This window comes from Homalodisca vitripennis, chromosome 3 (assembly GCF_021130785.1).
Source record: "Homalodisca vitripennis isolate AUS2020 chromosome 3, UT_GWSS_2.1, whole genome shotgun sequence".
Lineage (NCBI taxonomy): Eukaryota > Metazoa > Arthropoda > Insecta > Hemiptera > Cicadellidae > Homalodisca > Homalodisca vitripennis.
The window spans coordinates 24,871,871-24,938,005 of record NC_060209.1 but is presented as its reverse complement, the minus strand read 5'-3'; the positions used below and the strand labels follow the sequence as shown (position 1 = coordinate 24,938,005).

Below are 66,135 nucleotides of genomic sequence, written 5' to 3'. Positions count from 1 at the left end.
GCATTATAATTATATAATTTATTAATATAATATATTAATTATTTGATTTTGCATGCCTGATATATTTAATTATATTGTGAATCAACCTATATAACTGGTCGCGTTTTGCAAAATCTTCCTCTCTTATTTTCACCACCATGGTAGCTCATTGCCTTTGTGTTGTTTTGGCCATCTACTTGTTCTCGTATTTTTGAGGAATTTGTGCACAAGATAGTGTAAGTAGTGATTATATGTAGATAAAGAAACTAGACATAGAGAATTTATAAATTTCAGTAATGGGAGGATTTTATTAATATCCGGATCATTTTTTAATACAGTTTAAGTTAGTTATAAAGTATTAAAACCATTATAGCAATATAATAGTACAAAGTTAATTTATACAATATTTGTCATTAATAGCAGGCCCGTAGCTAGGCCCTTGGAGGCCCCGGGGCAGAAAGTCCATTCGGGGCCCCCCTTTGTTATATATTTCGCACTTTTTTTAATTAATAGATATAAGCATACAGTAATTGGATCTTTAGGCTTAGAATTTATGTGCATTTTTTTATTATTATCCTATTATTATTATTATTATTACCTTTTTTTTCTTATTAAATCTATAATACTTAATTGTTTGCTTAAACTATGTTTACAAATTTCTACGGTAAGTCATAAACTGGTAATGATTTTATATGCAAATTTGTATGACTCCTGGCCCTGGTGCCATTAGTTTGGTTTTTAGAGCCATTATTTTTTCAGCTTACCATTGTGATTGGTATTCTATTTATAGTGCTGAAAGGAAAATGAAAAAAACATAATTATTTTTTCAAATTTTATTCACAATAGATAATAAATAAATAAAGACATAAGTGCTGATGTCTTAAAACTTTTTAGTCTCTTCTTAGGCCTACATCCAAGCAATGTAGTTTAGTAGATAAAACATACAAGTAATATCATTAATTATGTAATACCTTTGAATACACAATAAATTGTATATTTATTTATGGTGTTTATGGTAATACTGGTAATACCATTAATTATATATGATCAATGGTTGGTAATACCCACTCATTCTCAAGTTTAAAATTGCCCAACTAGTTTGATAGTGAGAATGCAACTGAACTTACTAAAAAGACTTTCTTCTTGACTTGACACTAGCAAAAACATCAATAATTCGGTCAAAACTATTTTTCGGGCTCTGTCATTTTTAATAGACAAAAGAGCCAAATCAGTGAGGACGTTGTTGGGACAATGGAGCTTCGCAGGTAGTTTTTTGATGAGTTTTTAATTTTGAGAATGATCTCTCTGCTTTTGGCTACTGTCACAGGGACTGTGAGGTACATAAAGCATGCTGTTAGTACATCCGGGTAGGTTGATGCTAGGGAACTGTTTTCAATGAGTAGGAGATTTGCAACTTCTTTTACTTCTTTGAAATCCTTTAATTTGGATTGAAAAGCATTCCTTACTGATAAAATCTGAGCTTTGAACAATGGCGTTACATCATCTGAAAATCTGCTTACAAAATTATCAGCTTCACAACGCAGTTCTTCATCTGAACATGAGGCCAGGAAAAGAAGGGTGAACAATTTTATAGGCATCAATCACTTGCTTCATGCCTTTAAAACGGTTGTCAATTTGTGACACTATAGTATCAACCATTGGGAAGAATATTGTCACTCTGAAATTTGCTTTTAGGATCTGTCAGTCTTTGGTCTTCACAAAGTTCATCAAAGTGCTTGTTTACCTTTCTTGCACGTTGGCCAATAAATTCATGGGTAATCGTAATCCCCCCATTTTGAACATACTTCTTCTGCTTCACTACAGACTTCTTCAAAGGACCAACGAAGTTCGGTTACTTTCAATAAAGCATTGCCTAGGAGATCGTACGCTGTCATTAAATTCAATAGATTCCGTTTGCAAGGATTTTGAGGCAATGTTTATTTCCCCTAATATTTTGCACTGGACAGTCAAGAGCAAAACAAAACTAAAAGATTCTAACCTTTTTTTGAGCCCCTCAGCTTCATTCCTTTCCTTTGGCTTTTTGCTTGTCAAAATTATTTTATTTAAGGCTTTCATTACATCACCGAACCTTTCCTTTAAAGCGTACACAGCTTTCATATCTCCCTGCCCAACGTGTAGGGTTTAAAGTCTTTAATGTTACCTTGTCTTTAGGAACAGGAGCCTTCGGATTCTCTGTACAACCAGAAACGACTTTTAGTTCTTGCCACCGAACAATGCTGTGGCCAAAAAAACTGTAAATATTTTGCACCGTCTCAAAAATTTGTGCTATTTCTCGATTGCATTCAACGGCATCTTTAAGAACCAGATTCAAATTATGGCTGGCTCAGTGAATGAAATAGGCATGGGGTGCAAGTTCTTTGATTCTCTTTTGTACTCCATTATACACACCACTCATGACCGATGCACCATCGTATCCTTGTCCTCTGCATTTTGTTATGTCAAGGCCTTTTTCTGAAATTGATTTTATGATGACGTCTTCTAGCCCCGAAGCGGTTTGGTCAGTAACTGCTGTGAAAGATGTAAACGTTTCACAAATTCTCAACTCACAAGGTTTTCCGAGTTGGTCATGGTCAATCTTTACATAGCGAAAAACTTCGCTTAGCTGATTCTACTTTACTTACATCTTGTGTTGTGTCGTAAATTATGGAGAAAAAAGGCGCACTCAAAAGCTCTTCTTTAATTCCACTAAGCACTTCACTAGCCATCAGAGAAATAATTTCATTCTGAATTGTTGGACTGAGATAATTAACAGTACCACTTGGCCTTGTAATTAGATCTTCTAGGATAGTGTCATATTTTGACAGCAATTCAATCAATGATAGAAAATTACCTTTATTTCTATCAGTGATATGCCAACTGTCTCCACGAAAAGGAAGGTTGCATGTTGCCAACATAAGGGAGACATCTAAGACCCTCTTCAAAACTTTCCTCCAAAAATTCCGCTCCTCCTTCAAACCTTTTTCTAGTGCATCGTCTATTGAGCCATGACGTCGCCATTGCTCATAAACCAAGCAGGAATCAGCATGGTGCTGTGAATTCTCATGTGTCTTTATGCGATCAGACAAATGTTTCCAGTCCCTTAATCCTGAATCCCATCCTCCTACAGGTCCTTTCTGGGGAAACAACCAGCAAGGTTGGCAATAAACACAATCCAATTTGGACGAATAGCACAACCAAGTTCTTTTCAGTTTGAGCCCAGACTTTGACTTCAGGGTAAAATAATTGTCTGAAAAGGACCTACCTTGTTTTCCATCATATGGAAATGGGCCAACTGGTTGATAGGGTCCTAGTCCTAATTCAATAATTCGTTTTTTACCTCTGGATCGATGATCTGGTCTGGAAAATGGGGTTCTTCCGGTGTTTAAACAAGTTTCATTAATTTTATTCGTCCGGCTACATTCCACCTGTAAGTAGATTGCAATGCATTAGTATTTTTTTCTTTACAAACATGATCATAACAATAGGGACTTACTGTAATTCCATGTTTACATGGAAGTAATACTGTTTACTTCCATGTAACCATGGCATATTTTATCGTAGGGATTCCATGTTTAGGGCGATAAAACAGCATATGTTGTTATGTTGAAAAATATAATATAAGTATTCTGTACTTGGCATGTCTACTTACTTGATCATTTACGCCGATCAGTTCACTGCTTGACGTAGGACTTGTTGGAGGTTTGGCACAATTTTCTTGTTGATGCCCTAGCCCTAGGCATGTTACTTCTTCATCAAATACTTTCTTCAGCGTTATCTTGAGCTGTAACTTTCCTCTTCAATCTCATTTCCTGGGACTGAGGCTGCAATAAAAAATAGCAAGTCAAAATAACATTAAGTTACATATAACATATAATTTAAAGCCAATTTTAATACCATTGTAAAAGATATAATAAAATATATAAAAATATATAAAAAAATATAAAAAGAGTAGATACATGGCCTCATAAATAATGAATGTGCAAGCGAGTGTGGTGCATTTTTTACATCATATTATCACAAAAAGATATAAAATTACTATGATAGATATTCATGCTGTGCTGCTGTGCATGTATAAACAAATAAAATACCTACACAGAAAGAAGTAGAAACCAAAGGAATCATAAAAATCACATAAAAAATTAAATGACCACTACACAATAGTAGGTAATATGTAGCCTATATATGACTAGTGATAAATTCACAAACAAACATTGCTTATTAGATTAGAATAGATTGCAGTCTGAGTCAGACACAGTGGTCTAAACTCAATCAAACATCCAAACTCTAGTTAAATTTTAACACAGTTAATTTTAACATAGTTAAATTTTAAGATATTAATTATATAGTTATTGGCCAAGCTAATTAATTAGGCCTAAATACCGTATCTAAATTCAAACCACTCACCAATTATTGGTCTAGTTTCAGTACTAGATGTAGATGTGACATTAGTACTTTTAGTTGTAGTAGTACTAGTAGTAGTAGGACATAACCAAGCAGATAGGGTGGAAGAACACTTTGAAGCATCCTCTTCTCTTTTCTTCTTGTCTTGCCTTTTCTTTGCCCCACTTTGATAGCTTCTTTTCATTTTAACAAATACAAGAATAAGAATACAAATTGTATAACACTTTACACCGTAACAAACGAGTAACTGAGGACGAACGCCAAAACGTCAGTTTTTGGTGTTAGTTTACCATCAACATAACATAACCTTATCCGGGCTGTCTGTCACTAGCTCACTAGTCGTAGTCACTCTCACTGTCGTCTGTCAGCTGTGGCAGAGGCAGTCGGCAGACGGAGCCGTCTACGTCACGTCGACGTCAGGACGAGTTTATTACCTGTTGGGGGATGGGGGAGTAAGGTGAACTAAAAGTGCAAACTGCATTTCTTTAATTGCGTAACAAACTGACAGGCTGATTTGATAGTCTGTCTATTTTTGTTACGAAATCTCTGTGAGAACAATATCTGTCCATTATTTTATATTGAAAAGCTATTTAAATATTTTTTTATAAAGACATTTTGATGATTCGATGAAATATCCCTACGACCCCTACAGTAATCAATAAATTTCACATAAACTTTAATTTCATTTTCAATTTTTCCATCCTTCATTTGGGGGCCCCCCCTGGCCGGGGGCCCCGGGGCAATGCCCCGGTTGCCCCAGCCTAGCTACGGGCCTGATTAATAGCTATACAAATAACAAAATCTATTAAATTCTAAATGTTGATAATAAAATAATATTAGCAAATAAGATAATGTTAAAAATCATAATTTTGTAAAATCGCTTTAATCCCAATTGGACCGTCCTTTCATATGTCATGAAACCACGGTTAAGTTTATTCAATTTATTTGGTACACAATGGATTTGATTGTCAATAAACAGAGGTAAGTACTTTTACATGCATATTGGAGTCAATCATCTTTAAAAACAAATCTGACCTGTAGTACATCACAGTAGTGTAACTAGAACTTGTCTTTGCATGGACACTGATTGAACATTGGAGAGCACATCAGACGTGTAGTTTGGGAGTATGGAATAGCCTCTAAAATGCTGGAGTCAGAAGGTTCTCCTCTAAAGAAATCTGAGAGATTTTCACTCTTTGAAATTAGGTTTCCGTGTCTATAGAATACCATTTTTGTTAAACTATACTGGCAGGCACCATTAAAGGTGTTGGTAATAGGTAATAAATATGAGATGATGTAGTATGTAAAAATAAGAAAAAGTAAATTAAATTCAAGAAAAACTGCCAATAAATGGTCATTTTATTACTACACAGAGGGTAGTAATTGACTCCATTGATGGTAATCTATTAGCAATGGTTGATCTTCTGACAAAGGAGGATCAGGAATTGTAATTTTTAGTGTTAGATTTCTTTAACAGTACGCAACATTTAAATCTTAGTCTCGGATGTTAAAAAATGTATTATTCTTTATCAGTTCTTTAAGAATTTTAGATCATTACATGAGATACTGTCTCTTGTGTGGAATAACAAATAAGCTGCTGTCGTAGCCCAAAATAATGGCTGGAGACAGAAGTCACATCCATTTTGGAATGTACTCGTGATAATCTTCGTCTGCGTTATAGTAGTAAGACGATTAGCATTTTCACAGATAGCCAGGCAGCATTGAAAGCATTGGACTGTTGTTTGTTCAACTCCAAACTAGTCTGGGATAGCTATCAAGTCGTTTCTTCACTTGGAAAAATCAACAATGTGACTGTTTGTTGGGTTCCTGGTCATGAAGGGATCTCTGGAAACGAAAGAGCTGATGCCTATGCCAACTTGGGCTCCGCGTCCAGTCCATCATGACAGGACTTCAACCATCCTGTGGTATTTCAAGGTGTGAATCATTTAGGGCTGTCTCGAAGTGGGTTCACGCTGAACATGAGAGAAGGTGGAGGCTGCATCCAAGTATGAGAATGAGCAGAATGCTCCTACAGTCGCCTTCCCCCAAGGTTGACCTAACCTTCTCTTCTTGATCGGTGTCTTCTCAATTATGTGTCTGATTACGGGACATGGTCACCGGAGGAAGTATCTTCATAGATTCGACACTCTCCGGGAGGACCCATTCTGTAGAATGTGTTATGAACAGGAGGAAACTGTTGAATACTTGCTCTTTGACTGCCCTGCAATAGCAGGGAAGCACTACACCATCTTTGGTAGTCTGGACAAGTGGTGAATTTCCCCAAAATGATTTGATCAGTTGCTTTTGGCGGTTTATAGAACTGCTGAAACTGTAAACTGGTTGGCCTCATGGTATACAGGAGTGCGTAAAAGGCACTTGAGGATTAGGTGCATGGCAAAAAGCCGCTTCTTAGAACAAGAAGAAGAAGAAGAAAAAAAATGTTACTTCTTATTGTACATTCTTTACTGTTAATATTAATTCATATTAAGTAACGAAATCTGTACTTTGGTGTTGTACAGACCAAACCCAGACAGTAAACACATTGTGAGAGTTTGATTGATCTGATTTCTAGAGTAGTGTAGAGCAATCAAGAATGGTCTTATCGCAAAACCCTCCCTTTCCTTGGTTCTTTTTCACGCGATCAATTTATGTATAGTGCTGCAACGAAGTCTTGACAGTGTGTCCTTTTATAATAGTGTATTTCTGTGTCGCTGCGTGTGTTGTAAAGCTGTTAATGATGAGTGATCTGAGCTCGGGAATGTACTGATCAGAATTGCCCCTGATCATCAGTGTGGGATTCAGCAGAAAAAGAAAAATATCACTCGAAGTAGTATCTAAAGTCAAGCTCAGAAATTGAAGTTGATACAGAAGTTGTAGAGTATTACTGTTTGTTCATAATATTTACAGAGTGTCCCGTAACTCTCTGGACAAAGGTATACCACGTTATTACTTAGGTCAAGACCAACATATTTCACCATATGAACATGGGTCTCCAATGCTAAGTTTCCCATTTGTCTGTCTGCCATTTATTCAGATTTTGTATTGTTGGTTATTCCCTGGGTATCTCAATGTGGGCCATGTCTTTTCACAGTAAATTTGCTCTAAATCAGTTATTTATTATTTAATTTAAATAATGATGGTGTCATTAGATTTATGATAAGATCCTCTAAAAACTGTTATTCATGTAATTCTTGAGAAAAACTGCTGGTTTTTAAGATATTCAAAGTTTAAAAGATTAAATGGCCACCATTTTGAAAATACTAAGGATAATGTTATGATAGCTTTTGCAGTAACTTACCTTGTTATCATAAACATTTGAACAAAATTTAGTATAATTAAACTTATTAGTTTTTAAGATAATAATTATAAAAAAAACACACATACAGACAGACAGATAGGAGACTAAGCATCAGTGACCCATGTTCATATGGAGAAAATGTTTGTCTTGATCTGAGAAATAATGTAATATTGTCCAGAGAGTTATGGGACACCCTATATAACACTTTCCATTTCCCCAATATCACATCATGGTGAAAATAAAAAAAAACCACCACATTTATACCATTAGTAGTTTATTTGGATGGTGTTTCATCCAAATAAATTACTAATTTGAATAAATTAAATAAGCCTATTTAAAATTGAGAGATTTACTACTGTATTGCAAACAAGTTGGATTACTTTTCCAAAATTCTAATTTTGATATCTTTGAGAGGGGTTCAATCCCCCTCCCCTCCATTTACACATTGTTACGCCACTGGTGTACTACCAAAAGTATGTGGCCAAAAATGAATTTATTTTCCAAGTGGATATTAATTCAAACACTCTTCTTACACATACATAAGAATAAATACCCAAAAATTAATGACACAGTAAGTAAAATTTCAGCTTAAAACACTACTAAAACATAAAATTTAGTCCTATAACCCACATATAGCCACAATCTGCAGTACATGAGGATAGTTATATACTCTTGTACCAGTAGAGGGTCAATACTGACTCTGCGGACTTATTACAGATTAATCCAACTTTTCCATCTAAACTCTTCTAAGGAATGCACAGTTTTTTTAACAAAAGAGTTAATTTTTTCAAATTTCAATTGATTAAAAGCTGATTAGGTAACTTTGGATTTTGATGTACTTCTTTAAATAAATATATTTTGGTTCTTTTAAGTAGTAGCTAGCAAACAGTTGTGTTGTAATACAATGTCTCCCTTATTATTTCTATTACCTGTAATTATCGTTATCATCCACCAATCTTAAATGTTATATGTATCTCTTTCTGAATAGTCTGACCAACATAAAGAGCATTGACTACCATGATGTTTAATAGAACAAAAGGTTTCTTTCTTTTATCACAGTTTATGGATTAAGTTTACTAATTATTGTTTGTAGTTTTAGTAGGTAGTTTTAAAATAGTTAGAATCCAGACTGTAAATAGATATAGTCAAAAGAGATAGGCAATAAGGTACAATTGAATTAATGTAAGAAAAAAAAAACTGTTTAAAGATTGCATGTCTGAAAAGTTTTAATCTCAAATGCAAGTATTCCCGAGTATATATTATTCATAATTGTGTCAGCATTGAAATTCCATTAAAGACAATTAACTTTATGTTATTGTCTTCATTTAGGATTATTTTTATTGTAAGAATTTTGTTAGAAAAATACATTTGTTATTTTATTAATAATTAAAATTATTTGAACTTATGACAAAGACTGGTTTCAGTTGTTATTTAATAATAAAATAGACGATTTTATTGTTACGATTATTTTAATAATTATCTCTAATTGTACATCTTATCTGTAATTGTGTTATTTAAGCGAGCAAGTTGAAGTTTACACTTATAAAAATATATGTTCAAAATTATGCAATGGTATTAAATTCCACTGTGTACGAGAAAAAGTTCATAATAAAATAAAGAATTCTCTACAATAAAAAAGATAATAATTCACATTATTCGACTTTACATCAATATGTAAAACTTATTTACTGAGTTATTTTTTATAATTTGAACTCCAAATTGGTAAAAACTTCATTTTAACTTTACACAGTATAAAGAAAAAACTAATCATTGTAAATACTATACAATGCAATACACAGATTGATATTTCAGGGGCCTTACAGAGTCATCCTAGAGTCAGTCAGAGATTGCACAGACAAGGGGACAGGCGAGATGTCCATCACATCGTCCTCCAGGACTGACGAGAGCGGGAAGATATACCGCACAGGAGACCTCAACATGCCATACGGGCTCAAAGACAACAATTTTAAGGTGAATATAATTTTTAACACCTTCATGACGACAGCTTATTTCGGGTCAAATTTTCAATAATAATGTCATAAAACTGTAATTGTTTATTTTATTTTAAACGTATAAGAATAATGAGAAATTTGTGTAGGCTCCGCAATTTTACAGAAAACGTATTTCAAAATGTTTTTCCATGTACCCAAGTTTACATTAATTTTAATATTTTAATACAAGTTATAATCTGTATTTTCATGTCATCAAATTGGGACTTATCTTATTTATATATGATATTTAAATAGTGGAAGCAATGCAAGACCATTGTGAAAACAGAGACTTTATAGCCAGTATTAAATTAGGTCTACTTCAAATTCAGCTGTTTTTGTTTCTGAAGCCTAAATTAACATATAGTTAGTACTTCATGAAGCAAATCACTTAAAGTAGTGTATTAAATTTGAGATATTTTCTGTTCAAAATAAGCAAATTAATATAAATAACTATTGTACTAAAAAAGTACTTATGGGTTAGAAAATCATCAAATCAAAAAACTACAATGTTTTGAAATACCGGTTTATTACATCATAATATGATGTATAACAAAGATAACAATAGGTTCAGTCTGAAGCAAAATACTGTTACAATTAACTTTATAAATTAACAAACACAGTAATTAACTTTAAAATTAACAAACACAGTAAAACATTCACACAGATTTTTATACACAATGGTAAAAATGAACAGATGAAATAACTACAAGTCTACTATCAGTCTTAATTCTTAGTGTTTTCCTAGAAAGTTTGAAAATTGGTTCCCTCTTTGGAAAAATAATTTTGAGTTTGATTAGGCTGATTTAGTTTTCTCCTCTTGCTGTTTCGCCTCAGGAGCTGCCTTGACCGCAGGTGCGTTGGTCTGAGTGATGGGAATGGCTCGGGCACCTTTGTCTTCTATGGCTTTCTTGGGTGCTGTCAGCTGCAAGACTCCATCTGAGGACAGAGAGGACTGCAGAGCCTGCAAGTCACAGTCTTCTGGGAGGTGGTAGCGACGTGTGAACTGGCGAGAGATGAACCCGTGCTCATCACTACGCTCTTCATGCTTGCCTTCCACCACCACGTGGTTGTCCACCACCTTCACTGTCAGCTCTTCCGGCTTGAACTGCTGCACGTCTAGGCTCACCTGAAGGCAGATTTGGAGTAAGCTATGCTACTGACTACTGTCAAATATAATCTTAACAAACTAGCCAATTTGACTACTGCATCTCATAAACAACAAAGCTATTTAAATGTGATGTTACTGTTGAACTATACATTTTAAAAATTACAAGTTCTGTATTAATGTAAATAAACAATTTAAATTTTTTTTAACAACATTTTGAAAATTAATTTAATCAAAATTTTCCATATTGTTCTTGAAAATATTTACAATTTTTTAATATGCAATGCCCAATTTTACAAGGTAATGTAGATTTTACAACTTTACAGAACTATACAGTTTACTAAAAAAACTTTGAAATTTTGTAACATAAAAAGTCCAATTTTTAAAATATAAATACATTTAATGTAAAAAATTAACTTATTATAAGGGTTGTTATTCAGTACCTATGCACCTAAGTCAATGAACTAAAAATTAAGTATTAAGAGAAAAAAGTGCGCTCTGCTATTACTTTATAATAGAATGTAAAAAAATGTCAAGGCTTCAATTTTGGTACAGCGTTCACTAAAAAAAATCTCCACAAAGGAGCAACAGTTTAAGTTTTAATTGTACTAAAAATGTTTCACTAACTGCAATACTGAGATAATATCTCAAAATTTTTCATATTATTAATTTATGACTAATTTAGAAAAGCATTAGGTTACTTTAAGGTATCATTACTTAAAATAAGAAATACATTTGTCTCGAAAACACTCACTTTGTAAATGTTAAGCATATACAGTGTTTTTGAATTTTGTGTGTACGTCAATGTAAAAAAAGCAAACTTTTTTGAAGAAATGTAAATGCATCTGTTATTACATTAAAAAACAATAGAAGGTACTTTTTTACAAATTAACTAATAGTGAAAAGGAGTGTTACCTTGAAGTTATCCTTGTCATTGACAATGTTCGACATGCCACTGTCTGCCTGGTTGAGGATTCGCCAAGGTCGCAAGTATCCACAGTGCAGTGGGGTGGTCAGCAGACCGTGGTCCATCAGGCTGGCAGGACTGAGCCCTAGGCCAAAGTGTTGGTCATAGAGAGTGGGGCGGTCCATATCTCGCAGCATCTCCCGGACAATGTATGGTACCATCGACATCTGTAACAGACATAATAAACATCTTAAACTAATGAAGAGAGACTGTGAATAGCATTTTGTGGTTTGTATTCATATGAATAACAGATGATGAAATCGAAAGATGTTAAAAACCTGTAATGAATTCTAATTGAATGCATCAATGAGTTTCAGAGTGGTGGGCGAATAAGACTTTATAGAGAATAGCAATACCAAAATCTGAATTCTAATACTCTGGCTGATATTTGCAATGATTCCTCTGGGGTTTGAAGCCTTACATGATTGTTCTAGTATTGTTAAAACCATGACAGTAAATAAATTTTTTGAGATAATCAAGTTTCTTAACCCTTGATCTGGTAAATGGCTAAATGTTTTAAAATGGCATAACCAATCCCCAACGGCAAACTATTAGTTGTTTTTGAATTCCTCTTCTGAAACTTTTAATAATAGAAATGAAATTTAAATAGGTTATTTGTAATATGAAATTTACATTACATCAAGAATGTAGTCAGGAAAAATGGTTGGAGAGAGAGTCCAGACAACTGATATTTTCCCGTAGTGGACTGCTAATAAACATCATACAAAACTAACAAAAAAATCACAGTAAGGCTCCATTTTGTTCCTTAAAAAGTTCTTGACCGTTTCTTTGATCTTTCAGCATTACATGTCCTGATCTTTCAGCATTACATGTGCGTAATACTGAATTATTTAAATAATGGTAATTGTTTACTAAAAAGCCATCGAAGAAATTAAAATTTGGGGTGTCGGACCATTTGGATCCCCCATCCATCCTGGCTACATCCTTGCATTGCAACAGAGTTTGCCTATTTCACTAAACCAAAGGGTTAACATGGTAAATACAAATAATACACCGTTTCTCTAAATATGACCTCAAAATTTTAATGTAAACATTATAATATATAAAATTTATTTATTTAGGTGTGATATTTCAAAGATTCAATGAAAAGGACTTGCCATGCTTACATGGTATGATTTTGTGTTTTGACGGAACCTGGGCCCGAAGCGAGTGAGGGGTTTCATGTTGAGGAGAGCGGAACGCACAAATGGAGTAATAGACATGATATTCCAAGTTCAACGAACCTAAAAAATTGTGTTTAAATATTGTTGAGAAAATGTTAATCACAATTGTTTGAATGTGAATACGGCAAAGAATTCGTTATATTAGGTGCTAGATTTGGGTTTATTCCAATGAATTGTGACAAGTGGATCAGTATAAGTGCAAGACGTAAAGTTGAGGATAAAATATTAAATCCCAAAACTTACAACAAAACAATCAGACATCAAGTGTGATGAATTATAACAACAACTTATTCAATTCCCATTTTAATTCTAAAATAATGAAGAGAGTTCTAAAATTTGTATGGAATTAATTTATATCTCCCAATGTGAAATAAAATTGTCAATTTAAAATTTATCATATTTGAAAAACCATAGAGTTTTAAATAGAGGGTCATAATACAAAATCATATTCCACTAACTGTTAAGCACAAAAGTAATCATGTGAATTTTTTATTTTTATTTTTTTGGTATTATCATGTGTGTTGTTTAGTATTAAAAATATAATATTTGTATCTACATAGTATATAGATTGTTTTCGGAATAGAAATATTATAATTTTTATGTATAAGGATAAAAAATACGATTATTAATATACCCAATGTAATGGATTATAGCAACAATTTTTCAATTCCCATTTTAATTCTAAGATAATGAAGGGAGGTCTAAAATTTGTATAGAATTAATTGATATCCTTCAATGTGGGATAAAATTATCAATTTCAAACTTATCCTGTTTGAAAAAAATCATAGATTTGTAAATGAGGGACCATAACACAGTTAGTCATATTCCACTAACTGTTAGGCAAAAAAATCATGTGATGTTTTAGTTTTCTTTTTTCGATATTATCATGTGTGTCATTTAGTATTAAAAAATAGAATATATAGAATCTACATAATATATAGATTGTTTTTGGAATAAAAATATTAAATTTTTATACATAAGGATAAAAAATACGATTTTTTAATAATCTGTATGTTTAATTTATGTGTCACTTGTTGGGAAATATACTGAAAAATGTATAGTTTTAAGACTGAAAAACGTTGGGACAGAGCATTTTTTAGTAACATTAAAAAGCCCTGGTATCTCTGCATAATGTTATCCTTATATTTTACAAGAAAAGGTTTTATAATTTTATTTATTAAAAAGTTGGTAATTGTTAAAAAAAATTGTTAGCCTCACAAATTGTAGAATCTTGAGTTCATTGCTCTATTTTTCTCACAGTTCATAATAGAACCAAAATAAGGAAGCTAATCTTGGAAAGTTGGAAGACATTAAAATTCTTAGAAAGTTCATAAATTAATTATAATATCAGTGGTTTGAAAAGTTATGACCATGTTATTCAATTTCAACTATCTCGTTTTACCTCACAAGAACCATTTCATACATATTTGACCTTTTATTAATTCTAGAATGGTGGAGGATACTTCATTTTAATGACTAATACCTCACAAGAACTATTTTATACATATTTTATCCTTATTTTAAATCTAGAATGGAAGAAAAATATTTTCTAGAATATAAATTTTTGTGTTACAAGTTATAATAAAGTTATTGTAACTATGATAAAAGTCATAATAAAGTTATTTTAACTATGATACAAGTTATAATAAATTCAGTTTCAGTACCAAAACGTGCTGTATATACATAGTATAAAGTAGTCACCAATATGGATTTCCAAGTGAAATATGTACAATTTAGAATTTATATTTGAGTTAACATAGTTTTTAATGTTAAAGCAATATTGTATATTTTCAAATATACAAACACAGTTACATTTTGAAAATACTTATTACTAACATGTACAAGTAAATAAACTAAGTAAAAAACAAAGAAATAAAAATAAAAAATATTTACAAAAAAATATATAAATATTAATTAACACTATTAATATATTAAGTCAGCAATTGGTTATTGAAAGACCTGTATTTATGTATTTACAAACCAAACATGAAAAATATTGCTCATCTATGAAAATCTTCCAACATAATTAAAAATTAATTGATAAAAAATAAAACTGATTTGAAATAAAACATAACGTTCAAACACTGAAAATTAATTACAAGCAACAAACATTATTAGATTTTTTTAAAAGTTACAAGGAATACAGCAAACAAATTCTTGAGTAGATTTCTCAGTAGATAAAACAGTAAAAGAAATTATTTTGCACTGTTAAGTATATAAAATTAACAAATCTATTCAAAAATAAAAATTATATAATATAATAAAATTGTAATATATTTAATAATCTAAATATAACTCACCTTTAAATCAAATAGATCACACGGGAAACAAACGATCGAATCGCACAAACTCAATGTTAACAGCAAGCACTACAGAGATAACTGAGGGGAAGCAGCCGCGAGCGCTTTTATATGAAAGGCACTTTATACTTCTGGAAACTTATTCCCTCTCCCATACCACGGAACACCGCGCTCAGTGCCGGCAAGTTCGCGCGTCTTCCAGAAACTTCGAGACCTTGGCGCAGCACTGCGGCAGGTGACGCAACCATCTGTATTATTTCATCGCCCTCCGCTTCGATATCTTTTCCATTCGGTAGTTTAGTCGAGCGCTACCATCGAAAGGTCCATTTCGCGTACAATATTACTCAACAAGAAGGTTTTACAATGTTCTAATTAATGTTTCCCTTTTGTAAGTATTAACTTATGGAAACTATAAAATATTTCTGATGTAAGAAAATTGTTGTTTTGCACTATTCTTGTCAAAATATAGCTCCTCTTTATTTTGATCTAGTATTTTTCACTTATGACCACGAACTTTGAATTAAAAATTTAGTTACTCAAACATCTGTATATTAGTATTTTATATCTATTACTCTATTATGTTAGATATGTGTATATGTTATGTTTAATGCCTTTATCTGCGATTTTAACGACCAATCTTCCTTGATTGTATGGAGATACAAACTATTATTATATAGTAAGTCGTAATTATGGCCGTTAAAAATATTTATTAAACTATAGAAAGTTATTATAAAGTCAGTTTAAACTGAAATCAGTCAGAGTGAGACTAAATTCGGCATGCACATTCCTTATATACAAAATAAAATATTAACTTTTTATTTCGAAACACCATCCCTAAACTTCTGTGAAAATGGTTGGCATTGTTAAAGTTTAGAGAGCTAATTGAGTAAAAAGTCGTGTTATTGCAATTGTGTATTTGCAAGAACAAGAACAGTGTTACAGCCGTTCTAAAAACAACTAAAAACAACAATTATTAGCTGTAACAGATTTAAGGAGTATTAATATATTTAAGAAACGGAAATTCCCGAGCGTTTCGCGAAGTAGTAGCGTACCGGAAATAGCCTTGACAATAGTATCGTCTAATTTTTACTGCATATAGCGACAGTAATGAACTAAAACTATTGTAGTGTTATTATAAGTAACTATTCAAGTGTTACTTTAACTCTTGGCGCCAAATCAAAGCAATATAATCGAATGTTGCATAGGAATTGAGTTATTAAATTGGGGCGTATGAAAAATCTGGTTCACTTTCCGACTTCAGCCTTTTAAGCTTTAAACTTAAAGTCAAATATTATTCTAATATAAATCACAAGTTGGAATATCAGATAGAGACTACAATTTAACGTTATCAGGAGTGATTATACCCTATTTAATAGGGTTATATCTTTGACACGTCTCTTTTAATTAGAAAGAAATCGGATGACTACTAGTATAAATAAAAAAAGTAAATAATTACAAAATATTAATAAAGGAGAATGTTCCTTTACATAGTAAACATGATGTTTAACAGTTACAATCCGTTTTTACATACACGTTTTGGGATCCCGTAGTTTTATTGAAATTTTAAACAAAATCAGAATCAGTATTTTTAAATGAGAATATTTTTGAAGATTCGGTTTAAGTCAGTTAGTTGTTTGTAAATGTTGAAACGTGTACGTAAATAATTATTGTGAGTGCTTTTCACAGCCCGTGAGCGCTCTATATTTTTTTTAACAAACAGCTTATTTAAAGTGAAAAACAAGACTAGCAAAAACTAAATACCGTAACTGAAAAGTTTCTTTGCAAACGTGCATTAAGTTTTATCAAGATAAAGCTCTTAGTATAATAAGTGCAGTTTTTTCTAAAAATAAAACTTTACCCTTTTCAACTGCTAAACGAGTACTTTTAGAAATATATAGTTTTTACTAATTTGTTTAGCAGCTAAAGAATATAAATAAATAGGTTTAATTCAATATTAGCAATCCTCTTTGTTGTGGCAACATATTTTCAAACACGTTTTTAGTGAAACCTCTTTTAGTTATCGGGGTTAAACAGTTTATTAATTAATTAAAAGATGTATATATTTTTTAAATATTCATAAGGTATACCTGCAAACCGAATTTGATTAAAATAATACCACCCATGTTATGAATCTATAACGGGTTTAGTTACACTTTTGTGCATAAATTAAATTCAACCTGTTAATTTTTTAAAAGTAAAGTTTTGGAAAGACCGTTGTTTCTTTAGCTATTGTTGCTTTTTAATGAGCTACGAATCTTGGAAACTAATAAAAACCGTTGAAATTATTTTTAGAAAAATTTTATACTATATCATAAAACCACAGAATTGAGGTCAAAACTTAATAACTTAAACAATTCAGAAATAATTTGGAGGTGTTGAGGAACACACCTACACATTTTTGAAAATCACGTAAATATACGTACATACATATCAACACACCAAAATACTGAAATACGCCCACCATCCAGTCATTTATTATTATAAACACATTCTACAAAAGGAAAATAACTATTCAATGTCTACAATTAGATTGAAGAATACACTATATAAGAGTTTGGTATTAATAATGATACAGGGCACACACACACAAACACACACAAAAAAGAAACATTTTGCACAGAAAACACATTTCATCCTACATAATACTTTGTATAGGTAGAATAGTCTAAAACTTATGAACAACTTATGAAAACTGTCTAATGGACAATATAAAAGCTGAATATAAGCTATACATTACTTATATCGATATTAATTCGATGACAAATATCGACTTATCGATTATCACGGAACATCGAATGTTCTGTTCGGTAGAGATTGTTCCAGTCGATTCTACAAGTATAAACACAATTCTATTTCCACGACGGACCCAACTGTGGCCATAATATTAAAACTAACAGCCCCTCAATAATACAGTTTAAGATAATATATTATTATCTCGTAAATTCAGAATGCAATATTCTAAATCAAACATAAATATGATGAAATATCAACAATGGTGCTGATCATTATATTGATCTTTGTAATGGGTGTGTTTATTTATGAAAGTATTCTAGAAACAAATACGATAATTGATCTTCGTAGCAGGTTTGATTGGACTCAGATAAGAATTGTAAAACTTTTAACTGGAACTAATCATCGGCAAATATAAGATTTCATTCATTAACATCTATATTATTTAACCTCAGAACTAGAACTAAAATTTAGACCACCACTATCCTACTATTCTACTCGATTTGCTTGTACCAGTAAAATAATTAACTTCTCAATATTTCATACTAGAAATCGTCATATGACGTAAAGACAATTAATATAATTGTCTAATTTATGCATGTTCCTTGTTTATATTTATCGTAATGAATTTGGCCACGAAACAGTGATGAGCAACAATTTCTGCAACACAGACTAATATAACACAGGGTTACTTCAGGGTTATTACAGTGTTGGCTCATTACAACACAGTACACAACCAATGTGGAGCTTGGAGTAGCATACTGTACTTCTTTGTATCCCATTTTGAATGGAAGGACTAAGATTAATTTAGATCAGGTCCTGAGACATTTTCCAGAAAAGTGTACAGTTTTTGTCGTAATTATAGTCCTTCCCGAGACTGCAAGATTACACTTGTCGCAGATCAAAGGTAAAGGTCATGTAATGATCAAAGAGTGTTGCCAACTGTTGGAAACAATGTTGATGAGACTCAGGCGAAGAGCTACAATGTTGGCAACACTTCTTCCACCTCTCCGCTCACATGGTCGGAGCGTTCAGTCTGACGCTTACATCGTGTCATGATGTAAATTGACTGAATCGTGATGTATTTTAAAATTGCTGCTCCATGTTATGAAGCAATTAGCTCTTAATAGTGAACGATTCAGCCATTTTAGTGGTTATGAGAACAAGTACAAAAATTGTTTGAGCAGCAAGCCCATTGAAACCCAACAGACCGTGATTTTGAAAACAAAAGAAACATAAAGAACTATGAATATACTTCGTGAAATGAAGATCAGAAATGGCATAACCCAAAAGATAGTTAAAATGTTGTCAATAAAATCTATTCAACAAACACAAACTTTGCATGATGTTTGATGATACCACGAAACAATTCGTTAACGTCACATCAAAGTTTAATGGCCTCCAAACTAGGGTTCTCACTAGCAGTATGTGAGCAACTAGACAGAAGCGACAAAGCCACAGGTGTTGTACATGACCGGATATTCATCAATCCATATTACAAGCTGCAACTCCAAGCGCCTATTCACCAATTAAAACGTTTCTTGCAGATATTTCAATAATTTTCACCTACACCATTCATTTTTCACATATTTCAAATTATATTACAGGCAATTTCAAAAATATTTCGAATTCACTACTTTTTCAGAAACGGATCCAGTAATAGATGGGTCCCGCTCATCTTGAAAACCATATCGAATGGATTGATTCGTTCCACCACATTTCCTGAGAATAAGTAACCTCAAATTATGAACCCAATGATCCTTACATATTGCCAAAACCCATAGCCTACCTCTGTGTGCACGACCACGTATACTCAAAAATGAATACATTAAGTATGTATTTAGTATGCGTGGCCGTATGATTTATGATGCTATTCGTTAATTGTGAAGGCATTTGCTGTAAGTGTTAATTGTTAAAAAAATTTATCATCAAAATAAACAACGTATATTTAGAAGATAATAAGTATGAATTTAGTAAATCATATCTTTGGCTTTAATGATCGCATAATGTGTTGGTATGAAAATATGACAAAACATTTGTAAGAAAACTAATTTAATAGCATCTAGCTTATTTACCAGTACTATTTTGTCTAACATAGGCTACGCAAAAGACTTCTTTTAATACATTTAAAAAACACAACACACACAGACATGGACGTCTCCCGTCTTGCACTGATTGGTACAGTATTGCTGCTACATCGATTATCCGTGTAATTGAGCTGAGAAAGATCATCTTCAACTCGCTATGCAGCCTTCACTACAAATTCTATTATTGTAATGCATTATTTAGTTCCAATAACTTTATCACTATACATGTTATTTTACATTATAATGATTGCATTGATTCATAAAATGAACATGAAAAAAAGTATAAACCATTGCACCAATAGTTTTCGGCAAATTTTAAAAGGTCGTTAATCAATGAGCATTTTTATACTCTTTTAAAACTATATTATTGAAAATAAAACTTATTTTGAAACTGAGACTAATTTGAAATACTCTGCTTGTACATGTATGTACATTTGGAGGAATCACTACATTTTTTCTGCGAGGAATTTTTCTATTCGTCTGATTCGTATTTAATATAATCAAATTTAATTATTCAATATGTTTATTTCAAGTATTAACGCAGTTCAGGAATTTTTCTATTCGTCTGATTCGTATTTAATATAATCAAATTTAATTATTCAATATGTTTATTTCAAGTATTAACGCAGTTCTATTACTACATACTACGTAAAAATATTCGTTCTCCACAGTTTTACTAGCGATTTATCAATTTTTCAGTTTCACATTTATAACAATTATATTTCAAAATATGTTTCATGAAATATTAAAATGTTGCCGTTAATGTATTAACGGTTAATATTATTTTATTAACGTAAATGTAATACTAATGATACAATTACAAGAAATTAAACATTTATTCAATGTTAAACTTATTTTAATCCTTCCAGCTCAGTCGAAAATGTTTTAGACTTTATAACAACTGAAATGTTATAAATTTACACTCATGGGATTTATATGTATTCAATAAAAAAAAAAAAAATAAAAATGGTTTATATATATATTTATTTATTTGTGTGAAATTTTGTTGCTGTGTTATTTTTGTTTTATACTTTTTATTATACCTTTTTGAAAACGGCAAAGCCGAAATATTAAAGGAAATTTAAACTAAGAAGTCTAATTTGTTATAATAGAGCAATTCTGCATTATACAACCGAAGTGAATATATATATATACATTTTGAACGAAGGATGGTTTCGGGTTCCAAGTAGAGTGACCAGAAGTCCTGTTTTAGGAAGACATGTCCTCAATTTTAATGTTTATCCTCCGGGCTTTTGAAAAATGTAAAATGTCCGGCTTTTTAGCGAACGCTTAAATGTTCGCAAATACTAGCATCACATGGAATAATTTCTTCCGATTTTGAAGTCCCGAAGATAGGCCATGATAAGTTATTGCCATTGCATGTGAACTGCTGTTAGATTCAGTTGTATGTTGAGTGTTGTCTGTAGTGTCACTGACTCACTGTTGTCTCTATCTGCTCAGCTGCACTGGCACTATACTACCTCTTGATTTTCTGTTCATGTATTATGATTGATAGATTAATTTTGTTATAATATTTTCTATATTTTTCTATGTTATAGTGATAATTTCTTATATATCTCTGTTACTATAGCATACTAATAATGTACTAATCAATGCAATGAATTCATCCCAATTATTTAATAAAATTTACCTTTAATATAATTCTAAAAATTTCTGTTCAAATCAGTTATATTTAAAAATAAGGATAATTCTAACATTAGTTTATTCAATCTTATGTCACATACAAAATAATAGCCTTAAGTAATACTTTTATCCATCAATACATATCGCACTTTAATAATATGAATTAATTTTTTTCTTTGCAGTAAAGGCATTACAGAAGTAAAAAAGATTTTTTTAATAATGCCAAAATTTATCTTTTTCGCAATGTTTATAAGAGTATTTAATACTGTCCTCTTTTGTCCTTTAATGTCCTCCTTTCCCACCCCCTAATATGAATCCTAGATAGATTTTACTGGGAACTAAAAATAATAAGGTAAATCTATATCTACCGAGAAAATTATAGTATTTATTCTAATAGGAGTCAAACAAATTATACACTAGATGTAAATTATTAAATAGATTATACTTGAAATAGGTTACAGAATAATTATTTCTTTTCCTTTTTCTTTCTCAAAATTACATGTTTTTGGAAGAACAAACAGTGCTTTGCATACTGATACCTATACATATATGGGTATGCGATCAATACGTACTTTTTACACACTAAGAATGCCAAAGAGCAAAAAATGTATATTTAAAATTGAATAAGTGATTTATCTAGTTAGTTTTTTAAAACTAAATGACTCATTATTATTCTTTGTCTTAAAAGCTACAATAAACACAAAAAAATAATTTTAGTGTCTTTTTGTTAACTTTAGTGTCCTTTGTTATCACCTTTTGTTGGTGTTTTTTGAAATATTTTTCTCTTATCGATAATTTCTTAATCTAACATTTTATGTAACTATAAGAGCGATTTAAAAATATATTACAACGTTTTTATTATATTATTGTGAAAAAAATTAAGAGAAGATTTTGTCCTTATATACATTTTATATATAATTGCTGAAAATGTGTTTATTGAAAATACTTGCTACAGTATGATTGTGGGCAACATGGAGATGTCTGTTTTATTTTAGAATGACTGTACCGTATACTTTTTTATACATACTACTGGCTGGGGTAACAATTTTAACGATAGATAATTGAATAAACTATTTAATAGGCAAGTCTTGTTCATTTTATCATATACTGAAATTTATTTTGGTGAACAACCATGGAACTCCGTCTGTGAGTTATTAATACAATTTATGTCGGCGCCTGCATATTTTAGCAGTAACAATCTAGCGTCACTACGTTATGTTGCATTTTTATATTGTAGGCGCTAATTTCATTTAGTGATGGGGCGGCGTGTTGCTTTTCTAGCAATATTGAAGTTTATACATCGAAATATTAAAACATTTTAAAATAAAATGACACCATTTTGTATAATCATTTATTACAGACATTTTTGTTGTAGTCGATTCAGTAAGGTTGGAAAAGTCTAATTAACTACGAGCCCTTTGTAATGAGCAAGCAGACACCTTATGAAGTAATTTATCAGACAGTAAATAATTTATTTTGACTTAAAGTCAATTTAATTTGCATGTATTTTAATTTAAAATGTAGTCACACTTTGCAGTAATTTAACGACTGAAAAATGTTTGTTCGCATACTTTCATCTGAATACATTAATTCACTATGAAGTTAGATGTTAAAATTTTGTTCCATATTTCGATTTCTAGAGTTGTAGTAACGCATTTAGTATCTTTTCGGCAATGTCGGCACTAAATCCTAATCATAATAATATTACAAATGCGAAAGCGCCTTTGTTTATTTGGCTTTCACGCGTAAACTATTCAACCGATTGTACAGACATTTTACATGGACATCCTTGCGGTTCCTGGGATGAATATAGGCCTATTCTTATTTCGAAAATCCCTCCGGGCTACGCGCCATTAGTGTTTAAAAAAGCAAAAATCCCATCTTTGTCTCTAAAGTTACGATATATTAATTGAACGAGCTTTGCAAATGTAATCAACTGCTCTGTGTAAAAAATGTTTGGTGACAGCACAACCATAGTTTTAATTAATGAATTTAATGACTATTCCCAATTGGTTTACACTTATAGTTTGTAAATTCTACAAGGATCCCATTAGCTTTCACGCCGTTTTTAGATGTCAGCGATTAGGTAAGTACTTATCTACCTTACACTTAGATTATGTCCTGTGTAAAATATAAGATAATGAATTTGAGAATTTGACTGCGAGGACTCCCTTTGAAGCAGTCGGCAAGAACTAGATGAAAGTTCGCTGCACTATTTTGAACTAAATGTACAAATTTTAGCTCTATATGCTCTAATTTAATACAAATATTTTTCAGTTTATAAAGAAACAAACACTTAAATAGGGTCATTGTGTGTTTGTTGTTAATTCTAATTGTAAATGTTTAGCAAATATTTAGTATTAGATATAAAAGACTAAGTTACTATCTAACTGTTACTATACATTCAAATATTGATATAAAACCCATCTTGTCTTTTGACAGAAGTAGGTTTATATGACCTCAACGGTACGAGATACTCGTATTTTATTGATCGGGAAACAAAAAAGAAATTTACAACAAAAAAAATACTAAGAACAAAGTAATTTGCAATGGCCATACATATACACTTTATAAAGTATTTTCTTGGCCGTGGCAACAAAGCAAATTCAAAATTGGCGTCGAGAAGTATAATGCACTTAAACAAGCAATGGTCATATTACATGTGCAACGCATATTATACTCCGAGCTGTGTATGTACGTATATGTTCTTTATCGAAAAAGGCAATATAAACTGTAAAACAAAAAATACTAAGGCCGGAATAAAGTAAAATGGCCATAAATATATACTTTAAGAGATATTTTCTTGATCATGGTAACAAGGCAAAACAACAATAGCGTCGGAAATATAATCCATTCGAACCATAAGTGTTTAATGCAAAGCCTTCGAAACTGCGTGCGAAGTCGCGAGCAACTGCTATTTTTAATGCAGATGCAACGATTATTAAAGTATCCAGAGATCTGATTTTATCTGTCTTCAGTTGTCATATCACTAAAAAAATAACTGTCTCTTTGATCCAACTATACCATAACAGTGTACATCATACTCTTAGTAATTCATAACACTAATAAACACTTTTTACTGGTATAACTTTTTGATAGTTTTGTCCCGTGCCGTAGGTTATGAGTACGGTACTTGTATTTGTAATTTACCTTTCCTAATAGTTTGAATGTAAAACGGTATACACAGGAGTACTGTGCACAAATTTTATAAAAATGAGTTTAAAAAACGTTATTTAACAAAAAATAATTTTTATAATTTATTTCAAAAAGTTAACATGGCCACAACTTTTAAGGAAAATAATGGAATGAGTTAGTTGGATTCCATTTTCAAAGTAGGTTTTAGATGAATGAGAAGCAATTAACGTTAAATCAATTGGTTAAATGTTTCAGACATCAATTATTTAGTAAAACAAGGAAAAATATCCGATGATGGATAAGTAATAAAAACACGTTCTAGAAAAATCATTTATGGAAACATTTACCTTTATTCGGTCCATACAATTTCAAGCTGAATACTTTTATAGTTTTCTGCTCATTACAAAGCCGCTGTAAATATATGGGCTTATGGAATATTTTACTAATTTGTACACGCCTTGTTAAGGTTTTTAGCGAGATTGTTGTCAACAGATATTATCAAGTTCGTGGCCATTTTTATGATTTTTAATTTTTTTATAATCACAAAATAGGGCCAGAAATAACAATTTAGGAAAGTTAAACAATTTAAACATCTGGATGTACAAAGTAAGGCAAGAGTACTACTAAAATCGTAGGAAATAACGGGTACAAAGTATTTTGTTGTTGTTGCTGTTAAGTTTGAGAAATATACAAAAAAAAACATAAAATGTGTAAACATTTCTTAATTTAATCATTGAAAATCACTTTTGGATGTTTTCTTAGAAGGTGGTAATTTTCAAATTTACAAGTCTGCCAGGCGTGCCATAAATTTCGTTATTCGTTTTCTGACAACTTTAATGTTATTCAATTCCCTGTTTGGACGTTGTCCTTCTCTGGTGTTTAACATCGAATGTGTTATTTCGAACTTTAAAGCTGAGTCGATTATACAAACGCTATAAATAACTAGAATGTTTTAAAAGTAACAACAAAACACATGCTTCAACTTGGGAACGGTTTGTATATAAGTGTAAATGTTGTTGATATGTTCTTTTACTGGCTTGAAGTGTATTTATTGTTACGCAGAATTCCGTGGAATCACAGAATCAATTTGTAGCTTGGTACAGCGACGTTATCAGACATCCGATAAACGCTATCAACAATCCAAGTGTAATCAGCATCCTTTCAATACCTCTTTTGCAATTGATTGAACCTTATAGGATTCACTGATTGATTGTAATTAACTTGTTGAAGATCCATTACAATTATCAATCTATAGTCTATTACGTAATAATGTAATACCACCACCATTATACCTACTGACGTATATAGTTGAATAGATGGTTATCATGATCATGGCGATAACCAATCTCGAACGTCACAGTACAGTAGCCTACATATATCCATGTAACGCGATGCATTCTCTCTTTGTGTTACATATTTAAAAATGAAAGTTTCTCTGTGTATCTGCACATTTTTGGTTTTGTTGGGGTTCTGTGCTGCACAGACTGGGAAGATATCTGTAAGTATTTTAAAAAAAATTGAAAAGCTTTGGATATAAACAGTAGCAATTTTTGTTTAATTAGCTGAGCGTTAGTGAAGCCTATTGAGCGAGGGACTGAAAAAATTGTATATCTGTCTGTCGATCTGTGTATTAGAACGGTGTGTAGAAAATGAGCTGGCCTATACATTTGAAATTTTGCGTGAAGCTTCATTTCTATACAAGCTACACTGAGTTTGATGATGGTGCAAGTTACTCTATGAGATTGGGCGAACATTTTCACATTGATCTTCTACATAATGAAAACTAGAAAATCACAAAATACATAAATTCGCAAACAAACTGAGTATAATCATTTTTTACATAATAACACATATAAGATATAGCAAAATATCACGAGACATATTTCATCCTGTATACTTCAATTCTAAACAGACAATAATGAGTTCAATGATGCTATATCCATCCAAGGGATTTTCTGAGCGTCATTGCAGCACTTAATAGGCTGGCAAACTTTATCTTTTGTCTTCCAGGGAAATGTAAAAATTCACTTCTGCATGATCGTCTGTCCATCTGTCAGTCTGCAAGACATATAAATAATAACTAATGTATAGAATTGAAATTTTGCACACCAATTCAGCTAAGCTTATTACGCGACACGTGGTGTGATGTACTACTGCCTTGTGTTAAATAAGTTTAGGGCAGGAAATAGTCTATGGATTTTTGTTTGACAGGAAATCTAAATCCAGAGATAAATTAGCTCTTGGTGCCCCATCAATAGATCAACTGTAGCAACTTTAATACCATACTAGAGTTGAAACAAATATCTGCTAGAGAAAAAATATAAACAATTAACGTTAAAAAGGTATTGGTTTGATATTGTCGTGATTGAAATTAGGCATTGTTTCAGGAATTATACAACATCACAGTCATCAGCATGGGGTATTGCCCGGACGGAGACACCAACGCTATTATATTGGTTTGATATTGTTGTGTTAGACACTACTATTTGTTTCAGGGATTATACAACATCACAGTTATCAGCATGGGGTACTGCCCGGACGGAAACACCAACGCTATTATATTGGTTTGATATTGTAGTGTTAGACACTAATATTTGTTTCAGGGATTATACAACCTCACAGTTATCAGCATGGTGTACTGCCCGGACGGAAACACCAACGCTATTATATTGGTTTGATATTGTAGTGTTAGACACTAATATTTGTTTCAGGGATTATACAACATCACAGTTATCAGCATGGGGTACTGCCCGGACGGAAACACCAACGCTATTATATTGGTTTGATATTGTAGTGTTAGACACTAATATTTGTTTCAGGGATTATACAACATCACAGTTATCAGCATGGAGTACTGCCCGGACGGAAACACCAACGCTATTATATTGGTTTGATATTGTAGTGTTAGACACTAATATTTGTTTCAGGGATTATACAACATCACAGTTATCAGCATGGGGTACTGCCCGGACGGAAACACCAACGCTATTATATTGGTTTGATATTGTAGTGTTAGACACTAATATTTGTTTCAGGGATTATACAACCTCACAGTTATCAGCATGGTGTACTGCCCGGACGGAAACACCAACGCTATTATATTGGTTTGATATTGTAGTGTTAGACACTAATATTTGTTTCAGGGATTATACAACATCACAGTTATCAGCATGGGGTACTGCCCGGACGGAAACACCAACGCTATTATATTGGTTTGATATTGTAGTGTTAGACACTAATATTTGTTTCAGGGATTATACAACATCACAGTTATCAGCATGGGGTACTGCCCGGACGGAAACACCAACGCTATTATATTGGTTTGATATTGTCGTGTTAGACACTAATAATTGTTTTAGGGATTATACAACATCACAGTTATCAGCATGGGGTACTGCCCGGACGGAAACACCAACGCTATTATATTGGTTTGATATTGTCGTGTTAGACACTAATAATTGTTTTAGGGATTATACAACATCACAGTCATCAGCATGGTGTACTGCCCGGACGGAGATACCAACGCTATTATATTGGTTTGATATTGTAGTGTTAGACACTAATATTTGTTTCAGGAATTATACAACCTCACAGTTATCAGCATGGTGTACTGCCCGGACGGAAACACCAACGCTATTATATTGGTTTGATATTGTCGTGTTAGACACTAATAATTGTTTTAGGGATTATACAACATCACAGTCATCAGCATGGTGTACTGCCCGGACGGAGATACCAACGCTATTATATTGGTTTGATGTTGTCGTGGTTGACATTAGGCATTTTTTCAGGAATTATACAACCTCACAGTTATCAGCATGGTGTACTGCCCGGACGGAAACACCAACGCCATTATATTGGTTTGATATTGTAGTGTTAGACACTAATATTTGTTTCAGGGATTATACAACATCACAGTTATCAGCATGGGGTACTGCCCGGACGGAAACACCAACGCTATTATATTGGTTTGATATTGTAGTGTTAGACACTAATATTTGTTTCAGGGATTATACAACATCACAGTTATCAGCATGGGGTACTGCCCGGACGGAGACACCAACGCTATTGTATTGGTTTGATATTGTAGTGGTTTACATTACACATGGTTTCAGGGATTATACAACATCACAGTTATCAGCATGGAGAACTGCCCGGATGGAGGCACCAACGATATTATATTCAAAACGACAATCAGTAAAACCTCCAAGGACAGTGTGTGTTACAGTGGCTGGATCTTCCTGCGGTATGGGGTCCGTAATGACATGCACGTAAGCGGTTATTTGTTGAGATTATTTGTGAAATAAATAAAGATTATATTACTAATAAGTCTGTTATAGTAGATATATGGTAAATTTTAAGGGTAAACATATCTAAAGTAATGAAACTGTTGTAGAGTTACGGTTTAACCTTAATTGCACAAACACAATCTAATATATTTTACGTAGACAGCTCTACCCATAAGTTTTATTATCATGGGTATCGTTATAGAAGTAGCTAATTTAAAATCTATTATTAAAACCCAGAAAAAGGGAGATTCGATAGTATGGTACATTGAGTGCATTTATTAGCACTTATCTGAAAAGAAGTCCTTGTTATATTTCAGAAATTATTATGAATCTAGTATTTCCATAATAAAAATACGTAATAGTTCAACTAAATTTTATTTCATTACTTGCATTTAAACTTAAAACAATATTTTGTGCCTTATCCACATCACAGGGTTATTAAGTAATTTGAGAAGTCATTTATGAAACTCATCTATACTATTGTATAATGTCTAATGGTGTGTGTGCGTACGTGCGTCCACTTGAAAGGTCTATGCAATGGAAAAACAATGAAAGGAACAAAACATAATTACGACGATCCTAGCAAAAGTTATAGGCAAACAACACCTTAAATCTAAGGCTGTAAATTAAGTAAAGGTACGCCTGAATTTATTCTAAAAAGATTAAGATATCAATGTACAAACTCCACCGTACTTATTAAATAAATATTTTAAAGTTTTTGGACGGTAAAAAAAATTTAACCCCCCTTTTCAAAGGAGGGTGATCCTGATTGATTATTAAATTCTGATTTAAGATACTCTTGACTGTAATAAAACTGACCTTCAGTCATAATCGTGAAGGATTAGGCGCGTAAAACTTCAATAATGGTTTTAATAATTAAAAACAGTTAAAAATAATTATTTTTTATTAATTGCACAATACGATCATATTAATATTTGCAAGAGGTTCTTGGCTTAATACATATTATCATACTCGAAATTAATACTTAGGATCAGGTCTCGCACAGTATCGCATCATAGCTGAGACATTTAGTCTAACGGAAATGACTGTACTTGTACTGGAAGTGAGCGTTGAACTTAGCATACATTATAAAAATATAAGAAGCATTCGTGATGATTGTTTTATCATGGATTCAAATATTAAAATTTAATATATATTCTTTGTTTGAAGTTTATTTTTGTCGATGAAGAATTGTGAAGGAAACATGATTTTTTCCGGACATTTGCCATCGTTCAGTGAAACAAAAATAATCAGAAACACAACGTTTCGAGATCTGCAATCTAATCTCTTCTTCAGGTAAATAACCTAACCTAACAATTAATTACAAACTAAGCTAAAATAAACAATCATACCATAGCTTTGTGACAAGCCAAGTCAGAATCACAACCACTATGTTGAGTGTCAACTTCACTAACTAAAAAACAAGCACTTAATAAAAACCTCAACACAAAACTAATCATTAAAAGTGAACTATAGAATACAGGCCACAATACGTCTGCATTCGTTTGATCAACCCCCTACGACTGACCAAAGACTAATAGCAAATGGCGATCGTCACGGCAGAAACAAGATGGTGGCAATGTAAATAAAGGAAGACAGGAATCGGCCCTTTTTTATTATTAGTTCATTACATAACATAACATATGTAACAAGCATATGTAACAACTTTATATTTAACGTTAAGCTGAAGCCACCTTAAGGCAGATTTTTTAAAAATAATAGGAATTTGACATCAATTTTACTTTAAATTATAGCGCTTACTTTAAATTAATTACTAGTAGTGCTATAACTTTGGTGTTTATGTGGTAAATAATAATTAATTATTGCAGGAACACTGGGAGATATCGTCCCTAGGAAGTACTGGAGGCTGGAAGACCAATTTCCTGACTTTCAACAACAAACACGGTTGTTTGGACACCAAACGACTGTTCCCTCAATGGTTCAAAATCTTCGAGGTCGCCAAGCTAAATGACACTTCGTGTCCTATCCCTAAAGTAAGTTTGATTTAATCCGACTGGAATTTTCTTGATGATACTCATTTGGTACTAAAATTAGTACTGGTCTTCTACTAATATCTAATCCATTGTTGATCCCTCTTCGACTTGTTCAGAATGTCCTTGGTATATAAAATTAGGTGGAGTTCTCATGAAGATAACAGAACATTCAGCTCTGCATGATCTGATATCCTGACCTTTTCGAGACTATCTAAATCATTATAATGTTTAATATAATTTGTTGTATCTTTATTTATAAAAAATATATATCATCCCATTTAAAGATTAGTATTATCTGATGAATAGCTAAATGCGTAACCCAGTCTTAATTAAAAAATACCTAGACTTTCATGAATGTTATGATCAAATGATTCATAGCATTAAAGGTACGTATTGTATATAGTACTAGCAGATAACCAGTACGTCATAGGTATGTCCTTTTTTAATAGCATAATAAACACTTCTGAAAATAAATAATAAGTGAGGGCTTTGCCTTTTATATATAAAGATTCTAAAACATAAAAAACGAACAAAATTACCAGTTTTTGTATAACTGGACAGTTTTGTTTTTTATATGTTTTATTTTAACGTAAATGAATGAATGAATGAATATTTATTTATTTCCTGTCTCATAGTTACAAAGATCTCAACATACATGCAAAAACAGGAAATGATCTTCACATGGGCATAGCCTGTGTGTGGAGATCGAGACGCGATCAGCAGCATGAATATGTACTCATCAACATAAAAAGTAATGTAAATCTTCGTATGGAAAAACAACGTAATGACAACATGAAATGCAACTTTTGTATGCTCGTAATATAAGAAAAAACAAATATTTCATAGCTACAACAAAGCAAGTGTTTGACAATAAGATTACAACCAGATAACAACCGCAGAAATGATAATATGATAATGGATGATTCATAAATGATAACAAGAATATAAACTGAATTTATCCAAAATACGAGATATCGGTTAATTAGGAGGCTTGGAACCTCTCACACACTTATACACTCACGCCACACATAACCATCATAATCTCTCTCTCTCTCTCTACAATACAAATAATTTTTTGTATTGACTCTTATCGCAGTATTATCTACTCCCAGTCTAATATCGTAACAATATTTATTTTCTAAAATTTAAGAATCGAATACGATATATTCGGAAGCCGCATAACCTAAATCTGTAGAACAGTATGTTAGTGATAAGCATTGAAATAAAGTTTTAGCGTATAATAAAAAAAAAATGTTCTGCGTAGAAGATCTAAATTTTGTTTGCTACCATTACACCACAGAGCCCTCACTTTTTACGATTCAATTATTTTGTATTTGGCTGTTTCTTTCACATATGTGTTTAAATAACTAAACTAACATATGATCGGAAGACCAAATACCTGTGAAACGACTTTTATTTACATTAAATTTGTATACATTCAATAAACATTGAATCGCAAAAAGTACTTGCTCACACACACACACACACACACACACACACACACACACACACACACACACACACACACACACACACACACCACACACACACACACACACACACACACACACACACACACACACACACACGCACGCGCACACACACACACACACACACACACACACACACACACACACACATACACACGGTATATATATATATATATGTATGTATAAATGTATAATTAATATATATGAATAAATATTCTGAGGTATTATTCTTTATATCTTTATACATATATATTTCTTGTGTTCGTGTGTATGTGACTGACCTCCTCCTAAACGACTGGACCGATTCTGATGAAATGTTTTGTGTGTTTTCAATTGAATACGAGAATGGTTTAGATTCACAATTTGGTTCACTGGAAAATGTTTTTTTAATAAATTTTTCATTTGTTAAAAAACAATAAACAAAAAAAAATTTCAGTTGTTGGTTTTGGAGTGTTTTACATTGCATCCGGCAGACTGCACTACGACTCGTAATACAAAGTGAACTGATGTTTAACTGCTGATAACCCTTTCAGCTGAAGTTCATCAAAGAGGCAGAAACATTTGCTTACATTTAAAATTTAGAAAATTGTTATTGTAAAGTGCTTGATCAGTAGTGTAATGCAGGTTGCATAGAAGACGTCATTGCCTAATCTTAAATTTAGATTGCACCAATGATCAATAAACTATCTAGTGCAATGAAAATACTATTAAAATTTGTTTGTTTCTAGGGTAACTACTCGTTTGATTGCCTGGATCTAACCAATCTCCAGTTCGAGAGAACTAATGTGATGATATACGGGACTTACAGAATAACCACTACCTACTTCCTGAACAAAGTGAAGATCGGGTGCACCACGTACCAAGGAATCGTCTACCCCAGGGTCAATGAGACCGAGACGACCAACTCTTCAACGTCGTCCCTAGTCTCTGGAGGTCTGCACACCAGTGGCATGGGGAGGCCGATACACCCACTACACAGGATATTTCCATCCACCGTATTCTAATCGAATTTGACATCTTTGATTTGTGGAAGGTTAAAAGAGCGCAAGTTTTGACATGTTATACAGTGGTAACACTTTAATGAAAATAGAATCTCATTAACACTCTTTATAAAGCATAGGACAAACAGAAAAAGTATCCATATATGAAGAATGGTTTAACACGTTCAGAACGACGTGTACCTCATCGTGTACACGCGGTTTTTGTAAAGTGCGTCGTGCACCAGATAGGGTACACGTTGCTATGCGTTTCATTGTTGCGTTCTTATTGTTAGCCTGTCTTGGCGGTTTGTTAAAATAAATAACTGAAACTATCGTGTACCCCGTTGGCCGCAAGATTTGCGTAATTTTTTAACGTAAATTATTTTTTTATTTACCCCTTGGGGTGCATGGAGACAAATTGGAAAAGCGTAATTAAATAATTGTTTTTGTACAAAATTTAGATGCCTACATACCTTTATCGTTATACTTAGACGTTTGACGTAAAAAAACTAGTACGGTTTTCTGCCATTATTATTGAAAAATTGAAGACAAATAAAAAAATTCCGGAAAAACTCTGACGTTATGAACGTGTTAAAGATCTACATTGACATTTCCAGAAACAGTTTTTCTGAACTTGATACGTGCAAAAGTAAATGCATGGAAAGTAGTACAATTTATTGTTAATTCTCTTACTAAAATAACATTAACTCGTACATTGCAAAAATGTAATTTTCAATACAGTTTTGTATATTTGAAATTTTGTTAAAGTTGGAGAATAAAATGATTATAACACGATAATGTTTGATACTTGATTTAAGTTTAAATTCCCAAAAATCCCTTAAAAGAACTAGCCCTTACGTCAGCCACATTTCTCAGTAACAAAAAACACAAACTATTAGGGGTCTTGCTTGTATGGAGTTGCTTGTCTTGCATGTATCGGGCTCATCCTCAGAAATTTTCTCAAGATTTGGAAAAATTACAGAAGATTCAGGTACGTAGGTCCTACAGATGGAAAAGAGTAAAATTGAAATAACATTTTATATTTAGAAATAACATCAGTTCAACCAATCGCGTACTGAGTTAGTCAAGTGAGGCGGTGCACCATCTTGCTGTCGAATGAAGTTCTGTGGTTTATCTTCTTCCATTTGAGGTAGTAGCCATAGTTCTAGAGTATAAAGATAAAAAATACCAGTTATCTTATAGTTCATTTTTCAAAAAAGAAAGAGCCAACAAACTTTCCACCTAGATATGGCACACAAAACATTCAATTTAGGGGAGTATCGTTGTAATTGTACCATCTCGTGAGCGTTTTCTGAGCCTCAGTTACGCACATCGTGAGTGATCATGTGTCCACTGAGGTGAAATGTTGATCATTCACTGAAAATGATTTTATCAAGAAAAATTTTTATTGTTGTGAAAAAATATTTCGTTTACACATTTGGCACATAAACCATGGTCTGCAGGCTTTAGAGCTTGTAACACTGCGAATATTAAGGACGAAGTTGTAAGTGTTTCCCTAAAACTTTCTAAACAGTCGTCTCTGAAATTGTTAATTCAATACTAGCCTTTCGAACTTATTTCTGTGGGCTGCGCGTGAAAGTCTCTTACTCGCTCACCACTCTTCACTAACCATTGGTCGTCCCATACTGCCTCCTTTGCAAAGGCCAGTATCTTCGATCTGAAGATACCATCTACGGATGTTATTATCACTTGGAGTATCACACCCGAACTTTATACGGAACGCACGTTGCACAGTTACTACAGAGTAGGTCTATGCAAAATGCAGAACACAAAAAGCCCTTCTGTTCACGAGTCGCGATTATTGTTACTAGCGCTTTCTAGCGGATGGAGGAGGAAATATTGTGTGTCATGCGCACAGATGACAACAAACAAAACTGTGTTGCTCGTTGATTTGATGTATGGATTTAATTTAATGTTATATGTAACAAAAACTACAATGATTCAAATCCTTTATATTTATTTATAAACAGCCTGTATAATATCTGCCAATAATTTTTACATTGAAAACATCTACACGCCATATAAACAAAAAACAAATTATAAACATTTCACAACATATTTTATATAATAATGCTGATCAATAGATACCGAAAGCAACTAATATATATAGAATAGTACCATCTCTGAATAAAAAAAACAGTAACTTTTACGGAGAAACTCTTTATTGCTTTCAATGTTTACTGGTAGAAAGGTCATTTGGCACTCCCTTTCATGGTTATATTTGTCACAACAGAACCAAATTAAAATGTTCCATCTAATGTAGCCACTGCAACTGACTTTAGCAAACTAAATCGTAACTGCATAGACGAATTTAAAATCCATATTGAGTTGTGTGAATACTATGTCAGCAGTAGAATATAGTATGTCACCCAACATCAGATATTACACCACTCAGTAGCCAAAGTGTGAATACTACGTCAGAAGAAGACTATGGTATGTCACCCAACATCAGTCATTGCACCACTCAGTAGCCAAAGTGTGAATACTAAGTCAGCAGTAGAGTATGGTATGTCACCCAGCATAGATCATTGCATCAATCGATAGCCAAAGTGTGAATACTAAGTCAGCAGTAGACTATGGTATGTCACACAACATAGATCATTGCATCAATCGATAGCCAAAGTGTGAATACTAAGTCAGCAGTAGAGTATGGTATGTCACCCAACATAGATCATTGCATCAATCGATAGCCAAAGTGTGAATACTAAGTCAGCAGTAGAGTATTGTATGTCACCCAACATCAGTCATTGCACAACTCAGTAGCCAAAGTGTGAATACTAAGTCAGCAGTAGAGTATGGTATGTCACCCAACATCAGTCATTGCACAACTCAGTAGCCAAAGTGTGAATACTAAGTCAGCAGTAGAGTATGGTATGTCACCCAACATCAGTCATTGCACAACTCAGTAGCCAAAGTGTGAATACTAAGTCAGCAGTAGAGTATGGTATTTCACCTAAAATCAGTCACTGCATTACAACATGTGAGTACTAAGTCAGCAGTAGAGTATGGTATTTCACCTAAAATCAGTCACTGCATTACTCAATAGCCAAAGTGTGAATACTAAGTCAGCAGTAGAGTATGGTATTTCACCTACAGTCACTGCATTACTCAATAGGCAAAGTGTGAGTACTAAGTCAGCAGTAGAGTATGGTATTTCACCTAAAATCAGTCACTGCATTACTCAATAGCCAAAGTGTGAATACTAAGTCAGCAGTAGAGTATGGTATTTCACCTAAAATCAGTCACTGCATTACTCAATAGGCCAAAGTGTGAGTACTAAGTCAGCAGTAGAGTATGGTATTTCACCTAACATCAGTCACTGCATTACTCAATAGCCAAAGTGTGAATACTAAGTCAGCAGTAGAGTATGGTATGTCACCCAACATCAGTCACTTGCACCACTCAATAGGCAAAGTGTGAATACTAAGTCAGCAGTAGAGTATGGTATTTCACCTAACATCAGTCACTGCATTACTCAATAGGCAAAGTGTGAGTACTAAGTCAGCAGTAGAGTATGGTATTTCACCTAAAATCAGTCACTGCATTACTCAATAGCCAAAGTGTGAATACTAAGTCAGCAGTAGAGTATGGTATGTCACCCAACATCAGTCATTGCACCACTCAATAGGCAAAGTGTGAATACTAAGTCAGCAGTAGAGTATGGTATGTCACCCAACATCAGTCATTGCACAACTCAGTAGCCAAAGTGTGAATACTAAGTCAGCAGTAGAGTATGGTATTTCACCCAAAATCAGTCACTGCATTACTCAATAGCCAAAGTGTGAATACTAAGTCAGCAGTAGAGTATGGTATGTCACCTAAAATCAGTCACTGCACCACTCAATAGGCAAAGTGTGAGTACTAAGTCAGCAGTAGAGTATGGTATTTCACCTAAAATCAGTCACTGCATTACTCAATAGCCAAAGTGTGAATACTAAGTCAGCAGTAGAGTATGGTATGTCACCCAACATCAGTCATTGCACCACTCAATAGGCAAAGTGTGAGTACTAAGTCAGCAGTAGAGTATGGTATTTCACCTAACATCAGTCACTGCATTACTCAATAGCCAAAGTGTGAATACTAAGTCAGCAGTAGAGTATGGTATGTCACCCAACATCAGTCATTGCACCACTCAATAGCCAAAGTGTGAATACTAAGTCAGCAGTAGAGTATGGTATTTCACCTAAAATCAGTCACTGCATTACTCAATAGGCAAAGTGTGAGTACTAAGTCAGCAGTAGAGTATGGTATTTCACCTAAAATCAGTCACTGCATTACTCAATAGCCAAAGTGTGAATACTAAGTCAGCAGTAGAGTATGGTATTTCACCTAAAATCAGTCACTGCATTACTCAATAGGCAAAGTGTGAGTACTAAGTCAGCAGTAGAGTATGGTATTTCACCTAAAATCAGTCACTGCATTACTCAATAGCCAAAGTGTGAATACTAAGTCAGCAGTAGAGTATGGTATTTCACCTAAAATCAGTCACTGCATTACTCAATAGGCAAAGTGTGAGTACTAAGTCAGCAGTAGAGTATGGTATTTCACCTAAAAATCAGTCACTGCATTACTCAATAGCCAAAGTGTGAATACTAAGTCAGCAGTAGAGTATGGTATTTCACCTAAAATCAGTCACTGCATTACTCAATAGGCAAAGTGTGAGTACTAAGTCAGCAGTAGAGTATGGTATTTCACCTAAAATCAGTCACTGCATTACTCAATAGGCAAAGTGTGAGTACTAAGTCAGCAGTAGAGTATGGTATTTCACCTAAAATCAGTCACTGCATTACTCAATAGCCAAAGTGTGAATACTAAGTCAGCAGTAGAGTATGGTATTTCACCTAAAATCAGTCACTGCATTACTCAATAGGCAAAGTGTGAGTACTAAGTCAGCAGTAGAGTATGGTATTTCACCTAAAATCAGTCACTGCATTACTCAGTAGCCAAAGTGTGAATACTAAGTCAGCAGTAGAGTATGGTATGTCACCCAACATCAGTCACTACACCACTCAATAGGCAAAGTGTGAGTACTAAGTCAGCAGTAGAGTATGGTATTTCACCTAACATCAGTCACTGCATTACTCAATAGCCAAAGTGTGAATACTAAGTCAGCAGTAGAGTATGGTATGTCACCCAACATCAGTCATTGCACCACTCAATAGGCAAAGTGTGAGTACTAAGTCAGCAGTAGAGTATGGTATTTCACCTAACATCAGTCACTGCATTACTCAATAGCCAAAGTGTGAATACTAATTCAGCAGTAGAGTATGGTATGTCACCCAACATCAGTCATTGCACCACTCAATAGGCAAAGTGTGAATACTAAGTCAGCAGTAGAGTATGGTATGTCACCCAACATCAGTCACTACACTACTCAGTCAAAGTGCTCAGTATTGCTAGGCAAAGTGTGAATACTAAGTCAGCAGTAGAGTATGGTATGTCACCCAACATCAGTCACTACACTACTCAGTAGCCAAAGTGTGAATACTAATTCAGCAGTAGAGTATGGTATGTCACCCAACATCAGTCATTGCACCACTCAATAGGCAAAGTGTGAGTACTAAGTCAGCAGTAGAGTGTGGTATTTCACGTAACATCAGTCACTGCATTACTCAATAGCCAAAGTGTGAATAATGTCAGCAACATTTTATCGTTTTAAATATGCACAACATATCTGGTTTAGAACGCGTCAAATTTTTACAAGTCTTAAAAGCTCAATAAAAGAATTAAGCACGCATTTTAAAACCACTGTACCAAACCTGGAGGAATAGAAGCGTTGGTAATAGAGGAAAGGATAAACTGGCCCTCCACCTCTGTAGTCGATCATGTGGTTCACTTCTTATAACCAGAGAGCGTCAGAATTTATTTTAAATTGCTGTTTACTAAATTGTAGATTAATAATTCACGTGATATTGAATTTGATAGATTTGTTTATAAGATGCGTTAATGCAAACTATGTAGAAAAATTTGCAAGAGATTTCAATAACTGAGATTATAAAACTGTGTGTATACATGAACTCAACAACAGTGCTGCCCCCATTTATATTATTCAGTAAATACTCACGTATTGTACTATGGCATGCTTTGGATATATTAGAGGCCAGTCAGACTATACAGTACAGAATGCATACTTTACTCTTTCTGTAATGCGTATTCTCGCATCCCAATATTTGTAAGGTGTTGCAGAATATATCTGGAAATTTATAATACAGTTAAAGAAAAACTACCCGCAAAGAAACCTGCGCAGAACCAAATATCTAATTGATGAAAAAAACACGCTTTGTTTGACAGTTTTATGATTGTTCAAACGAGACCTGGGTTTTTATATTCTTTTGTTATTGTGAAATATTTGGTACAGAATAAAAAAAGACCTAACCTTCAACTACGAGTTTAGACCATATTGTAATTTTGTGAACTGGAAACCAGCCAGAATTTTCTATTCAGAGTATCTTAGTGTCATCATCTCATGCTTCTATATAACTAACCTCTCAGAGATAGATTACAACCTTCGTCCACGAGTTCAGGCCATGTTGTCAGTAAATAAATCAGTAAATAACTGGAAATCAGTCAAAACTTCAATATTATTTTACAAATATTGTCTGGCGCTTGTTGCCGTAAGAGTATCTTAGTGTCATCATCTCATGTTTCTGAATAACTGAACTCTCAGAGATAGATTACATCCTTTATCCACGAGCCCAGGCCATATTGTTAATTTTCTTAACTGAAAATACATAAAAATTAGATTAAATTTCTATGTTAAATAAGATTTTTTTAAAGTTGTTTATGTACGTTTTGATACATTTTCTAACTAGAATGTACCAACTTCGCAAAATTTGTATTTCTGAGTGCTTACGTTATCATAAAATATTGACGGCTACGGTCTACAACGATACGTCAGCATAGAGGTAAATACCTTTTAAAGACGTGTAATGTGACTAATAAAATTAACCTGAAAACTTAATTTATGTCACTATTACAACTGATATTAATGTAGAACAGCTTTTTATTTAAGATAAATATGCAAAGAAACACATATGAGAAAGTAATGAACTAGCGTGTCACTGTGGTATAAAAAATTGTACCTTGTTAGACAAAAATAAATAGGGCAAATGCTTGCTCTTCAGACAATATCAATTTGTCTGAACATTGGACAATTTCATTTGTCCAAACATGATATTTAATTTTTTTATGTAGTTGTTTGATTTCTACCATACACAGTATACTTCTTTTCAGTAAATAAAAATAATCTATTCTTCATAAAATAAATATATGTTAAAATGGTTTTCATTCAAGTAAACGATTAATTTTTTACATTTATTTATAATTCAAAGCCAGAAAATGAATAAGTATATAATGATGAATAATAAGAATAACAAGGATTGAAACTTGAAAAATAGTACTCATCATTTGATAGTTGAAATTTTAATAATTTCCTAACTTACTCTTTTCATAGTTGTATATAGTTGGTTAATTATCGTTTTTTCTTTTATTTAAATAGCTGCTAACCATACTTTTATCGTTATTATTGCTTACAAAATCAGATTTAGGATTTTAAAGTATTATTTTCAATATCTCTTACATTTGCTAATTGATTTTTGAAAGCAATTCAAATATCTGTGATGTAAGCGTTTAAGAATGAAAGCACTTTAAAAGCACATAAAATTTAAGTTATCTAATTTATGTCCTTCAAGATAAGATTGTGTTGTAAGAGAAAACTATTATACATTGAAAAGTCTTTATTTCGTTGTGTGATAAGTTAAACTGGTTTAGCTAATGAGAGTTTTTCTTTGGTTGTGTGCTAAGTTAAACTAGTTTGTCTAGTGAGTGTTTTTATTTGGTTGAGTGCTAAATTTAGCTGGTTTGAGTAGGTTAATTTTTTCATTTGGTTGTTTACTAAGTTCCACGTTACCACCTTAAAAACATTTCGCCTAATACGCATTGTTTCAGACGACACGACGCGGTGCCAAAGAAATAGCCGACATTAATCTTCGTGTTAGTGTTCCACTTTCATCCGTGCCGGAGTGATTGATTGTGTTTTTCGTACTCGTGACTTGTGCTCGGGACTTGCATTATCTGCAGTGGCAACGCCTGGACTAGACTCCAAGCAGCTTTTTGGGTATGTTTAAGCCCTTTTCTTTCCATTCTTAATTTTTCTATTTTCTAATAAATCCCCAACTTGACGAAGAGGATAGGTTCCAATCCTCGAAACGTTGTGTTATAAGTCTTGTAACTTATAACGATGGAAAATGTCTGAAATCCTGTTATCCTGTAAAACCTTCATCGTCAATAAAAAAGTTAAACAAAGAATAATACAAGTGGCTAGAATATCACAGCTTTGTATTTTATATTGTAAAAATGTTTGTGAAGGTTATTGACTCCCTGATGTCAATAGTTTGTAAAACCTTAGTGGGGGTATAAAAAAACTGTTTTACACTAACAACAACCATACTACGTTTTAGTTCGGTGATGTTGAACTGTATCTATAATTGTATCTGCTGACGCTTCCAGGTAGCAGAAGATAAGTATCACGCTCACCACGATAGCCGATCTCGGACGTCATAATATAGTATATAATTTCACGCAACTCGATTAGCTGTCTCTTTTCCTCGTCAGCTGACAAAATGAAGGTCGCGACACATTTGTGTACTGGTGTGCTTTTTATGACTTTGATGGGCATCTGCAAGGCTCAGTCAGAAAAGAAATCGGTAAGTAATAGAATTAAAATCTAGTACTTAAAGTTGTTCAATGTAGTTGAATAAGCAACACTCAGCTCTTAAATTCTTTTTTTGAAGACAACCGTTAATGACTTCTTTCACTAAAATAAAATTGATTTCACAACAAATGAGTAATAAACTCCTCCCAGACAACAAATATTACATTTTAATTTATAAAACCATTTGTTTAATTCCGTTACGGTCAAGCCTTGCAATGAAATTACAAGTTAAACATAATTTGTTTCAGGGACTCTACAACATAACGGTTATCAGCATCGGAAACTGTCCGGACGGAGGAACCAACGATATCGTTTTCAAAACGACGATCAGCAAAATATCTAAAGACTCCTTGTGCTACAGTGGCTGGATCTCGCTACCATACGGGCTAACCAATCAGATGCAGGTGAGCGAATCTTGAAGTAAGAACCTTAAAATAAAGTAATCTTGTGAAATCTTGTAAAAATCTAAAATTGTGAAATCTTGATTAACTGGAGAATCACTCAATGGAAAAACAACTTAAAATATCAATTTTTAAATTAGTGGCGAGAATAAACGATTTGAAATAAACAACTAATTAAGTTATTTTATAATCGAAATAGTTGTCATTGTACCTTGGGTTTAGTTCATTCGGAATAATATGTTTTTGCTGATATTTATTAACTCACAAAGATTAATTGCTGAAAGATCTATGGTCGAAGTTTCACCAGTTGCTAATGAACGAAATCCAGTGGCTGTCTGTCTGTGCGCACAATAAGTATAGAAAACGTTGACCTAGAGAGGTGAAATTTAGTATGAAACTATACCTCTACTACCTTTACTTTGCTGTTAAAAATGGTAAAATTTGATCCATTTGATGTTTTGATTTCCGTCTGTCAAAAAGTGATTTTTAGTTACATTGGTCTTTTGGGTAACCTTGTTGATAACGATAAATCAAAGATTGTAAATGGATAATGGGGATACACTTCGGAAAAATTTCATACGATTAATCATTAAAACATATGTGAGGTAGTGACTTTGCCGGATCGATTGGTTTCATACAAAGGTTGAAAAATGTAGCAAAGGTTAACCTGAAATGTAATTTTTACCGATAAAGGACTTTCTTACTGTGTTGTTTAACTGGGAATACTGATAAAGACTGGGATGGAAGGAACACGGATCTAATGTGTAGCAGTTGAAAAATGTCTATTAAGTAGCTTCCTTATCAACACTCGAATGTACAAATACTTGCTTGTATATTCCTGGGATGGTACCTTTAAAACAGAGGAAATATCATCTGCTACTTGAAAATTAATGTAGTTTTCATTTATTTCATGGTGTTGGAGACAAAAGTACATTCAAATGTTGTCTGCTTGTGTACAGAAGATGTAAGACGGAAATGTTACAACAAATTTGTTAATTGTAAAATCTAGGGTTGTGCCCTTAAAACGTATTTATAAATTCAAAATTGGCCACCACGAGGTTTATTGGATAAACGTTTACCGTGTACCTCCCACTAGTTTGAGGACGAAACAAATATCTGTCCGTAACGTAGCTATTATAGGAAGGGTTGATTCAATTAAATTTTGAGTTTAGCTCCAGTTCATCTTCCTTTTATTGCAGCGTCTAGTATGTGACGCTGTCTCAGACTTGACTCCTGGAATCTGGAGTCATGTTCGTCCGAAGAGATCCAAAGAAAGTCGACGATGAAAAAGCTCAAAATGAAACATTTTCCAATCATTGTATTCAAGCTGTTGAGAGAGACCGTTAAGATTTCCTGTAGCTGTTTTGTCTAATTTGCCAGTAGGCTTTGGCCTCTAAGATTTCCATACAGTTAACCTATCCGTATCAAAGATTTTGTCAATAGTTTTAATTTGTCATAAGCAGTCTAATCACGTGAATGGATTTATAAACATTATTTAAAAAAACTTCTTAACATTTAACTAGTACAAACGTTAATAATATGTAATTTTCCAAGCAATGAGTTTTAGTTTTAATTCTATTTAATAACTTTTTCAAGTTATGTAAAAAGTAAAAAATGGAAAGTAATGAATTCACCGAGACCGTACTTTTGGTAAAACTTTACTTAGGACAACAAAAGTAAATGTTTTTAAAACAATATTTCTAATATAGTTTTTTTTCACGGAGTATTTCGTAACGTTAGGTTTCATCATCAAGATCTTTGGTTTCGAAAGGCCTCGTCTAAAAAATAAACTATATTGGAGGTATTGTTTGAATAACATTTACTACTATTACATAGAACAATAACTTCCTTAATCATGAGTAAATTAGTTATTTGACATGACATACTAGTAGTTATAGTGGACTAGCAATAATTTTGTAAAGCCAATATCCAGAATAACTGGGATATTTACAGTATATTCTGTTCTGTAATTATTAAATGTATTGCTCAATAATGGTTAATAATTATCACAGGAGCACTGGGAGATATCGTCCCTAGGAAGTACTGGAGGGTGGAAGACCAATTTCCTGACTTTCCGCAACAAGCACGCCTGTGCGGACACCAAACGGCTGTTCCCACAGTGGTTCAAGGTCCTAGAGGTCGCCAAGCTGAATGATACTTCATGTCCTATCCCGAAAGTAAGTTTTGAAAGCTAATGGATTCTTTTTGGTGGATTTTACTTAATTAACAACTATTTAATACAAAAATATATTGCTTGAAACTCGTAATGTTAGTCTACTTTTATACAGGGTGTAAAAATGTTCCGCACTGGCTTGGTAACTTGCGAATGATTACAGGTAAAGTAATAAAACCTGGTACATAAATATCTTGGTACTGCACCTATAAATCTACGTTTTGAAGTAACTACGATATTTTGTCATGTCAAGGGGAAAGAAGGGGGGAAGAAAATCTTAAATGAGAGCAAACGTCGAGTAGTACATCAAATTAAAGGCCTTTATTAGTAGAGTACAATGCCGCAAATCCGACTTCAAAGGGTTCACTCTTTAAACAATTACGATGGTCTAAAGTTTGAAATATTCACAATATAGGTCCTGTTCTAGATGGTTTAATATTCTGGTCTTGGCTCAAGTTGTGAAAGTTCAACTTAGTAAATGAATACTGGATTTAAGAAATAGTTTTTAAGGTAGTTAGTGACACATCAAATGGAGGATGGTCTACAAGGAATTCTGCAAACAACCTTTACGTAAGTTTAAAGTGGAATAAAAGGGATTTTTTTGTTAAATTTCTTTCCCATTCCAAACGTTGTTTTTTAGGCTTTACGCTAATATTAAAAAGTAATGCAATCCAGTTATTGGTGCCTCAAAATAGTTTGATTTAAATTTTAAAAAATGTATCAAGGGGAATGTGGGGGGATGTGTCAAGGGGGAGGGGTTTGAAAAAAACATTTAATCTTATTTGGTTCTTACCTCTACGAATAAATCTAGCATATTCGTTTTTATAAATACTCCAGAAACAAACATTTATTTATAGTTATCCAAATTCCAGATTGATTATCAATACATGACTGTTATTATTTTGTTCTAGGGCAACTATTCTTTTACCTGCCTGGATCTATCCAATCTGCAGTTCGAAAAGTCTAGCATAATGCTATACGGGACATACAGGGTAACCATAAACTATTTTCTGAACAAAAGAAAGATCGGTTGCACCATGTACAAAGGGATCGTTCAACCTAGGGTCAACGAGACTGGGACAACCGGGGTTTCAACATCGTCCCTCGTCTCTGAAGATTTTCCCAGCATTGGCAGAGGGGCGTCGTTTCATCCCCTGAACAAATTTGATATCTTTGGTTTTGATAAAATAATAAATAATAAATAATGGTTAGACAGTAGCATATCAATTTAATAATTTAATAATTAAATATACCTATTTATTCTAACATTCTTAACAAGATAAAAAAATCTGTAAGAGCATCCTCCTATGGGAAATACATTCAGGATCTTCTCTGGGATTGACGTTAATCGTTAACTCATTGGAGAAATCAGGTTTAGAGATTTGGGGTGAAACCTCCAGAGGCGGGTCTCCCTGTATTAGTGATTTACCCGCAATGATTGAGTCCATGAAAGTTTTAACTATGCACTCGTTGGTTTCTTTTCTTATAGTATGTTAATTTATTTAAAAATTTCATATCCAACAGAGTTTTATAAAACTCTTAAACAATAACAAATGCAATAATGTTAACATTCCGTGAGAATGTACGAAAGTGTTTTCTATTATAGGTTGTTTGTAAAAAAAGCAAGTAACCACAATATTAACACTGTACTTTGTGCACAAGTAAGTAAAATCATTTGAACTTGAAAAGACAAAATGAAACACAGACTACTTTTGGATAAATAAGTATATATAACCTAGTTTGAAAGTTAACCAGACACAAACTAATGAAAGTACATAATTTGAGTTAAATTAAAACTTAGCTTGTTTATTTTTGCGTTTAGACATATATAAACAAATAGCTTATAAAAATAATTTCCAGTGTTTATGCCGATAAAAACATGAAAGGGCACCAGTTGTAGGCACCTTTCAACCAAATTAATTTTTTGACGTGACAACGTCTTAAATTAGGTTGCGGCTCGGAGTCACTCATGAAAAAGTGTAACGCCCGGTAACGTTACGATGCCCGTCCAGTGGGTCCGCCGCACGGGATCCGCACGGGATAAAGCAGATAACTGTGGGTCCGCCGCACGGGATAAAGCAGATAACTATGTTTATTCGTGAAAATGTGGAGTGCTTAGATTCGTCATTTACAACAACTACAACAATAAAGGTAAATAATTGTACACTGATATTTCATTATCGTAAACTATGATTGATTGATTAATTGTTAGATTGACACAAAAAGTTGAGAAACTGAGTTTATAGGTTATGTCATACTATTGACAAATGTTGATAGTGTTAAGTAAATTATTAGTTTAAATCACTCTGCAATCAATCGTAATTCAGTCGATTGAGAAGAAACAGCGCGTATTGCTAGTCAAACATTTAAAATAAAAAATTATAACCTCTAACCTGTCATAACAGTGCGACCAAACAAACGAACTAAACCGACCAATCACCACGCGCGGAGTTAGAATTTAACTGTGTTTAGCAAGAATTTCAAATTCCAATTTTAGTAATGTTTTATTCAACTTTACCGTTTACAATAACAAATTTTAATTAATTTCAAATTATGTACAATGTTTTAGTAAACAAAATATATTTCTATAGTTAAAATTTGTGCAATTCTTATTTTCATTCAATTCCTTGTTCCTATTGTGCAATTTAATAATATTCATATCAATAAATATTCTACCGAGAAAAAGACGTTGTCACGTAAAATCTTCGCCCGTAAAACCGACTTTACAGGCAACCATAATTTTTTTTAAAAAATCCATAACTTGTAATCATGTGATCCGTTTAAGACCAAAAGTGTTATTGGCTGAGCTTTATCAAAGCTTATCACTCGTGGAGTAGGAACGAATTTAAATTTATTTATTTACTCTGCACGGTGAACCCATTACCTAAAATTTGCACAAACTGGTAGAAAAAAGCTGAAATATTTTTAGAATAATTAATAGTAAAGAAGTTCAAAATAATTATGATTATAGTACAAGAAGTTCAATAATTTGAATTAATAGCATAATGATAATAATTTTAAATGCAGACGACGTGTGATAATAAAACATATCAACAACGTATTAAAAACAAATAATATATAACAACAATATAATAATAAATTATATAACAACAATATAATAATAAATAATATAAATAGCAATAACAGCAGTAAATAATTAGAAAATTTTCAACTTAATAATAAATAATTTGATAACAATAACATAACAACAGTTAAACAATGAAGCAATAGCATAACAATATTAAAAAAATAAATATCTATAATAATATACTATTTTTTACAAAATAAATTAATAAACAACAGCATGCTATGTTGCGAAAATGCGTTAAGGAGGGTAACGCTGTTCTAGGATGGCCAAGGAAGTTCTTTTAAAGGAGGCGATGCCATCATGAAAGAAGTCAACGTCCCCAGCAACAAGATTCCCAAGTCTCTGAATTCGGTTAATCGTGGAGTTCATCTCGTAGTTAGTAGCATGATGAAGACGTCCAAACAGGTCCCTTGATCTAGTGTTAGACGGTACACGAAGATTGATCGAACCAAGGATCTTATAGGTAACCATGGTGGCAACGAGAAAATAGCAGAATAAATTAATTCTAAACAAAATTTAATACACCCATAAGAGACTCAAACATGTGATATATTAACCCATATAGCCTAACTATTCGAACACATACAACACAGTTTTATCGTAATTTGGTGTGTGTAGAGTTTTATTACTTAAACACTGATATCATCACCAATAAAACCTTTTTAATTTTCAGTTTCTAATTTATAATATAGGCTAGTAATAACATAAATACTACTAAATGTAAAGGAATGACAATACTTTTTCCAATTTTTTTATTTTTCGGGCTAAGCCTTTCGAAACTGTTATAACATGTTTTAGTTTTTGTAGCCGGTATTGTTTAAGTTTATTGGATGGACTATTTGATAGGATCAGGTGAAAACACTAATGCCAATGATGTTATATATTTATTCTAAAATTTGGATTATGTTTGAACTTTTGAGTACCTGACACTTTCATTCTGTAATCAGGAATCTAGATAAAGATATATATATATATATATATATATATATATATATATATATATATATATATATATATATAAAAAACACTTGTCGATTAGTAGATACATAATTATGTCGGAGGACGGATCAATAATAAGTGGACCCTTAATTCTTTTATTTCAACAAAACTAGACATAATCTGTGTTATAAGAACATTCTGAAACCCAAAGGAACCATCTGAAACTTTGGCATACATGATGAAAGGTTCCCTAGCATCATTGTCGGCTGTCCCCTTAATTTTATGAATCACAATGTTTACAATCAATCAAACAATCAATCAATGTTTGGGAGTGCCGATGGCCGAGTGGTCTAAGACGTTGGACTTTGAGTCTGAATTAGAGATAGCGCAGGTTAGAATCCTGTCTGTGACCGTTGCACTTCGACCTTGTACTGTATCGACTCTCCCCCTTATTCTGTTTGATAAGATCCTCGCACAGGCCAGTGGCCCATGAGGATGGGCAGAATAAGGCATAAAGGGAGATCGGCTTCTCCTTAAAAAGATAATCATTTCTTGTTTCTGCAGTACGGATTCTAAACGATCTCCAATTAGGATGGAAACACTCGAAACTCTACAGAAATAGCGAAATATTTCTTAGCATCCCTTGTTCTGCCACTTTTATTTTGGTCGGTGGTTGGGCCAGTAAGTAGCAAGCTCCGAACCTTTTTCCTAATCTTACCTACAACTCTTCTTGTCGTCTGCGAATGCTACTGGTGTAACCTCGTTTCTGGATATTGTAGATTCTACCTGTCTGTACTTGATCCATATTCTAGATTATTCTGGAATCAGGCTCTTCTCGGTCTCTTGACTCTGGGCTTCGATAGAGCAGACAGATGTAGAATAATAGCGTGAACAGAGAACTTCGATTTCTTCAAAGCTGGCTACTCTACTCCCTAAACATTCCGGCTCGATGCAGAGAGCATTAGTATAGTTTCCTTGCCTTCCTAAAAGCTTCACATATTTCTTGTGCCCAGGATCTTCAAAATTAAGTGACATCTAACATTAAATTGATGTAAGTAAACGCCATTGCTAGAGAACTACATCCCTGCAACACATTCCTTATTGTTGCACCACATCATGGTCCAGAAACGTTAAAGTGGTCCTACAGTCGAAAGCCTAGACTTCTCCCACCAGTCTGAGGAGAGCCGTGGCCATTCAGAGAAATGCTAATTTGTGTAATATAATAAATTTAAAATTTATTCTACCGGCTCTGATGTACTTTGTAATTTGAAGAAACCACATCTCTACAATATATTTTGGTTATTCTTCCACGAGACGCATATATATATATATATATATATATATATATATTTATTCTACCGGCAGGTAAGTTGTAATTTGAAGAAAACCACATCCCTACAATATATTTTGGTTATTCTTCAACGAGGCGCATATATATATAAGAACGCAGTGTGCGTGTGGTTCACACGTGCTTACTGGTGATAGTAACGCACACATATTCCCAATTACCGATCGGATAATCCCTTTGGGGGACGGTCCAAAAGGAGTCAGTCAAAATTCTTAAATAGCAGCATAGGTCAAGTTTGGTATCAAATTAAATGTCTTACTTAGCAGAGTAAAATGCCGCAAACTGGACTTCAAAAGGTGGATTCCTTCAGTAGTTATAGCTATTTGAATTTTAAAACAATTGAACAATGTAAATTATTAAGTATTACAAGTAAACACCAATTTTTAAGTACCTGTGATCAAAGTAAGTGTTCAAAAATGTTCCCCTCCCATCACTTGACCTATGTTGCTATATATAAGAATTTTGTCTGACTCCTTTTGGACCGTCCCCCAAAGGGATTATCTGGTTGGTAATTGGGCAGATGTGTGCGTTACTATCACGTCTGAACTTTGGTATTTCTTTCTATTGTGGTCCAAAAATTAAAAAAAGAGGTTCCAGACTTAATTGTCACCCTGTATATATATATATATATATATTTTTGTGTGTGTGTGTGTGTGTGTGTGTGTGTGTGCGCGCGTGTGTGTGTGTGTGTAAATTGAATAGTTTTATACAAGTCTCTCCTTACAAAACTCTAGTGTAACCGGCGGGGAAAGACTGTATTTCATATAAACATGAGTAAAGAGAAACGGTCTAATAGTTTTGAAAAACATTAATGAACAAACAAAAAAGAATTTAACAAAATCATAAACCCTTCTTTTTCAAAGGAGGTTAATAAAATTAATGTTATAAAACTTTTCATATATTTAAGGTATTTTGATAATAGTGTTTTAAATAAATAGTTATAATATTACATTTTAGGCTATAAAAAATTTATTTACCAGTGCTTCAATATTATTTATATATTTAAAACACCACATAAAATTGTCAGCCTCTCCCAAGTAATGGGGTAGCTGTAATGTGTGTAGTGTGTGGAAAAATTTTGAAAAATCAATTTGTACCTACACAAATAAATACATTCATATCTGTAAAAGCAAGTTTCATTTAGTTGAAATCTAAATCTATCGGGATTGTAATTTAGAGCAATCTTCGTTATCTGCAGTTTATTGTATGGTGCTGCTATTGCGAGCTGTTTGTGAACTATAACTAAATGTTGCTAAGCGTAGTACCATGTTGCATGTATTATGGAGTCGTTTATTACCATTTCTATTATTGATGTTATTTAAGTTTCAGAATTATAGCAGTGAAAGGAAGAAAGGGGGCACTTGAGTTCTTTATTATGAGCCGAAATGGCAAATTATAGTGATACCTAATGAAGGTTAACTCAGCAATCGTGAATATACTTAAGGCCACTGAACAATATTATCTATTTATAATAAGTGTTATTTTCTTAGAATCTGATTTGAAACTTGTTGGGAGTCCTCTAGATAATCTATTCTATTATATAAAAATCTAACGATATATGTGGGTGTTTTACTTACACCCGGTATCACATCGGTTCATCGATTCATTAAGCATAAGCTGGACCGATTTTACTGAAAACTTACAAAGATTCAAATTCAAACTTTTTATTCGAGAATAACTATTTGTTTACAATGCAGTAACTTTTCTTATCCCCTCTAGCCGAAGCTATTTGATAGGAAAATCTAAAAAAAAAAAAACACACAAACACATACTACAACTAACTATTAATTAAAAATACAAACGTGTATATGAAAATTCGTATCCAAAATTTAAATTCCAAATACACTGTATACAATATCTTGCTAAAAAAAACAAAAACATATATATAGGCTATAACAATAAATATTTTACATTTAATAACACATAATTTTACATATTACAATTTGGTACATTAAATTTACATAACAGACAACCCAAGGAAACAAGGCAACGTTTCAGAAATGTTATTAGGGCCAATGGTTAATATACAGGCATATTACCACTTTGAAAATCATCCCCGGCTATGCTGCATTGGTCTTGAAAACTTCCTAAACACGCCAACATCCATTATATTTATGGACTTGGCTTAATCAGTAGATAGTAAATGTGCCATTAATCACCTGCAAAAGTCAATAATAAGAAGACTCCATACACATTTAAACAGGAAATAGTAAATGTGTGTCATTATTCATCCATAAAAGTCATTATTACACTTTAACACTTTCATGTTACGTGCAGAAGTTTTTCCTTCTATGGATTTCTTGGCTGAGCTTTAGCAAAGACTATCACTTGTGGGGCTGCAAAATTTTCATTTCTGTCTTTTCAGTTAGCACACTTAAAAATGGTGACATTTTGGTGTAGTTGATTGAAATCCTAATAAAAACAAAATACGAGTACGTCATACCAAGTGTCACGTTATGTAGACTACGCTAAAGTTGCATGCACATTTTCAAATCTATATTTCATGCCATTCAGATGTCCTGTGGACAGATAGACAGACAGACAGACAGACAATCATACTCGAAGACAAAATAGAAATTGTTTTAGTCTACTGAGTGATAAGCATAAATGACACCATGCACATGCACCTTCATAGAACTTATTCTTGTCTATGATGGGGCAATGGAGTTCCATGCAAATTCATCGTGTAAGGATGAAACATTTCTCGAGATATCTTATTACATATTTCCTTTGCATTTATGTTCAACAAGTTAGTTTTATAGGAGTGATATAAATAACATAAAAACTCCTGTGTAAAAATACTGTAATAGTTTTGATAAACAATGGGGGCACTACAATGTATGAGAGCGCTGAAGTTAAATATTGTCACCAACTTTAATAATGACTCCAGTGGATTTTCTTTTTACGCTATGAATAAAAGTGTCACTTGTTATAATCTCATATGGCTATTTACAGTTTGATACAGATTTTTCTATTCAGGAATATTACATCGTTTCAAACATGGTTACCCATAAGTCGAAAGTAAAAATACTCACTAACGCTCAGCCAAATCCCAAGGAGTGACATTCCCTTTCATCAAAAACAGTATTCCTCATATATAAATGAAGTCTATAGATCGGTTCCTTTCCGATACATCGTTTGGCCAGACAGACAGAAAAGAAATGTTTCCAGCCCTACGAGGCTTTGCTAAAGCTCATATATATATATATATAAAGACATGTTCATACTGCCTCACTAAATGATTTACACAGCAAAAGCCATGAAAGATAGAAGCATAAAATTTAGTACTTAGGTTTATCTTATCTCCAAGAGGCTCCAAGGGGAAGGATTTTCTCTTCCACCTCAGGGCTCCGCCCCACTGGCCTCTAAAGTAGAGGAAATTCCTGCAAGAAATGCATTGGTTAATGCTATTGATTAATTAAAGGAGCCTGTTAAATGCAACCAACTGTTGTATGTAAACATCGTTTGATTATAATCTATCATAAGTTAAATTAATTTAAATTTGCACAGTTACAGTATTCATTTAGTAACCTTAAAGTAACACAACTTATTATTTTAACATTTTCTTCAGATAATAAAATATGATATTTTGGTAAAAGTATACTTTGAACAGTAAATTTTATCAAACATTAAGTATGCAGAACCTGTTCAGTAGTGTAATGCAAATATAAAATACAAAGTTACTGTCTAACTTTGACTAAAGATTTTTAGACCGTTATATAATCTATCTTTGTTGTTTTACGACTGTAGTAGGCTTCTTAGAACTCTGTATGTACATACTTTCTTGATCGGAGCAACAAAGTAAACTCAAATTCTTAGACCGGAAATAGTAAATAACAATGACCGAAAGTAGGCACTTTTCGGGCAAAGTAGAGTTCTCAGACCTGTGTATGGCACTGGAAATATCTTAAAATGGTAGTAATTTACAAGGTAGGCTACTATTTCACAAGTATATGCTATTTAATCGGTGTAGGCTTTTGAGATCGGTTCCGATACATATTCTTGACCGGGAGACAATACAATCTTAACCGAATGTATGTATGTGTCATAAATATAATCTATGTGAGTCACAAGGTCACATGCGCTAGCCTAAAATAAAAGCAATTCGCGATGTTCCTTAATATTGTTAAAACTGTAATATGGACCCAAAATATGCCTACTTTCGTTTATAAAATACACAGAGCTCTACCATTTATTACATTATAAGTGTTAGGTTAAAAACTAAGGACTTCGACTTTGGGATCCCTCTACAATGGCCTGGTTTATAGTTTAATAATAGTTTAGTAATAGTTTAATTGTTACTAAAATCATTGTAGATATTCAATCAATAATCATGGAATATTGAAGAGAAGTTCGAGTTGTATCACAGGTACTTATAAAAACTGTTTCACTCTTTTCTCTATTGATTAAAAAAAGATAGTATAACTATTATAAAAAACGGGTTTGCCTTATTTTCAAATAGAATTTTAACTTACATTTGGAAATTAAGACGATTCATAAGCATTTAATCTTGCTTCAAAATTAATTTGCCAATCCCAATCATTAAAAAAGCCGCAATTGAAAGTAAATGTACGCAATATATAAAGTTAATTTATCACCTAAGTATTTACATATAACAGATTGGATGGACCTCGCCCAGCGTCTCTCAGTCCCTGAAGTGTCCGTAATTGTCACTCAGACTGACCCTTCTCGGGTCGCTTGCTTCTCAGAACTGTCCCCAGTGTCCGCATTTATCACCGTATTCTCTCATCAGGACTACGTCATTAGTTGTAAGGATGTTTTATACTATTTTACACAACATAAACTATATATTCCACATTGTAAATGAGATGTAAAACTATTATCTAAAGTAGTCCTTAAGGTTCAGCCGGAAGAATTGGGCAAACTTTGTGAGTACTGAAATATAATATGGACCATTTTAAAAACAATACTTTCTAGTCTCACGAACAGCAAAGTTTGAATTGAATTTTAAGTTTCCGAAAGCCGTCATATGTGAACGTATGTTGTGCCAAGCTGGGCAATGAAATGGTTCCAGATATTTTAAAGATACACTTTAAACTTTATTTGGATTTCTTTTGCCACTTCTTTATGATTGAAAAAAAAATCATGGGATCAATAATACATAGACACACCATCTAGTTCTTCAAATAAGACATCCGAGAGGTCTTAATTCAAGATAAATTTAATGTTTTCAACTTATTTATTCTCAAACGTTAATTTCATGGACCATCAGCTGTGCTGATCTGTGCTTGTCTTTCTTGCTTGAATCCTCAATTTCTTTTCCTTTAATATTTATTTAAAATATTAATACAGTTTGTATTTATCAGAAGAAGTGTACAATATACGCAACAATTTATACATGTTTCAAACTGTTATACAGTGGCCTTTTCTTGAAAAGAATGACCTGTTTTTATGTTTATATATATAGGGTGTTCACAAAATGGTGTCAAAAACTTCTGCGGGTGATAGTATCCATAGATTTAAGCAAAAATGTCATATAAACATAGGTCAAAAAATGTGTCGTTTAGCCGCAATTTTTTATTTTTTTATAAGAAAATTAATATCTCTAGAAATATTTAAGCTAAAGAAACCGAAATTGGCACATAGATTTATAAAGACAAGAGAAAAATTATAAAAATTGTTGTGTTATTTTCTTTAATAATAAAAAAGGCCATCTGTTGAAAATATTTAGTCAAATAACAAAAAACCCCGTATAGTTATAAAAATGTACTAAACACCTAATAGTTGGAAAATTTCATCACAATTTCAACAGGACTTGTTTCATTGAAATCCATCAACTCATAAGCGAGGACGACCACGTTAGATATTCGCTTGCAAAAGGCGGGATCAACAAAGATTTTGTTTTTTGATAGGCATCAGCTGTTTTACATAAATTAGAAAAATGTTACAAGATATCAAATATTTTCTACCAAATATGTACTTTTTCTAACAAAATCCGTCAACGCATAAGCGAGCAGACCATTTTTAAAAAAAACCAGGAGCAACAAATAACTGATATCTGTCAACTGTGACATGTTTAGCGCTCTCAGCTGGGAGGCAATAGCAATAGCGCAATTTTGTATAAAATATCTACCCATAAATTGGATATTTTAAATGGTCAAACGTAACATGGAATTTTCATGCGAAAAGGTTAATTACAGAGAAACACATGTTATCACTCGTTGTGAAGTTTACTTGTAGAGACTGTTGAAAAATGTACCAGAATGATGAATACATAACGGTATGTAATTATTTGCATATTATCACGCTGCCAATCAAAGGTGCGTGATTACTTTTACAGAAGTAAACGTTTAACAAGCTGCCGAGAAATGTTTTCCCAATTAACCTGCCAACTAACAAGGGCGGTACATCAGTCAAAGCTAACAAACAATCAGAATGCTTGTAGCGGTACCAAGCGTGGTTTATGTGAAAATGATATAATTACTCAAAGACTCGGTAGTTTATTTACAGCTGTCTAACAAGACTCGAGATTTCACTATAGAGCTTGCACTATAGCGGTACCGAGCGTGGTTTATGTGAAAATGATATAATTACTCACAAACTCGGTGGTTTATTTACAGCTGTCTGACAAGACTCGAGATTTCACTATAGAGCATGCACTATAGCGTTATTTACAGCTGTCTAACAAGACTCGAGACTTCACTATAGAGCATGCACTATAGCGTTATTTACAGCTGTCTAACAAGACTCGAGACTTCACTATAGAGCATGCACTATAGCGTTATTTACAGCTGTCTAACAAGACTCGAGACTTCACTATAGAGCATGCACTATAGCGTTATTTACAGCTGTCTAACAAGACTCGAGACTTCACTATAGAGCATGCACTATAGCGTTATTTACAGCTGTCTAACAAGACTCGAGATTTCACTATAGAGCATGCACTATAGCGTTATTTACAGCTGTCTAACAAGACTCGAGACTTCACTATAGAGCATGCACTATAGCGGTACCAAGCGTGGTTTATGTGAAAATGATATAATTACTCACAAACTCGGTGTTTTATTTACAGCTTTCTAACAAGACTCAAGGTTTCACTATAGAGCATGCACTATAATATGTTGGGAAAGGTAACCGTGAATATTCTTCCTATAGAATTAATATGAAATTAGTTTTTTAATTTCATATTAACAAAAATTACTAAGATGTAGCTATGGTGGAAAGGTTTTTATTCAATGCGAATGTTAAGTTCAGCTCCATTCCACCTTCCTCTTACGTGAAGCATCTGAAATCCGATGCTGTTGCCGACTTGACTACTGAAATCTGAAGTCATGTTCGTCTGAAGGGATTCAAAATCAGACGGCGACGAAGAACGAAGAAGTTCAAAACGAAACCCCCGCATCCTTCTTACACATATAAAATGGCCGAGTTTACTTTAAATGTATTTTTCGCTTTATCAACTTGATGTAAACACCTACACGTACTGTCCCATCACGCCGATTTGGAATGCAGACTCATCACTTGTGTTCGTTACTTATAGCTTTATCAACATGATGCAACCACCTACACGTACTGTCGCATCACGCCGATTTGGATTGCAGACTCATCACTTGTGTTTGTTACTTTTAGCTTTATCAATGTGATGCAACCACCTACACGTACTGTCGCATCACGCCGCCGCATCACGCCGATTTGGATTGCAGATTCATCACTTGTGTTTGTTACTTTTAGCTCTATCAACATGATGCAACCACCTACACGTACTTTCGCATCACGCCGATTTGGATTGCAGACTCATCACTTGTGTTTGTTACTTTTAGCTCTATCAACATGATGCAACCACCTACACGTACTTTCGCATCACGCCGATTTGGATTACAGACTCATCACTTGTGTTTGTTACTTTTAGCTTTATCAATGTGATGCAACCACCTACACGTACTGTCGCATTACGCCGATTTGGATTGCAGACTCATCACTTGTGTTTGTTACTTTTAGCTTTATCAACATGATGCAACCACCTACACGTACTTTCGCATCACGCCGATTTGGATTGCAGACTCATCACTTTGTTTGTTACTTTTAGCTTTATCAATGTGATGCAACCACCTACACGTACTGTCGCATTACGCCGATTTGGATTGCAGACTCATCACTTGTGTTTGTTACTTGTAGCTTTATCAACATGATGCAACCACCTACACGTACTGTCGCATCACGCCGATTTGGATTGCAGACTCATCACTTGTGTTTGTTACTTTTGCCTTCCAGTTTTGCTTTATTCCGCAGTTTAGTCACTAACGTACTTGAAATATACGTCTGTCATAGATTCACTAATTAACAACTATAATATTATTGTAGGCTACTTATGTACGTAATGTTTAGTGTGGATATTTGTTTCAAATAAAAACTAAAGCCAAAATAATTATTGTAGACACAAAAGGATAAGTTGACTGAAATGATTGAAACCCATTTTATTAATTCATATACTGTGAGAAGTGAATAAGCTAACATGGAGAAATAAGATAAATCAAATGTTAACCCAATTTGTATTTAGATTGAATATCTGAGAACTAGTCTTTTAGGAGACGTCATATTCCAGGAGCTGAGATTCAATCAGTATTGTAAAGCACACAATTTGAGTTTCCTTGATATCGATATGGAATTTCTTCTAAGAAATCGATTATCAGCTGCGGTAGGTTTAGTGGAAGTTGTAATTGGAGGGTATGAAAATATGAAACGTTAATTTGTCTCAGATCTCATATTTCTTAGCTTGACTCATTTAAAAACAAACGTTTCATCCGTAATTATGTTAAATCATGTCTGCTAACCATAAAAACCGAATATATAGCTGAAAGTTGGCGGTTTTAATGGCGTGAAGATAAGAAAAATATGATCAGAGAAAATTTTTTTTTATATTTTTTTATGTCTTTCCAATTCGTCACCCATCAAAACTAGCGTGGCTGAAAAATTTCTTTCTAAGGGGTGTTTCCTCATTGATATTAAGAAAACACACGTAATGTGATTGTAAAATGCTAATTGGCTCTTGGTGCCTCGATTGTTAGGAAATACAATCAATTCTATTTCTATAAATTTATGTTCACTGGTCCAATCTTTTTTGGAGGGGGGGCGAGGATCACACAGTTTACTATTATGGATGAGCCAGTGTTCCTAAATATCTAAATAACAACGCTAGTGCTATGTAATACATAACTCTGTATGTCGTTTTTGATGTTTGAGATGTACCTAATATTTGAGAACCATTGAGGTATGAGGATCATCTTCAACAGATTGTAAAACATCAAGTGACAATGCTTCGTTTGAAGCCGATTTTGGTCGTCCAGGTTTGGAGCGGTCTTTAACGGTGGTTTCTTTAACAGGTTTTCCGGAAACGTTGAATTGTTTTTGAATTCCTGATTTAGATACAGGATTTCGATTGGTATGTCATTAAATCAACTCCTTACTTCATTATAATATCTCACCTGGTCTCCGTAGCCTCACATCATCAGGATCATAATCCACTTCGACGTAAAGTATCACAAACATACGCCTTAACTTTGTTAATTCCAAAAAGAAACTGAGCTCGATTCTGGACTTCCTCAAAACTGATAAGTTAAGGGAGGACTGACCTGCAGCAGATAATAACTGTAAGAAAGGTTTGAGTTTGTAATGAAAGCTGTTGTATATTGAAGTTTTTTTTCTTCCGAATGTGGATGTTCATGCTTAGCTTCAATTAATGTTTAATGAATTTCAATGAGCTGCCGTTTTGCACTGGGTCGGGACAGAAAGCTCTAGTTTCCATTGTTCTTCTTCTTTTATCAAGACCTTTCAACTGATGTCACTTAATGTCTTGACAATTAAAAATGTTGAGCCCCCCAATCCCATTTTGGGGAAATTGGCAAAGTTATAACAGTAACTTAAAAGTACACTTCTTTTTCCTAGATGGGGTCCCGAGTTCATTATCCCTACATCTTTATCCATCAAGTACTAAATAAAGTGTATACATCCTTTTAACTCACACTGTATTTTATGGCGTTGACGTAAACATCCAGGTAGAAAATAAACAGGAAATTACAAAGAAAGACGATTGGATTGAAAGAATTCGCTTAGGTTAGTGTCATACCTTTCTAATTTTCTTGTATATTTTTTGTATTAAAATTAACTTTTGGGCCTGCAATTAATGAATGTACTCGTATAATAAGATTCTGTTTTATTATTTAATCTACTACGCTTTATAAAAACTAATATTTTTATTTACTACTAATATAAACTGTTTGATCTATAAACTGTTCAAAACGACTTATATGCCAAGTTGCAATCAGATAGCGGTGTTTGCTGGGGACTCGAGCAACCGCTGATGTATATTCAGCACTGCTGATGAGATAGGACTAATGAAGTCATCAGCTTCCGGTGTTTCATAGATTATTATATTTTTTTAGTTTACAAAAATAAATAGAAATAAATAGAGATGGTGGTGATTATGATATGAATGGAATGTTTATACTCTCATTACTGACTGATTCTCAGAAGTACAAAGATTGGACGGATAACATATCCGGAATGTTTTTACAGTCCTAGAGAAAATTGTGTTCCATTTTTAAGTCCATATTTTTGAATGAGATGGTCAAAAAAATACAATTTTATATGAGTAAAAAACAAAATACAGGTGTGCATAACAACATATATTAGAAATGAAAACAAGTTAAAACCCATTTGACACGTATCTGGTCTGCCGATCATGTGCTAGTTTTCAAGAAGTTTTCACTCATATAAATTCGGGGACGAAGATCTCTACTTTTTTTTATCTATTCAGAAGTACATGATTCCAGATATCAAGTCTGAGACAGTGTCAGAGACCAGACGCTGCAATAAAGGAAGGTGAACTGGAGCTAAACTCAACATTTATTATTTAATATTATAGAAGTTCATGATCCCATTAAGTACAATAATACAGAAAATATATACTGTATATCTAAAAATATTATCTAAGTAGCCATAATACGATCACATGCCCCATGCATAAGAGATTGGACGTGCATCTTAAAAATATTGCTTAATGGTAGTTATAGTTTTGACTCGAAAACCTCTCGATTACACAACCGACTAATCAATCAGCCAAGCAGTTGGATTTATTGATAAAACTAAATTCTTATGAATGCAATCACATTGCTTTGTACAACTGGAAACATATAGCTATAAGTTGAAGGAAACAAATTTTACTGCAATACAGTTTTTGCAATGTTTGAGGAATTGTCACGATTGTACAGTTTTTAATAGTTACAATAAGTATCAATGCTATATGTTACAAAACTGAAATAGCCAGAATTAAGAGTTTTTCTCACCAAAAATGGACGAAGGCAGTGCGTTTTTGATGTTTATGGTTATAGAACGAACAAAAAACACACATGGTGTGTATTTCTATTTATTTTTTGGCTGAGCGGTAGCAATGCTTATCAATCGAAAGGTTGAAAAATGAATTTATATCTGTCGTTATTAAATAAACCATTATTTTTAGTCTTGTAAAATAAAAATGGATACTTGGATTGTAAGTAAAAGTATTCTTGCATGATTGAACAAAGGAGTCCAGCAACAAGCCTCACATAAAACGTACCGCCTATTAGTTAGGTAACAATTTGATTATTTACCATGTATATTGTATAAGGGGACAGAGGATGTGGTATCCTAATTTCATTTTGAAATAAAGTATTTTATGTTTGAAATATTTACTTAACAGGTATAAAAGACAGCAGCTGCAATACAAATCATTATAGCGCAATTATCTATACTTTGTCTCATAGTTTTCTGTGCAACGAAATTACAAAAAAAAAAAATACTAAAATGTCAAAATCAATAATACTAATGTAAATTTGGTCAGTTAGACCTCATTGTTGCCACACTGTTATAAAACCGCACAGCCATCTAATGTATAATTACTAACCTGGGAACCACAGAGTAACGTATAGTTAATCAAATTGGATCCATCGAAACCCCTTGATCTACAAAGTAACAAACGACCAGCATGTGGTGAGTGTAGTGTTCCCGCGCTGGGACAGAACCACACAACCTCATACTGTATAATTACTAACCTCGGAATCACAGGGTAAGGTATAGTTAATCAAATTAGATGCATGCAAGCTTTGATCTGCAAACCAACAAACAACCTGCATGTGGTAAGTGTAGAGTTCCCATGCTATGACAGAACCACACAACCGCATACTGTATAATTACTAACCTGGGAATCACAGGGTAAGGTATAGTTAATCAAATTAGATGCATGCAAGCTTTGATCTGCAAACCAACAAACAACCTGCATGTGGTAAGTGTAGAGTTCCCATGCTATGACAGAACCACACAACCGCATACTGTATAATTACTAACCTGGGAATCACAGGGTAAGGTATAGTTAATCAAATTAGATGCATGCAAGCTTTGATCTGCAAACCAACAAACAACCTGCATGTGGTAAGTGTAGAGTTCCCATGCTATGACAGAACCACACAACCGCATACTGTATAATTACTAACCTGGGAATCACAGGGTAAGGTATAGTTAATCAAATTAGATGCCATGCAAGCTTTGATCTGCAAACCAACAAACAACCTGCATGTGGTAAGTGTAGAGTTCCCATGCTATGACAGAACCACACAACCGCATACTGTATAATTACTAACCTGGGAATCACAGGGTAAGGTATAGTTAATCAAATTAGATCCATGCAAGCTTTGATCTGCAAACCAACAAACAACCTGCATGTGGTGAGTGTAGTGTTCCCGCGCTGGGACAGAACCACACAACCGCATTCTGTATTATTACTAACCTCCGAATCACAGAGTTACGTATAGTTAATCAAATTGGATCCATCCAAGCTTTGATCCGAAACCAACCATCAACCAGCATGTGGTGAGTGTAGTGTTCCCGTGTTGTGATAGAACCACACAACCTCATACTGTATAATTACTAACCTGGGAATCACAGGGTAAGGTATAGTTAATCAAATTAGATCCATGCAAGCTTTGATCTGCAAACCAACAAACAACCAGCATGTGGTGAGTGTAGTGTTCCCATGCTATGACAGAACCACACAACCGCATACTGTATAATTACTAACCTCGGAATCACAGGATAAGGTATAGTTAATCAAATTAGATCCATGCAAGCTTTGATCTGCAAACCAACAAACAACCTGCATGTGGTGAGTCAGTGTTCCCGCGCTGGGACAGAACCACGCGACCTCATACTGTATAATTACTAACCTGGGAATCACAGGGTAAGATATAGTTAATCAAATTAGATCCATGCAAGCTTTGATCTGCAAATCAACAAACAACCTGCATGTGGTGAGTGTAGTGTTCCCGCGCTGGGACAGAACCACGCGACCTCATACTGTATAATTACTAACCTCCGAATCATAGAGTTACGTATAGTTAATCAAATTGGATCCATTCCAAGCTTTGATCCGAAACCAACCATCAACCAGCATGTGGTGAGTTTAGTGTTCCCGCGCTGTGACAGAACCACACAACCTCATACTGTATAATTATTAAACTCCGAATCACAGAGTTTATGTATAGTTAATCAAATTGGATCCATCCAAGCTTTGATCCGAAACCAACCATCCACCAGCATGTGGTGAGTGTAGTGTTCCCGCGCTGTGACAGAACCACACAACCTCATACTGTATAATTATTAAACTCCGAATCACAGAGTTTACGTATAGTTAATCAAATTGGATACATCCAAGCTTTGATCTGAAACCAACCATCAATCAGCATGTGGTGAGTGTAGTGTTCCCGCCCTGTGACAGAACCACACAACCTCATACTGTATAATTATTAAACTCCGAATCACAGAGTTATGTATAGTTAATCAAATTGGATCCATCCAAGCTTTGATCTGAAACCAACCATCTCAACCAGAATGTGGTGAGAGTAGGTGTTCCCGCGCTGTGACAGAACCACACAACCTCATACTGTATAATTACTAACCTCCGAATTCATAGAGTTACGTATAGTTAATCAAATTGGATCCATCCAAGCTTTGATCCGAAACCAACCATCAACCAGCATGTGGTGAGTGTAGTGTTCCTGCCTGACTATCTAGCAATATATATATATATATATATATATATATATAATATATATATATATATATATATATATATATAATGCATAAAAGTAATTTATTTATTCAATTACATTGTTTTATACAGTTTTGACTTGCCAAGTTACATAAAAAACTTGTCGGCGAGGTCCAGCGATATTTCCTACATCTACTGTTTCCACTTCTACTGGTAATAATGTCTTTAATAAGTTGTATCGCTTAAAATCAATTTACTAAATTAAAATACTAAATGAAAATTTATTTGCGGTTTAGTGCAGGCATCATGTTTCTATTTATATTTTGGCAATTGTATGAATATGGTTAGAACTTAATATAACAATAAAATAATATAATGATTACATAACGAAAAACAATATAAATTACAATAAAATGGTTAGATATTTGAAAACGATTTTTCTAATAATAATAACAATATATTATTCTAGGAGTTCAGTGCTGTGTAATACGTGCAATACATGTCTGATTTTGTTCCTCTTTGTCCTGCCTCCAGTTGTGTGCAGTAGTGTCGTCTGGGTCGAAACAGTTTCTGCTAATCGTAGTTAGGTTATGTTTTGTTTTTGGGTTATGTTTATGTTATGTTTGCTCACCGAGTAAAGTGAGTTTAGTGGATTTTTCGTGGCCAGTGGATAAAGTAGTGTGAATAAAACAACAGTCTAGTACAGTGAGAGTGAATCTGAGTAATGAAAATAGTTTTGAGTGTTTGTGCAGTGTAGTGGAGATTGGGCCAGTCTAGGCCTATTCCTAAGACATCTACAAATGGCAAGTTTTGTCTTTATAGTTGATATAGAGGTCTAGTTGTACTTAGCAAAATGTAGGCTGCCGACTTAAACTTCTTTAGATTTGGTAAATTTTCTATTTCACTAGGCAGTTGATTAAATAGATTCGGTACTATATATTCTGGTAGCCTGCGCCCATAGTCTGTCCTTGGGGTGTGTTTTTTTGTACTTAGCCACATGCTAGTATTATAGCTTCTGTCCAGGGTTTCTTTAAATCATTTGTTTTCATAATATATCTGTAAAATTTTTTAATATATACAATCCTTTTGGCGTTAGTTGTCCCTTTAAACTATAGTGGTGGTCCAATTGATTGTCATTTATGTCCAATTCATATCCGTAGAGTGCCCTTAAACATATTTTTTGTAAATTTAGTATTTGGTTTAAAATATATGGTTATTCGCTGTTGTTCCCGAGGTAGTTATTCCATATGTGATTATTGATTGAAATAGTGCCTTATAAACTGCTATCTTTGTTAGTTCAGTAAGTTTTATTTTGCAGTTTAAGCATTATGGCAATATGAGTTTTCTCTGTAATAAAGTTTACATGAGGTTTCCATGTTAGCCTATTGTCAAAAATTATGCCCAGATATCTCACAGTTTTCAACCAAATTCAATACTCTCACATTGGCATTGCTTATGACCATGCAAACAATCACAATCATGGTATTTAATATCTACTACTCTATAAATTTTTCATATTCTTTTGGCAAATATGCATTAAGCATGTCTTTTGGTTGTTTGTTATCAAGCCATTGTCATGAGTCCATTTGTTTAAAATGTTAAAATTATTCTGTAGTATTTCTTCTGCAATTCTTATATCTTTATGCTGTGACATGAGTAGTATGTCATCTGCAAAAGCAAAAATGTGACAATCCTCAATCTTTCTTAAAATCTCATCTAAATAAATTATAAAAAGTGCTGGACCGATTTTTCTTCCTTGCGGTACTCCGTACTGTATATTTCTCTCATCGCTTAGTGTGTTCAATACTTTTACCACAAATTTCTTGTCTTTTAAATAGCT

At 33.3% G+C, this 66,135-nt stretch overlaps 3 protein-coding genes across 3 annotated transcripts; 2 read left to right on the top strand and 1 right to left on the bottom strand.

Moving 5' to 3' along the window:
* Positions 1-10,176: 10,176 nt before the first annotated feature.
* On the bottom strand, positions 10,177-11,908 carry LOC124356697 (alpha-crystallin A chain-like). The gene is made up of 2 exons (XM_046807853.1): positions 11,690-11,908; positions 10,177-10,795 (listed from the first exon to the last, which is right to left on the bottom strand). The coding sequence occupies exons 1-2, from the start codon at positions 11,906-11,908 to the stop codon at positions 10,463-10,465; spliced, it is 552 nt and encodes a 183-aa protein (XP_046663809.1). The 3' UTR covers positions 10,177-10,462.
* A 14,297-nt stretch (positions 11,909-26,205) lies between these two features.
* On the top strand, positions 26,206-34,372 carry LOC124356694. Its single transcript, XM_046807846.1, has 4 exons — positions 26,206-26,319; positions 28,937-29,092; positions 30,940-31,104; positions 33,323-34,372. The coding sequence occupies exons 1-4, from the start codon at positions 26,245-26,247 to the stop codon at positions 33,596-33,598; spliced, it is 672 nt and encodes a 223-aa protein (XP_046663802.1). The 5' UTR covers positions 26,206-26,244; the 3' UTR covers positions 33,599-34,372.
* A 7,463-nt stretch (positions 34,373-41,835) lies between these two features.
* On the top strand, positions 41,836-46,103 carry LOC124358618. The gene is made up of 4 exons (XM_046810919.1): positions 41,836-42,300; positions 42,557-42,712; positions 44,722-44,886; positions 45,794-46,103. Exons 1-4 carry the CDS (start codon positions 42,217-42,219, stop codon positions 46,085-46,087), a joined length of 699 nt encoding a protein of 232 aa, XP_046666875.1. The 5' UTR covers positions 41,836-42,216; the 3' UTR covers positions 46,088-46,103.
* The last annotated feature ends 20,032 nt before the right edge of the window (positions 46,104-66,135 follow it).

Bases quoted from the DNA above. Each gene is read 5' to 3' on its own strand.
- LOC124356697 (XM_046807853.1), bottom strand. From the start codon at position 11,908: ATGTCGATGGTACCATACATTGTCCGGGAGATGCTGCGAGATATGGAC. The intron at 10,796-11,689 runs GTAACACTCCTT...ATCTGCCTTCAG, and splicing joins ATGACAAGGATAACTTCAAG to GTGAGCCTAGACGTGCAGCA.
- LOC124356694 (XM_046807846.1), top strand. From the start codon at position 26,245: ATGAAAGTTTCTCTGTGTATCTGCACATTTTTGGTTTTGTTGGGGTTC. The intron at 26,320-28,936 runs GTAAGTATTTTA...ACATGGTTTCAG, and splicing joins CACAGACTGGGAAGATATCT to GGATTATACAACATCACAGT. The intron at 31,105-33,322 runs GTAAGTTTGATT...GTTTGTTTCTAG, and splicing joins CTTCGTGTCCTATCCCTAAA to GGTAACTACTCGTTTGATTG.
- LOC124358618 (XM_046810919.1), top strand. From the start codon at position 42,217: ATGAAGGTCGCGACACATTTGTGTACTGGTGTGCTTTTTATGACTTTG. The intron at 42,301-42,556 runs GTAAGTAATAGA...AATTTGTTTCAG, and splicing joins CTCAGTCAGAAAAGAAATCG to GGACTCTACAACATAACGGT. The intron at 44,887-45,793 runs GTAAGTTTTGAA...ATTTTGTTCTAG, and splicing joins CTTCATGTCCTATCCCGAAA to GGCAACTATTCTTTTACCTG.